General features: G+C 36.5%; 2 protein-coding genes across 2 annotated transcripts; one reads left to right on the top strand and one right to left on the bottom strand.

The window, feature by feature from the left end:
• Positions 1 to 26676: 26676 nt before the first annotated feature.
• On the top strand, positions 26677 to 28565 carry LOC111904243 (uncharacterized). The gene is made up of 2 exons (XM_023900025.3): positions 26677 to 27501; positions 27627 to 28565. The coding sequence occupies exons 1-2, from the start codon at positions 26894 to 26896 to the stop codon at positions 28333 to 28335; spliced, it is 1317 nt and encodes a 438-aa protein (XP_023755793.1). The 5' UTR covers positions 26677 to 26893; the 3' UTR covers positions 28336 to 28565.
• Positions 28566 to 50516: 21951 nt separating this feature from the next.
• On the bottom strand, positions 50517 to 52372 carry LOC111904244 (uncharacterized). Its single transcript, XM_023900026.3, has 2 exons — positions 52074 to 52372; positions 50517 to 51624 (listed from the first exon to the last, which is right to left on the bottom strand). Exon 2 carries the CDS (start codon positions 51575 to 51577, stop codon positions 50663 to 50665), a length of 915 nt encoding a protein of 304 aa, XP_023755794.1. The 5' UTR covers positions 51578 to 51624; positions 52074 to 52372; the 3' UTR covers positions 50517 to 50662.
• Positions 52373 to 72089: the final 19717 nt, after the last annotated feature.

The raw sequence follows: 72089 nt of genomic DNA, 5'->3' as shown, positions 1-72089 counted from the left end.
AAGGGATATATGATGTTACAGGGAGCTTGTAGCTCGGAGGATCAAGTGCAAGGGACTTTAGGAGTTGCTATCTTCCAGTGTCCGCGAGGTGAGTCTTCTCACTATACTTCACCCGGAAGGGTTTGGTTGTGTGACCGGAAGGTCAAGTATGTTATGTATTATGTTATATGCTATAAATGGAAAGTTAGCTGCTACGCGTGATATACATGCTTATATATGGGCCGGAAGGCAAAGTATTATGTGACAGAAAGGTCGGATATGATATGTGATATGTATGCTATATGTGGTAAGTTATTTGATATATGTGCTTTATGTGTTAGAGTATTTGTATCAGGTGTTATATATGTGTATGGGCCGGAAGGCAATTATGTTATGGGCCGGAAGGCAAATATCTTATGGGCCGGAAGGCGAGTATCTCTTGGGCCGGAAGGCATTGTACAGTTGACCGGAAGGTCAGGGCCTGGAAAGGCGTATGTGCGTAAGGTATATTGGGGAACTCACTAAGCTTCGTGCTTACGTTGTTTATGTTATGATGTTTCAGGTTCTTACAGTAACGCGGGATGGCAACGGTTCGATTGTACACACCGAAGAAAGAGTTGTGTTTTGGAGGATCCTGGTCTTCTATTATAATGAAAATGAAACTATGTTTTGTAATTCGAATGTGAATAAGATTTTGAATAAGTGTTTTTAATATTAAATTGATTATTTAAATGAAAATTTTGTTTTTGGAAACCACGGTGTTACAAATTGGTATCAGAGCCTTGGTTTGAGGGATTCGGACGCGCCTACGGGTAAATCTGGACTCAAACTGAGGAAGTAAGAAAAAGTTTTCCAAATAAATGGTTTTCTAAAAGTGATTAAGAGTTCAAAGAGAAAGCAAGAAAGAGCAGTGTGTACAATCAGCCAGAGCCAGACGGTGATTTCCCAAAATACCCTTACTGTTATATTATGAAATATCTATTATGCATTTTATGAGATATTATTGTATGCTAGAGACAGTCTAGGTATTTCACATCTTAGGACTAGAGTGGCCTGATTTGTGATGCCTTAGTCTAGGGTTTGCTGTTATATGTGCGTTATGCTTTTGTGTGTATGTGATGAGTGAGAGTATCTAGTTAGAACGCACAAGGGGTAAAGCTACGGGGTACAGAGGTACTTCCGAGGATGAGCCGAGAAGGTGGAGCTACCACAGATGGGGAGTCCTATGTATGCTTCAATGCTCGAATGCTGCTTGCTTTGTGCTTTGTGGAGTTATCGATGATGGGAGTCAGCTACCAAGTGAGTATGACGATACTCAGGAGGTAGAGGGCTGGCATCATTGGGAACTCTTCAGCAGCTGATAGCAAAGAAGTGGGAGGACGGCGGAAGGGACTAGGGAGTAAACCTAGCCAGATGAGTGCGCTGGTAGAGTAGAGGATTTCGCTGGAAAGCGAGCACGCGCGATGAGATTGGTGAAAGAGCAGGTTTATCAGCTACTTAGGAACTCTGGAATGGTCCGTGTGGAAAGTATGGGTAGATGTGGCAGGTAGTATGGGCCCGTACTACTGAAAGCAGAGGACCCATACTTGATACAGGGGGCATTCTGAAGGTCCTAAGGAACAGATTGAGGGGTGATGTTATGGTTCGGATACCATACATCGGAGCGGATACAGAGTGATGTTATGGTCAGGGCACCATACATCGGAACAGATTGAGATAGATGTTGTGGTTCGAGTGCTATACATTGGAGCAGGTTGAGGAATGGTGCTATGGTTCAGGTACCATACACCGAAGCATGTTGAGGAAGGATGTCATGGGATGAGTACCATGGTTCGTAGTGGATGATGCTTGTGGCTATCTTGTTATCCGGTTATCGATCGGACGAGCACGAGCGAGCGGGATGCGAGGATTCGCGAGATCCGGCGTGATGAGGTTGCTGCATTGTTGCGGGTTGAGTCGCCAGAATTGTTTGGGTCGATCAGGACCACTATGATTGAAGTAGTTTGATGAGCGATATGCGGCTTTCGCAGAGACGGCTGCCGCGGCGGTTACAGCGGCTGTAGCAACGGCAAAGAAAGGGGCTAGTCGGGGTTTTCAGTAACGGGACTTCTATTATGCGAAGCCTCCCACATTCGATGGAGTTCAGGACTCGATTGTTGCTATGAGATGGTTATCAGACATGGAGGGGTGTTTCTCCACGAGTTTATGCCCTGCTGATCAGAGGGTGGGGTGTGCTCTGAACCTATTGAGGCTCGGGGCGAAGGATTGGTGGGGATTGACCACGAGGTCATTTTCCGATGCGCAGAGGGCTGTGGTTTCATGGGATCAATTCAGAGGGATGTTCAGTACTCGCTATGTTCCGCGGGATGAAAGGGAGAAATTGGCTCGGAAGTTCCTTAAGCTGAAGCAGGATTTGGAGTCGGTGACTGAGAGCACCGGGATGTTTATTGAGAGGGCGATGTTTTGCCCTGAGTTCGCTTCGGAGCAGACTCAGATGTCCCGATATCCGAGTATGCTCAAGGGGGGGGGTATCAGACAGTTCGTGTCTGCGCAGAGGCGCAAGACCGTGTTGGTATCGCAGGAGGCCGCCATGTGGCGTGAGTTAGAGGTTGAGTTGCAGTTGCGTGAGATGAGGCAGGCCCCGATGCAGTCGCAGTCGGCGCCGAAACGGTCCATGACCGTAGACGTTAGAATGGGGGATCGGAGCGGTCACACTTGTGGGAAGTGTGAGAGAGATGGCACCGGAGCTTGTTGGCCCAGTGGTGCATGCCGCAAGTGCGGAAAGGAGGGGCATGGTGCACAGGATTGTTGGCAGTCAGTGCCAATTCGGGATTTCAGGATTTGTTATCAGTGTCGGCAGGTTGGACATTTGAGGGTCAACCGTCCACAGTTTCCTGCAGGACCGGTGCAGGCTCTAGCATCGGCCACCTTGAGGAGTTCAGGAGGAGGACAGGATGGAGCAGAGCCCAAGGGCTCAGGGTCGTGCTTATCGGCTTGCGGCAGAGGGAGACGGAGCAGTGCCGGAGGCAGCTGCGGGTATGATGCTCTCTTGATGTCTTGAGTAGCTTGCGTTGAATGTGGCGTATTGTTTGTGCTGGCGTCTGGTGTGGATTTCGATGCGGTATTCGTAGTTTCGCGGGTTTGGCATGGTTATGGATTGGTGCTTCAGGTTTTCGCTTGGCATTCGTTGTTCCCTGATGGTTTAGTATGATTATAGTTTGGTATCCATCCTTTGGCAGGTTGTGGGTTTGGTTATGGGTTATTGCTTGGGAATTCCGTTGGTCATCGTTCGTGGGGGTTGATAGTGGAGATGCGGCACTGGGTTGAATGTCGGGTAGCATCTACAGTCGTAGAGTGGATAATTGAAAGATCGGATTCTTTTGAGCGGATTGATCAGGGAGGAGATGTGTTTTGCTGAGGGTTGCTTACGCTTGTGTGAGGCAGTCAGTGGGTAAATGTCCTCTTTGTGCAGGATTGTTCTGAGAGGTCGTTAATGACGATCGGTGGCAGTTAGTCAGTGCTTTAGTGGGGGAGAATTAGAAAATTCTCCGGGAGATCGATGAGTATGTGAGGGTGCTTAGCTGCCGGGATTCAGCAGTGTTTGCCAGCGCAAAGTATAGGCCGACGAGAGCGAGTGTTGGGTATGCAGGGCGAGATACAGACCTAGGGCATTTGATTGTGGAGGCCTGAGAGGAGGTCGGGATCGAGCTTGAGTAAGTAAACGGAATTTTGCGATCAGAGTATTGGTACGTTTGAGGTACGTGATGGTTGTACTGCATTAATCCCACGGGATTATGTTGTGCATGTTTCTAGAGCTGGAACCGGAAGGTTCCCAGAGTTAGAACCTGAGGGTTCGCAGAGTTGGGTGTACGGACCCACAGAGATATAGCCTCGAGTGGCTAGTATGTGTTATGAGAGTCGGTCCAGTCATACTGGAGACTCTGTTGGTATTGCTGGATTAGTTTGAGATTTGCGGATCACGTATGTTGCAGTGTGATTGCATTGGAAGGTCTGGCCCTGGGTTGTTGATCTTGTTTAGCGGAGGCAGTGATTTTGATGAGTGGAGAGAGTGCATGGGATTGAGAGCCCCTGCAATGAGAATCAGAGTATGTGAATAGCAGTTACGCAAAAAGGGTGGTGTCGCTTGGGGCGAGCACCGTGGCACCGGTTGGAGTGGCATTATGTTCAAGAGAGTTCCGTGGAAAAGGAAAAGAGGAGGGTATGTAACTCCGAAGGGGGTGCAAGTTCACGAAAGTGAAAGCTGCAGAGTAGAGTTTTGGTTAGAGTATTTCGAGTATGGTTCTGAGCGTTGTGTACGCTGCAGTGGAGTAGGAACCCATTCGGTTGGAATGTCTGTTGAGGCTCAGAAGGGATGCAGGGAGAGAGAAAATTTTAAATTCTCAGTGTGAATCTAATCAGAGTGTAGGGTGGATGTAGTGGTTCATCTTGGGAGATGTTCGAGGATATCATCAGTGTATCGGGTCTTTCCACCTGCGGGTGTTGGGACTAGTTCCGTATGTGTATGTGATGGCAAGAGGTAACTTGTGAGAGTTGATCTGAGAGGGAGAACGGATCTCTCAGTCGGTCCGGAATGGGCAAAGTGGGCTTTGGATCGGGGATCCGGTGGTTCAGGGTTTCCTAACCCTTATGGGCTGAGTGATCGTTGAGATTTGGAGCAGAGTGCATCTTGGGTAATTTCCGATTACAAAGAGTGATGAGCAGTTCAGAGTTCGTATTTAGTTGACAAAGCAGACTCAGCAGGTTAAAGAGAGTTAGTGATCGTTAGAGTTATCAGGAAAGTTATGCAGGCAGACGCCGTTACGAGCATGTGATTCAGGTCAGCGACTTCGTATTTCCGACGGGGTGCTTCGATTTAGGAAGAGGGGTAAATGGGGGGCCCCGGTATGTTGAGTCTTCTCGTGAAGGTGCGAAGGTAGGAAGGGTGGCCTATCGTTTGGGGCTGTCAACGGAATTAGGACAAATCCATGATATATTCTTTTCATGTGTCGCAGTTGAAGAGGTGTATAGCGGATGGGTCAGCAGTGGTTCTGCTAGAGAACGATTAGGTGGATGCGCGCCTGTGTTGCGTTGGGAGGCCAGTGGCCGTCGGAGATCGGAAGATATCGGAAGTGTTTAGGGAAGCCGGAACGTGTGATGCGGGAGCAGCATCCAGAATTATTTTCAGAGTGAGACTTCGAGGGCGAAGTCTAGTTCTAGTGGGGGAGAGTTGTAACAGCCTGGAATTTCAAATATTGATATAATTATGATTTGGGGGTGTTTTAAGAAGGGACTCGGCGAGTTGGAGCCTTGACTCGCCGAGTAGGATCGCAGACCGGGTCGTGGGTTCGCGACTGGACTCGACGAGTCCGATATGGACTCGGCGAGTCTACGCTGTTAGCGAAAAACCCTAACCGTTCAGGTTGGGACGTATAAGAGGCACTCATTGGCCGTCATTGTTCAGTTTAGCCTTCTGGGAAGAACCCTAAATCGAGTGGGTGCATCTGGAGCAAAGTCTTAGGGCCATTGTTGATCTTGGAAGAATTGTTGTGCAAGGAAGAGAAAGGATTGGCTAAAGGAGCAGCAAGGGAGTCACATTCTGAGGAGTGGGGACACAGAGGATACATTATTCAGGTAAGAACTCGAATTATCCTCTGCTATGTTGATGTGTTATGGGATTAGGGTTTGTGAAACCCATTTGGAGATTAGATGGGTTGTTGTGTTGTTATCCAACGTTTATAACCCTGTATTAGTACCCTTAGAGGTCCAGAAGGTCCTATGTTTGTATATTCGGGAAAATATGTATCTCAGGAAGCAGTTTGATCGACTGCATGGCGTGGACTCGCCGAGTCGGATGATCAGACTCGGCGAGTAGCTTGAAGATTCACTGGGACTCGCCGAGTTGTTCTTCAGACTCGGCGAGTGGAGTCGGGGTGGCCCCGCGATTCTTCCAGGAGTGACTCGTCGAGTCAAAGAGAATACTCGACGAGTAGAAGGGAAATCTTAGAGGATTGGAGGACGACCAGACTCGCCGAGTCGCCAGGGAACTCGCCGAGTCCAGTCGAGCTGGCAATGGACTGTTGACCAGAGTTGACTGGTGTGATTCTTAGGGTCAGTTAACGTGGAAGATAGAAGTATTAATAAGGGATATATGATGTTACAGGGAGCTTGTAGCTCGGAGGATCAAGTGCAAGGGAATTTAGGAGTTGCTATCTTCCAGTGTCCGCGAGGTGAGTCTTCTCACTATACTTCACCCGGAAGGGTTTGGTTGTGTGACCGAAAGGTCAAGTATGTTATGTATTATGTTATATGCTATAAATGGAAAGTTAGCTGCTACGCGTGATATACATGCTTATATATGGGCCGGAAGGCAAAGTATTATGTGACAGAAAGGTCGGATATGATATGTGATATGTATGCTATATGTGGTAAGTTATTTGATATATGTGCTTTATGTGTTAGAGTATTTGTATCAGGTGTTATATATGTGTATGGGCCGGAAGGCAATTATGTTATGGGCCGGAAGGCAAATATCTTATGGGCCGGAAGGCGAGTATCTCTTGGGCCGGAAGGCATTGTACAGTTGACCGGAAGGTCAGGGCCTGGAAAGGCGTATGTGCGTAAGGTATATTGGGGAACTCACTAAGCTTCGTGCTTACGTTGTTTATGTTATGATGTTTCAGGTTCTTACAGTAACGCGGGATGGCAACGGTTCGATTGTACACACCGAAGAAAGAGTTGTGTTTTGGAGGATCCTGGTCTTCTATTATAATGAAAATGAAACTATGTTTTGTAATTCGAATGTGAATAAGATTTTGAATAAGTGTTTTTAATATTAAATTGATTATTTAAATGAAAATTTTGTTTTTGGAAACCACGGTGTTACATCAAGTCTTGACCTTTATGAGTATGGAATACTCTAGCCCACTTAGGTTATCCTTTCAGACGTTTTGAGAGGTCTAGAAGCATAAAAATATGATCTTGGCTCTTAGTTCTTCCTCGTGCATGAGTTTGGTTGTCCTAATGGGTTAAGAGGTTAGGGATTTTAGTATTTAGCACTTAATGGCCATGCAAGACCATAAAGTTAAAAAAATTATGGTCAAGGACAATATTTGGGACTTGGATTTGTAATTTGGACGTAAGGGCTTAAGTATTAAGCACTTACTAAGTTTGGAAGGAATCTAGTTGCGTACGTTGGGCATACCAAGTGGCACATTACGCGTAAGTGGTCACGACCTCGCACCTGGTCAACGTCTGAGTATGCTCCGCGTACTAGCTGAGTACACCTAGCGTACTTGGCTGAGTCAACCCAGTTGACTTTTTGACTTTTGGCTTTCACTAGAGTTTGACCACTTTTGACTAAAGGGTATTTTAGGTATTTTGATATTAAATTTAAGTTGGGCCATGATTTGAATAATAGGTATCGGGTGGAGTCAGTATTCAGAGCAGAGATTTATTTAGCTTTGGTTTGGACTGAGAGGTGAGTTTTCCTCACTATACTCGTGGGTCGAAGGCATTAGTTTCGGCTCACTAGATTATGTATCATGGTTATAGGATAGTGTTATGCTAGTATATGATTGATTAGTAGATCTGTATGATTATTCGTATTTGTTCGTTCTGGGCATATATTTTCCTGTGACATATGTCAACATATTGTGGTTGGGTTGAGGCGGTCCTGCTATATGCTGAAGGCCAAGACGCCCGGGGTAGTCCGGATAGGTTGTAGACCCTGTAAGGTGGTCCAAGCAGGTCAAAGGGTCGTAGAGCTGTCCAAATAGGTTGTAGGCCCTGAGAGGTGGTCCAGTTAGGCTGAAGGCTCATATTTGTATGATTTTGTTTGTTGTGTTGTGTGATGGTACTTTGGGGGAACTCACTAAGTTCTGGCTTATAGTTTTAGTTTATTGTTTCAGGTACTTCAGAGGATCGTGCGAAAGCGAAGGCCTGATCGTGCACATCTTCCTATTTATATGATAATGACTTTTAGGACACTCTGATATGACTTTAACTTTGAAACAATGGTTCTTTTTGTAAACAATTATGGATAATGGTTGTTTTTATAAAATTTAAATTTCTATGATTTTTAGGATGTTACAATTTGGTATCAGAGCCTTGGTTTCAGAGAATTGGATGAACATTCGTGTGAATCCAAACTCAAACTAGGGAACTGCAAAAGTTTTTAAAATGGTTTTCAAAAGTAACCAAGATGATCAGTTGGAGCAAGAAAGTATACCCAAGTTACCCACACTGTTATTTGATATTACTTTTATGGTAGAACAGCATGCTAGGGGTAGGCTAAGGAACTTTAGGAATTGCATAATAGAATTGCACGACATATGATGCCCGATAGCCTAGGAATACTTCTTGTATGAAATTGGTATCATTGTTATAGTTTCTTAGTGTATGCATCATAGTTGTACGTAACTAAGATTTTATAACTTGCGAATGTTTGGTTTAGCCTTATTTCATATTCCTTGTTTGGTTGTGGGCTTAGGGTGGAATCAAGTATTTGACTATCTATAGGATCCAGTGTTAAGTATGATTAACATACACGAGTTCTGAAGGGTTGGTGGAAGTTTCATGGTTGAGTAGATGTGTGAGCAGTCGGTTAGGTAAGGCGTGTTTAGCCACTCTCTAGGGAGTGAGGGTAGGATGTATGCGTATCCTAGTGGTTATTTCTAGTTTGGTCGGTTGTGATGACCTTTGATATAAATACGGGTAGGTGTGGAAGGTAGCATGGGCACGTACTACTAAAGGCATAGGACCGGTACGCGTACCAAGGAAGTCACAATCCCAAAGGGTTCGTTTAATTAGAATAGCTTTTATGGTATGCAATACGACATGCCTGATATATTCTGGTTTATTTTCAGTATGGTGCTCAAGAGGGGATCAGGTTTAAGAGCCAGAGTGGGTGGCCAGGATAGGCCAGGATTGATCGAGGATCAGATTTGTGAGATGATTGCTACTGAGGTGGTTACGGTTGTACGAGGATCGATTTCGGGGTCGTTTGGGTCTATCAAGGTTGTCATGATTGAGCTTTTAGATGATCAGTGTGCTACATTATTTGAGGCTGTTGTTGTTGCCGCTACCACGGTTGTTGTTGTTGCAGGGATTCGAGGGGAAAGATTTTTCTAGTACAGGGACTTCGACAATACGAAGCCATCGGAGTTCGATGGATTTCAGGACCCGATTATGGAAATGAGGTGGTTGTCTGATGTGGAGGGGTGTTTCTTCACATGCTCTTGCTTGTTGAACAAAAGGTCAAGTGTGTCATGAACCTTCTCCAGTCAGGGGAAAAGGATTGGTGGAGATTGGTGACTAGCTCGTACACTCTTGAGCAGAGAGTTGTGGTGACCTAGGAGTAGTTATTTGAACAAGGTATGTTACCCTGGTGGCGAGGGAAAGGATGGCTTAGGAGTATCTAGATTTGAGACAGGGGACTGAGATTGTGATTGAGATCACCAAGATGTTTATTAAGAGGCCTCTTTTCTATCTTGATTTTGCTGCTTTTGAGTAAGCTCAGATGACTCGGTACTTGAGCATGCTCAAGACGGATATCTTCCAGTTCGTGTCTACCTAGAATTGTCTTGTAGAGCTTTTGGAGGCCGCAAGGAGGCGAGAGATTGAGATGGAGCTCAAGGATAGGGAGCGGAGGCAGGCTTTAGTGCAGACGCAGCCTATGGTGAAGTGGTTCAAGGCTGCTGATTTGAGATCTCGAGGATAGAGGTGCCGCACTTGTGCCAAGTGCGACAAGTTTCATGATGGTTCTTGTCGATCTTCATTTGGATGCCACAAATGTGGCAAGGAGGGGCATTATGCCAAGGATTTTCGTCAGCGGGTCCCAACACTGAGCACCTGAATATATTATCACTATGAACAGGTTGGCCATATTAAGGCCGACTGTCCCTTTCTCACTGTAGGACCGACACAGGCTCCGACACCGCTACATTGAGGATCACATATCAGCGCTAGGGTATGGCAGAGCCTCTGAGGGCTCGAGGTCGTGCTTTTCAACTCACTGCAGAGGATGCTAGGGTGGCATCAGACATCATTACTAATATGTTTCCATTTATTATTTTGTTAGTTATTTTATGGTATGCTTATGTACATGCTTATGCTAGGTACCTTCTCAGTGAATTCCTTGATTTCTCTTGTGTTGTTCGACTCGGGTGAGAGTCAGTCCTTTGTATATCACTCTTTTAGTAGTGGTTTTGATATGACTCTTGGGGAGCTGGAGTGTCCGTTGCAGGTTTCTATCGCCAACAAACACGAGATTTCTGCATCGACTGTTTTTTGGGATTGTGTTTTGGAGATTTTTGGAGTGCCTTACCCGATTAATTTGATCCTTATCCCCATGGGAGATGTGTGCGTGATTTTAGGGATGAATTGGCTAAGTAGATTTGGGGCTATGATTGATTGTGAGGGTCAGTGGGTTGTAGTTCAAACACCAAGTGGGGGAGAACTGGTTATTTATGGAGAAGATACCAGAATAGGGTCAACATTTTGTTCTGCTTCCTGCTGCTAGGGCTCGACAATATATTCAACATGGTTTTATGGGTTATCTTGCTTATGTGGTTGATGTTTGAGTTAGGAAGCAGGAATCGGTTTTAGATGTGCCTATTTTCATAACATTTGTTGATGTGTTCCCGGAGGAGTTGCCCAGTGTGCTTCCGGAGAGACATGTTGAGTTCATGATTGATTTGGTTCTAGGTGTGGCTCCAATTGCTAAGGCGTCGTACCTATTGGCAACACCAGAGATGTAAGAGTTGTCCTTTCGTCTTCAGGAGCTATTAGGAAAGCAATTTGTTAGACCGAGTAGTTCACCGTGGGGAGCATCGATTTTGTTCATCAAGAAGAAAGATAGTTCACACCATATGTGCATTGATTATCGAGAGCTAAACAAGTTGACGGTGAAGAACCGTTACCCACTTTCATGGATTAATGACCTCTTTGATCACTTGCAGGGTGCATCTTGGTTCTCCAAGATTGATCTGAGGTCGAGGTAACATCAGATGAGGGTTAGGGAGGAGGACGTAAAGAAGATCGCGTTTCGAGCTCATTATGGTCATTTAGAGTTCGTGGTGATGCCATTTAGGCTCACCAATGCACCTGCGTCATTTATGTATTTGATGGATTGGGTGTGCAAGCCGATGCTCGATAGATCAGTTATTGTATTCATTGATCCTATCTTGGTGTATTCCAAGACTAGGAGCAACATGAAGAGCACATTCGAGAGCTTCTGGGAGTTTTGATGGGAGAACAGTTGTATGCCAAGTTCTCGAAGTGTGAGTTTTGGTTACGAGAGGTCCAATTTTGGGGACACATCGTTAACAAAAATGGGATTTTGGTCGATCCGGCCAAGATTGAGGTCGTAATGCAGTGGGAGGTTCCGAAGTCTCCCTCGGAGATTAAGAGTTTCTTGGGTTGGGCAGGGTATTATCGGAGATTTATTCAGGACTTCTCTAAGATTGCGGTACCCCTCACTTGTCTGACAAGGAAGGGCGTGGATTTTTGTTGGGGGCCGGATCAGCAGACTGCGTTCAAGACATTGATGCGGAAGTTGTGTGAGGCCCCAATGTTGACCCTCCCTAAGGGTGTTGAGGATTTTGTGTTATTTTATGATTCATACATCACTGGTTTCGGCACGGTGCTTATGCAGCATGGGAGATTTATTCCTTATGCCTCTCGACAGTTGAAGCTGCACGAGGTTCACATCTCGTTTCTAGCAGAAGTTCCATGAGGAACTAGGTACAAAGTTGCATCTCAACACTACTTATCATCCGCAGAGGGACGGTTAGAGTGAGCGAACTATTCAAACACTTGAGGACATGTTGAGATCTTTTGCCGTAGATTTTGGTGGGAATTGGGACTCATACCTTCCTTAGTTGAGTTTTCATACAACAACAACTACCACTCTAGTATCGATGTGCCGCCTTTCGAGCTCCTCTATGGGAGGAAGTTTTTCACCCCAATGTGTTGGGGAGAGGTTGGTCTTAAAGTCATCGGAAGGAGAGGTAGTCATTTAGACAACAAAGCTCATTCAGCAGATTAGGCAGAGACTTCAGGCAGCTCAAAGTCGACAGAAGAGTTATGCCGACAAGCGTCAACCTGAGTTGGAGTTCTAGATTGGGGACATGGTCATACTGAAGGTATCACTCTGTAAAGGTGCAATACGATTCGAGAAGAGGGGTAAGTTGGGTCCCTGGTATATTGGGCCATTTTGGGTGATCGCCAGGTTTGGCATGGTAACATACAGATTGGATTTGCCTGAGAAGTTTAGCCAGATCCATAACACCTTCCACGTTTCGTAGCTTCAGAAGTGTATGGCCGATGATACAATAGTTGTTACCTTAGAGGATATTCAGGTTGATGATCACCTGAATTATGTGGAGAGATCAGTGGCGATTTTGGAAGGCCTTGTGCAACAAGGTGGTATCTTTAGTCAAAGTTCAGTGGCAACATCAGAAGGGTTACGAATAGACATGGGAACCCGAGTCTGAGACACGGGAGCATTACCCGGAGTTGTTCACAACAACAGACTTTGATGACGAAGTCTAGTTCAAGTGGGGGAGAATTGTAACATTCCGATGATGAGGTATTTTCAATTTTCACCTTATGTATGAAGAATAATTGCATTTTAGCCCTTGTGTATGAAAAATGTTGCAAAATGGCCCATAGTGGCATTTTTGTAATTAGGGGGTCGGGCTCACGTACGCTGGGGGTACGTTCCTGAACCACAAGCCCTAATTTTTAGGGTTTGGGCCCTTTATAAGCATCATTATCTCCCCAAGGCTTATTCCCTCATCATCCTCCAACCCACTTTTGTCTCCCGAGCAAACCCTAATCCATTTGGAGCTTTCTTGAGCATTGTATGTGTGTTTTGGTAATCTTGAAGGAGAGAGGCAGAAGAGAAGATCATTTTGGAGGAGTAGGACTCTTTAGATCTAGAATTGCATCATCTTTTGGCATAATTTGGAGGTATAAAGTTCTAAACTTGGCTTGTATTTCTTTAGATCTTTTTAGTTCCTGATTCTTTATGAGTATGGCATACTCTAGCCCACTTAAGCTGTCCTTTCAGACGTTTTGAGAGGTCTAGAAGCATAAAAATATGATCTTGGTTCTTAGTTCTTCCCCATGCATGATTTTGGTTTTCCTAATGGGTTAAGAGGTTAGGATTTTTAGTATTTAGCACTTAATGGCCTTGCAAGACCATAAAGTTGGAAACTATATGGTCAAGGACAATATTTGGGGCTTGGATCTGTAATTTGGATGTAAGGGCTAAAGTATTAAGCACTTAATAAGTTAGGAAGGAATCCAGTTGCGTACGTTGGGCATACCAAGTGGTACGATGCGCATACGCGGTCAAGCCCTCGCACCTAGTCAACATCGGAGTACGCCCCACGTACTGGCTGAGTACGCCCAACATACTTGGCTGAGCCAACCCGGTGGAATTTTTGACTTTTGGCTTTGACTAGAGTTTGACCAATTTTAACCAAAGGGTATTTTGGGTATTTTGATATTAATTTTAAGTTAGGCTATGATTTGAATAATAGGTGTCGAGTAGAGCCGGTATTCGAAGAAGAGAATATTCAACTTTTGTTCGAACTAAGAGGTGAGTTTTCCTCGCCGTACTCGTGGGTTGAAGGCACCTATGTCGGCCGACTATATTATGTATCTTGGTTATAGGATAGTGTTATGCTAGTATATGATTGATTAGTAGATCTGTAAGATTATCCGTATTTGATGGTTCTGTGTGTTATGTTTGTCCATTACATATGTTGACATATTATGGTTGAGTTGAGGCGGTCCTACTTTGTGCTGAAGGCCATGACACTCGGGGAGGTCCGGATAGGCTGTAGGCCCTGTGAGGCGATCTATTCAGGCCGAAGGCCCATAGAGCAGTTCGGATATACTGTAGGCCCAGCGAGGCGGTCCAGTCAGGCTGAAGGCTCATATTTGTATACTATTGTTTGTTGTGTTGTGTGATGGTACTTTGGAGGAACTCACTAAGCTTTAACTTACAATTTTAGTTTATTGTTTCAGGTACTTCAGATGATCATGGGAAAGCGAAGACCTGATCGTGCACATCTTCCTATTTACATGATATTGGGTTTTAAGACACTCTGATATGACTTTACTTTATGAAACAATGGTTCTTTTTGTAAACAATTATGGGTAATGGTTGTTTTTTCTTTTTAAAAAATTCTATGATTTTTGGGATGTTACGCTGTTAAAGTTAACAAAAAATGGACCAAAACCACAACAAAACTTGTTGAAAATGACAAAATATGCAACTTTTCAAACGATTAGACCTTAGCCACATAAAATGAGAAATCATACGTACCATTTTTTCAATTTTGTCTATTTAAAAATTAATAAATCTTAGCTAACTTATAGAAATGGTATTTATGTTCGTCATAACTTCACAGTTTAAGTCTAAGTAATTCAAACTGAATTGTTCTCATGATTTCAGTTTTTTTTTGTATGATTAATGCCCTTAGCTAACACCATTAGAACGAGACATAAAATGACCAATTTATCCTATTTTGTGTTTTTTCTATTTTATTGTTTTCTTACTTTTAATATTTATCGTTATATCATATTAATGGCCTAATCGCTCCCCAACACACTCATCTTTTTCTCTCCTCTATTCTCACGTACAGTCGTAAACCACCACCATCATTATCGGTAGTTAGAGCGGCACACACATATGCTTTCTAATTCTTCACAATAAAAGACACAAATATTCAAACTAGATAAATGGTTATAATTAATCAATTATATAAATTTCTACTTTCGAAAATTTAAAAATAATTAATTAATTAATTCTTACAAATTATACATAGTTTCGTTGTTTGTTCTTGATTATTAAATATGAGGCGTAACACTTCTATATGTTTAAGCTTCTTATTTATAATAGCTTCACAACTATTCTTTATAGGGTTTTAGCTTCATCTTCAAACCATGGCTTCTTTAAACTCAACTTCATCGTTTGGATTAACCAAGAGGAAATCACTACAATCCAAAATCCCCACTAGATCCCTTCTTCACCTTTCGTGATCTTAGAGCTTCGTAGATAAACGAGATCCTTTTATGTTTCATTCTTTCAAACCCTAAAATCAAACACACCGCCACCATAATATGGGTTGGGCGGCCTTCTTTGTTTTCATATAGACACATAGTTATCTTTGAAATTAACGAACATCAACATCATGTGTGACTGTATAGATAAAGGAAAGATTAGAGATAAGGGAGATCATAGAGTGGTGATTGCATAAAGTTACCTAGAAATGGTGGTGTCTTGTTAAATATGAAGATCGTGGTTAGATGGGAGGGTTAGGCTGAATCTATGGTATTCTCGTAGAGGCGAAGGGTTATACTCAAACTCAAGGGATTGATTATGAAGAAACTTTTCTCACCGGTGGCTAAGATCAAAACTATTAGGATATTGTTTTACCATAGTTGCATTTTATTATTTTGAAGTATGGGAATGGATGTAAAATTGCTTTCATTAATAGAAAACTTACAAAGTATATGTACATGACACAACCAGAGGGTTTTGTATACACTAAATGCCCAAATAGAGTGTGTAAACTTCAGAGATCCATCTATGGGCTCAAAACATCATCTTGCACTTGGAATATTTGTTTTCATGAAAGGTTAAAGAGTTTAGATTTTCAAGAATCAAAGAGGAGTCATGTGTTTATGTTAAAGCTAGTGGAAGTGTTGTAGTCTTACTAGTGTTGTATTTTGATGACATACTAGTTATAGGAAACGATATCCCAAGGTTACAAAGTGTGAAAAATTGATTTGGGAAATATTTCGTTATGAAGGACTTAGGAGATGCAGCATATATACTTGGTATAATAATATATCAAGATAGATCAAAGCGTCTAATTAGACTTAGCCAAAGTACATGTAACATCCCCATAAATATAGAGTAAAACTTTTATTTTTAAAACATACTAAACATTCAGATATCATTTGTTCAACCAAGATAATCATAGTAAAAGTTGTAGTATCAAAACATAAAAATAGATAGTGCGGTAATGTCTAGTGAATGCAATTTAATTAAGTCTAGCTCTCCCCCTTGCTACTCGAAGTACCTGAAACATTTAAACTTAAAACCGTAAGCACACAGCTTAGTGAGTTTCCCCAAGATACCACATAGTAATACGGGCCTCGCCCAAACATATAAATGAGCCTCACCCAATGATAGAACGGGTCTTGCCCAACATGCATAACGACTCTTACTCGACGGGTCTCGCCCAACATACATACACACATGCAAGATTAACAAAGGCAATCTAGCATCCTACATAGTATAGTGAAAAAGAATCACTTGATTCTAGCAAGCAGAATCTTAACACCACTACTTACATGAGTTAGAAGAACTTCTCTCTCTACACCCCTACAACCCAAATAACTCTACTTAGATTACTTCCAGATTACATGTATATTATACTTTATTTTTCCTTTTACTTCTTAGTACTTCCTTGAACTATCATGTAGGGTACCCATACATATTTTTATTCATCCTTTATTCAATATTAGGGCATGTTTGATCCCAAACATATGCTTAGGTTCACACACACACACACACCAAACACACACAACCCTAAATCGGGGCTTACTTCTTGTTTCAAACATACACCCCCAACCAAACTTATAACACATGATATGAGTTGTGTTTTAAATATAATACATAGTTAAAAATCAGATTTTTGTGGACCAAAACAATCAAAAGTGGAGCTCTTTGGCTCTAGGGTTTTTAAGGTAAAATCAAGATAAAAAGGTGTTGTTTTCTTGGTCCAAACACCAACACAAGATCCAATGAATTAAGGATGCTAAGAGATATTCCTAAAAACCTTAAACCTGGTGTAAAACATATTCATAACCTAACATGAAGAACCAAACTCATACGATACACAAAATCTCGAAACATGAGTTCATAATGAGATTTTGAGGCAATCTGAGGCCATAATGTTTTTTTAGAAGTATTATCTTGCTACTAGACACCAAAGGGATCTAGAAGTGACCTTACACTTGGCTAAAGCTCATAAAAATACACATAAACGTTTTTTGAAGCAAAATCCCAAAATATGAGAGCATATGAGAATGTCAAAGTGTTTAGAAGTGTTTTCTCGATTTTAGTTGCTTACACTTGATCTAAAGTGTAAATAGACATAAAAGACATCATTTGAGACAATTAAAAAGAGTTTAGAACCCTCCAAATCGATAAAAAAGGTTTGACAAAACTGAAATCCCACAATTAAGTGGTTTCTCGATTGTACAAGGTTACAAGAGGCTCCTCCGGCCACCACGATACCAGGAATGGGTCAAGGTGTTGGATTAGGTATCTAAGCCCATAACTATATTGGTATAAACTTAAATTGATAGTAGCACAGTCCTTTTAGGTTGCCTCAAACCTAGCAATTGGACATAATGATTTTAGAGAGAGATTAATTTATATGTGAATAATAAATTAAATAATTGGTTTATTAATGTGTTATGAAAATAATATATTAATTAGAAATCATATTATTTAATTAATAATTAATCATAAATTAATTGGAATTAATTTTGGGATTAATTGGATTAATTAAAAGTACATAGACTGTTTTGTTAATTATTAATAGTTGAGAAAGGAAGCCTCTAGAACCCCTTAGAGGGGGTGGATGAAAATCTCTAGGGGTTCCTTAGGAGATTTTGTACATGGACCCTTGGACAAGGGGTTATGGGTTGTTTGGTCACCAAGAAAAGGATCTAAGAGATTTCCCTTCAACCCTAGCTTTAGCACCAAGTTTCCTCACCTATATAAGGAGCCTCCTACTCCTTATTTAGCCCCATGCCTTCTTCTCCATAGCCTTGGACAAAATTATCTCCTTTCTCTTAATTCATTCTCTTGTTAGCTTGAGTGTGATTTCATTAGAGACACAACAATTATGGTGCTAGCTTCCAAGAGATCTTCAAGAGGAATTCTAGTTGTTTACTATACTAACTAAAAGGTATGTAATCCTAAAACCCATTAATCAATTTTCGAAAATTGCTTAGGGTTTGCAGGTTTCTTTTGATGTTCTTAGTTATAGGTTCAATAGAGAAAACATAGATCAATATTAGGGTTGCATGCACACTTAAGAGTTTAAGTTTGTTTGTTTTTGCATAAAACCCATCAGTGGTATCACAACTTGGCTTGTTTTCAATTGAATATGCTATAATGGTTGAATTGATCAAATTAGGGTTTATGACAATTAAACCCTCTAGGCCAAGAATTTCGAAATTAGGATTTCATGGACCCTAAGTTTCGAAAAATTTGTAAGGGATGAAACCCTTACCTTGCCTCCCAAGTAATCGATTTTGGGAAACGGTTTCTTGCCTCAAATTTCGACAAGGAGCTAGGGTTTTAAGAACCCTAGCCTCCACCCTCCTTGTTTTCGAAAATAAGGGCTAGGGTTTGGAAACCCTAGCCTTCTTCCCCAAGATTTTGAAATTGGCAAGGGTTTTAAGAGTTTCCTTATTTGATAATCGTTAGTTTATTTTGATTAAAAGGAATAATTACAAATTTGGAATCCTTAATTGATTTGATTTATTTAATTGTTAATAATTAAATCATTTATTTTAAATTTAATTAATTGAATAGTAATTTCGAAATTTAAAATATAAACCCTAGTATTTTGAAAAGGTTTCTAAAATACACCTTATACTATATGTAATTAAAAGTTTAATTATCAATATATGTATAAGCCTAAGTCAGTCGAACTGCTAATACACCTCATCCATGAAGCTAGTCCATAAGGGGGTATAAGGAAATTGCTTATAAAATGGTAGTTGAATGGGTGTCCACTCTCACCCAGCGGTATTTGGTGTTGCCCTCCCTCCTTGAGGTTGAGGATTCAAGTCCCGTCGTGGACATAAGTGGATTTAAGGAGTAGTTTAGGAGTATGTTAGATTTGCCGTTTCAAAAAAAACTATTTTATTTAAACCCCAATCTTAGTTACTTTAGAAAAAATGTGAATTTATATGCTAACTCATGAAATTGCACATTATATTTGATAGTAGTTAGTGGAGCGCGTGTGGTTAACCGACACACTAATAGTGACTATAAAGAGTAATAATGGGCATCTAAAAATTATCTTCAATTAATGGAACGCTTGTGGTTATCCGACACATTAAAATGAGATGATAAATGACATCGAGAGTGCCAAACTAATTTGCATGGTTATTCACATCTTGTTTCTGATCCGCGATATCCCAATCACAAATGGAAGAGCATAATATGAGATTAAACATGCCATTGAATAGTTTCAATGAGTCTCAAAAGATCTAGGAATTTCACTTAACTTAAGTTCCTTCAAATTTCGTTCTTCGATGGTGAAATTGGTAAATCATCATTTACCTACCTTTATAAAATTTACAATTAGATTACGACATCCCTTTTTCTAGGTTGTGAATTTTTTAGTTGGATCCTAGCCTTAATATTTCATTTTGGGTTGTTATATTAAAGATTTTTCATATCTAACTAAAATTACCTCTCTTTTACTGATGGTCAGAGTGAGCGGACTATCCAGAATTTGGAAGATATGTTATGGACATGTGTTATGTATTTTGGAGGTAGTTGGGATATATATCTTCCTTTGGCGGAATTGTTGTGTAACAACAGTTATCACGCAAATAGTGATCGACCTCCTTTTGAGATGCTCTAGGATAGGAAGTGTAAGACCCCAATATGTTGGGGGGAGGTCGGTCAGCGGGTCATGCAGAGTACCGAGGTGGTACTCAAGACGATAGAATTAATTCAGTAGGTCTGCGACAAACTTCATACATCACATAGTCAGCAGAAGAGCTACGCAAACAGACACCGGCCAGACTTGGAATATGTAAATCATTAGTGCAAATAAATGTAAGGTCTGTTTATGCTTATGTTTCTGTATTGACGATGACATCCCAATGTTTTAATATAAACAAAATACATTTCTTTGGAAATCCTTTGATAATATCTTTATCATGTTTTCTAGGAACAAATTCCGCAATATTATTCTTTAAAACGGATACTCTGATTTTTAAATAAGAATAAATAATTTTTTTTAAAAATGACCGTGAATTTGGGGATGTCACACGTGATGATTAGACGGAAACTATGTAGTTGAAGCTTATTTTGTCACAACTAGCAAATTAGAGTTAGATCTTAATCCATGTACAAGATGATTCCTCCATGTAAACTTACAAAAATCTCATCTAGTGAAATTCGAAACTCCAATGCCATTTTAGTTCATACTTTCACATATTGTGATTCAAACCCAAAACTCGATCCAATAAGCCAAACCCAATCATTTTTGGGCCTTAATCCATAAGTTCTCAAGCTAAAACCCTTATTGGACCAAGACTCTCTTAGTGGGCCTTATTGGGCCATAAACAACCTTCTTGAACCTTATTGGTCCAAAAACCCACTTATTTAATCAAGTTGGGCCGGAACCTCCTATCTTTGGGCCTTAAAACCCGAAAGCCCTTTCTTTTGGGCCAAAAAATCACTATTGGGTTGGTTAGCCCATTTAAAAAAAAGGGGGAAAAAGAAAGGGATATTTCACATGCCACCTCATTTTTATCTAGCATACTTCTATGCTTTTGACCTCTATACACCCATACATATCCCATCACCTAACAAAAAGTCAAACAACCTCTTTCCCCCCTCCTCTCCCTTATTCTTGGCCTAGACACCACAAACACACAGAAAACACTCTCATCTCCTCACTTGTTCTCTAAAGAAGCTTCCCTATTGTTCCTCTAAGCATTTTCGAGATTTATCATCAACAAAGATTGAGTTTAAGCCTCTTGATCAACCACCATTTCGAGATCTCTCAAGGAACTCAAGCTAGGTTCAAAGTTTCATCTCCTTCTTCATCTACATCTCAAAACCCCCAAAGGTGAGTTCATACCCCCTTATTTTCGGTTTATAATGTTTTTGGGGGAGGATACAAGTGCTTTTGTGTTAGATCTATGTATATGTGCATGTTTATGTGTTTAACTTTTAGATCTTTACTTGAAAATGAAGTTTATCACTTAGATCTTCATAAATATCATGAGAAAAGTATATTTTGTCTCATATATTATATGTAAACTTGTAGATCTGGGATTTATACACTTCAAATAGCAAAAATGAGTGTTGTGTTCAAAGATTTATAAACTAAACTCAAAAATCAGCCCTTGACAGAAAAGTTTTGGTCCAATATCGAACTGTTTTGACCCCCTTAATGGTAATATTTTTCAAAAATATTTTACATGAACAAAGTTCAGGTTTATACCTTTAAAATGACTACTCTCACGTTTTCATACGATTTTTCTACAATTTTTGGCGAATTTTACAAAACTGCCAATCAAATTTGAAATAATTTCGGACCAGCCTGTGAAGGTGACAAATTTCACACTTTCTAGAGGCCATTAAAAATTATGAAAAAAATTGTGAACAAATTAGACAGAATTTTCAAACTTCCAGAATTTACGGATCCAAATTTCGACTTACGATGATTTTTCTACAAACTTTCCAATAACTAGGTCAGAAAAGCCGAAAACCAGAAAAATGTGTGTTTTCACAAAAATCAAGCCAAAAATGATATTTTTGACAAAATTGGGTTTAAAAATGATATTTTTACCACAAACTAGTCGTAAACACAAGTTTTGAACAAAATGGGGACTAAAGTGTTACTTTTACAAAAATTGGGCCTTAATTGTAAATTTTTGGCTTATTGGGCCAAGAACGTCATTTTTACAAAAAGTGGGCTTTTTATATCAAGTTTGTAAATAATCGAGCTAAAATAAACAAAACAATAACAAACGGGTTAAAAACGATATTCATATCCTTATTGGGTATGGAAATAAGTATATACATGTTTAGTGGGCCTTAGTGTCCTTTTACAGGTTTAGTGGGCCTTAGTGTCATTTTACATGTTTAGTGGGCATTGGTTGTCCTTTTACATGTATATTGGGCCCAAGATACATTCATATTCTTTTTGAGCCTGGAAATAATAGACACATATAATGGACCTTAGTGGTCCACTTACATGTTTATTGGGCATGAGAATGAGTTTTATATGTTTTTTTTTTTGTGTAAACTTTGATTAAGGATCTAGTAAGACTTTTCGTTTGGCACCATATGAGTGTACAAATGTAGCTTGTAGTTATAACCAGAGTCTCCCGAAGAGAGAGCATGAGTTTGTGTATAGATCTATACGGGGGTGACACCCCCACATCTGAGCTGTTTGCTACAGTTAGACTAGGACAGTCTAGGGTGACAAACCATACCTTGTTCCGTCGGCGTCCCAAAGACGCAAAGACATGCGAAATTGTCATTATTTAGTATGGTTATAACGACTCACTTAGAGGAATCAACGTTATAAGATTTACTGTAAACCATTCTAGTTTCTTTTTGGATAAAACGGGAAACCATTCTATTTTCTTTTTGGATAAAACGGGAAACCTTCTTTTTGATAAAACGGTAATCTATACGCACTGGTACTTAACCACGGGGGTTGAGATTTTAGCATTATCTATCGCAGACAACATCGGGTTGTCTGGAAATCATTCTCTTTCTATTTTCGCAAACATTAACACACATGCATTAATATAAGGTCAAACACAAATACTTCAAACCATTTCTTTTTAGAAAATATCGGATTTCTGAAAGCACTATGAAAACTATTCTAAACAAGTACAAAAACCATTTTTATACAAAACTGCTTATGAACTCACCAACTTTTTAGTTGACGCTTTTCAAAACGACTTGTATTCTCAGGGATCAAGTAACAGGTAGTAAGTTCGACTAGGAGATCAAGTGGTGCAACTTCAAGAAATTTTACTTTCTTACTTATGTGTAACTGATGAACAAGTTCTATATGTAAACTATGTAAGTGTGTATTTCTAATGTATGATATTTGGTTGCTATGCTTCATTTATATTCAATTGTTATGATACTGTACACGAAGTCATCCGCCCCCGGACGTTTCCGCCGTCCAGGTTCGGGGGTGTGACATATTTGTTTCTTCTACCCAAACGAGAGAAACGATATTTATAGGACCCTCGATGATTTGGTGCTGACATATAAGTGCTTGGACGAGCCCTGACTAAATTGATGTATAGTCTAATGTGTTCATCATAGATCTCTATCAGTAAACATAATCTTATACACTTAGATTGACATTTTTCCATGTATCATGTTCATATAAATATCTTGTAGAACAAATGAATATTTAATATCTTATCTCAGAGTTGTCTCTTGTTTTTAATCAGAGTTCGGCAGTTGCATTGGATGGCACACTCTCTGTTGATTATGATATTAAACCTCATATATTTAATGACTTTTCAAAGTGAGAGACTATTGAAAATAATATCAAATGTCATAACTATTTGTAATATTTCTAATAATAACCGGGTCTCTTTGGGTTACCATCAAGACCCAATTGAGAAATTAAATGACAAAAAAATTAGGAGAAATTAGTTTATTAATTTCTTATCTTATGATAAATTAACTAGAAGGTAATTTGGAATTAATTAATTTTAGTTACAAGATGTTAATTAATTAAAAGGTTTAATTACTCGGAATAGTCTAAGAGCGATTTCAACAAAAAAGATTAGCTTTGACACCAACTTATTGTATAACTATAAAAAGGGAGTTAGAGATCAAACCCTAGTTGCCCATTCCTTACTCCCAATTATGTGCCCCACTCTCCTTTTACCCCCTCGTTAGCTATGCAACACACTCTCATTAGGGTTTGTGTTTGGCGATGTCCTCCCTTTTCCAAGGTGTTGTCTTATTGCTTAGTTGGTGATCTTAGGTGTGATTCCATTAAAGAGATTATGGTTTGAATCATTGACATTCAATCAAAGTGGCAAGAACAAGATTGCAAGCAAGGAACTCTTTGGATAACAAAGAGGTATGCAATTCTCATCTTTCTTGTAGTTGCAATAATTGTACGAACATAAGATCCTTATAAGTTTTAGTTTGAACATATGATTAGAATTATAATATGCTTCCACTGACCACTGCAATAGATTATTTGTTAGTGTGTTCAAAACCTTACAAATTGTTGAATTTGTGCTTCTGATGTGGCATTATTTCCTATTTGTTAACGTTAATTGATATTATAGTTGCTCAAAAAGGCGCCATGCATAGTTTAAGAACTTTATGGGATTCAACCTCTTTTGTTCCGAGCTTATAGGTAACAATCGAATTCTTAAAAAACTAATATCTTAACCAATTAAAAAAAATGTAAAGTGAAAAATAAATATGTCAACTCATCAACTCAACTGTAGCAGCCCGGTGACCATAACCATAAGGTGTGATTTGAAAAAACAATAAACTTGGATGGTATTACATATACGAAGATAATAGTTCAATAAAATTTTTTATATTTAATATTTTTTGAACGATTATAATACTTTGTTATATTTACAAATCATTTTTTCAAAAATAAAACAACTAGAACTAAAAGTGCCTAATTTTTAAACTTAATAAAAAAAAAGACTTTTTGCAGCCCAAGGGAAGGATTTCTATAGTTTTCTATAATTTCCTTTGGGTGTCTTCGGCAAAAATTAGCTGGTAGTAGCGGGTAGCTTGTAGATTATAGCGTTTTGTTAAACGCTACATGAAGTAGTATATAAATTTGGAACATTTTGTTTAAACTAAAGATTAAAAGCTTGTAGTGCCGAACGAGACTTTCTGTTCAAAATGTAGTGTTTTATCAAACGCTAAAAGTTAAAATGTCTCAAACGCTCCATATATTTTAATTTATTACAAGACCCGACCCGACTTTTTTTTGACCTATAAACCCATCGTACGCTTTTGTAAAAAGGGACTAAAATGGGGACAAATTAAGGTGGGGTTGGGGGTTTAGCTTAGGATTGGGTGGAAGACGGAAAATTGGTTGGATTTTAGATCCCTTTCTGACCCTATCAACAGCTGTCCACCATTGTTTGCTTACCCAACTCCCCCTACCACCCAATCACACCCTTTTTTCTTTCTATTAAATTCCACCCTTTTAATTATTAAAATAAATTCCACTAAAAACTCTACACCAACTGCAGCAGTACAAAACTTGGAATTTTGAATATTGGATTCCTTTCTCATAAACTTTGTTAAATTACAATTTGAGACATAAACTATACTCCAGTTTAACTTTAATGCATCATGCTCTTTTTTTTTATTCATATGGTTCTTTTCTTTCCCATACGTGTTTTAATTTTGTGGTTAGGTCATGAATAAAATTTGTTATAATGTTATATGTGGTCCTTCCTATCATTAGAAAACAAGTATCCTTTCAAATTAGTTAAACAATTGCAATTTGATTATTTCACATATTTCTTCTTTATTTTAAATTTATAAATAAGCATATGGTATTGAGACTTTTAATTATATCTAAAATAATATATATACAACAATCTTCAAAAAGCAAGCATCAACTGAAATGTGATAACTTATATATGAGATAGAATACATACAAATTATCCTACTATAATTTTGCATATACATACAATTGTTTTATTTTTACTGTTTATCCCAAAATACTTATAAAAAAATCTTACCATAACCCAGTCATTTCAATTGCATCTTTGACTCGGATTGTATCGATAAAAAACAAGAACAACTTCTTGTAGTCCGTTATACGTTGGGTAATTAAGGCAAAAGAAAATAACCTCAAACTTCTTTTATATATATATATATATATATATATATATATATATATATATATATATATATATATATATATATTGTCTTTTTTATAAAGGACGAGAACAAAAATAGACCTAGTTACAACTTGTTTGTGTGGAAAGGTTCTGTTTTGAAGATCTTGTTTACGACCTTAATAATACATAAACTCATACATCAATAGCCATATAATGATAATGCAAAGTATTATATACCATTTGCGAATTGTATATTGTTTTAATTTTGTTTAGCCATATTCATTGGGGTCAATGAATTTACATCCTCTAGAGTAGTTGTCTACTTGTGTGTTTAAGCTTAAAACTTCGTATATCTTGCAAGTACCATTGTTATATGTGAGATAACATATTCATGCAACTAATAAACATGAAGTTGGTTGGTATTTTTGAAATAACATATTTGATATTAGCATATATATCACTGACTTTTATGACATCAATTTTCGACCTACATAAGAACTTTTATCAATCATTGTATTTTGCACTAACTTAGAAACAAACATAACATAAAAATACAAACACACACAATACAATTTAGTGGACATCTTACTAAAAATGACACCAAAACATATGCAATGATTATATAGCTATTATTCCAAAGTGATTACATTACAAAATGCAAAACACACCTTGTTTAGTAAGAAATTAATTATATATATATAAATACTCATAACTTCAGTTGGCTGATTTCCAACCAATTAAAAATTCCACATACAAATATTCCATCAGAGTTATCTTATACAAGAAAAATTAGTTGACTAATTTTCCCATTAATTGAATCATATTACAAGGGAGATGTATCCATGAAATATGCAAGGGTGATTAAACTTTTGAGGGGTGTGAATTAAAATAATGAATAGTTGATGGACATATAGTGTAAATAAGGTATATTATTTTAGATCCATTATTTTATTTTACTTTTATGCAGATGTAAATAGATTCCATCAAATCGCTGGCATCTTGTTTGCATACGTGCACCCAGCTCATTCTTGCACGCATGTCCATGCATATATTTAATTCCATTATTCTTCTTCGTAATTTCCAGCTGTTCCCTATATCTGATAATATAGTATTGAATGTATATATACAAGCAATTTGCTTTCTCAATTTCTTAGTTTTTGCTTTCAAATTCTTGAAGAAACCCACTGATTGTGGGAAAAAGTAAAAAGGGTATTGTGTTTTTGATTGATAATAACGGAAGGACTCAATGGATCCGTGTCCTTTCGTGCGATTAGTAGTCGGAAGTTTAAGTTTGAAATTTTCCGGCGGTGGCGCCGGTAACCCTCCACCGTCGAGCTGTTACTGCAAGATTAAGCTCAAGAACTTCACCACCCAGATTGCTGATGTTGCTTATTGTGCTGATAGCGATGTGAATCAAGTTAACGATCAAGTTCAGGCCTGTTTCAATTTCAAGAAATCGGAGTTTGATAAGGTGGTTGAGAAATCTAATGGATTGAAGATCGAGGTTTATTCAGGTAGAAAAGGGAACCCGATTTGTGGAGTTGGGTCGGGTAAGCTTATCGGGGTTGTATCGGTTGGGTTGGATTCAAAGGTGGTTGACGGCGGTAGTAGTAATAACTGGGGTGGTGTGGTGGTTCAGAACGGATGGGTGGCCGTCGGTGATCGGAGCTCCAAGAAATCTGCTCAGTTGCATTTGAATGTGAGAGTGGAGCCTGACCCACGATTTGTTTTCGAGTTTGATGGCGAACCTGAGTGTAGCCCACAAGTGTTTCAAGTCAATGGGAATGTTCGTCAAGCTGTTTTTACATGCAAATTCAGTTTCAGAAACTCCGGCGATCGGAATTTGAGATCTGGGTAAGTTATTATATCGGTTTTCTTCTTGTTTTCAAGGCGTTCGACGTATTGTCTGAATGAACGAAATAGTTTATTTCTTGTAATTTGATTCATTATCTTACGATTTGTTTTTGATGTTTTAACAGATCATCAATCTCGGAAGTAAACGCCACCGGAAACTGGTTAAGATCGGTGAGAAGTGATAATGAAAAACCTGTAAAAGAGCGAAAAGGATGGTCGATTACAATCCATGATCTTTCGGGTTCACCGGTAGCCATGGCGTCAATGGTGACACCATTTGTGCCGTCACACGGAACAGACGACGTCCGCCGATCCAACCCTGGTGCTTGGCTGATCCTCCGGCCAGGTCACAACACATGGAAGCCATGGGCAAGGTTAGAAGCATGGAGGGAGTCCACCGGCGCCGACAACCTCGGCTACCGTTTCGAGCTCCTACCAGACGCCGCCGTCGGCGGACTTGACCCAATCACCCTTTCAAACTCCACCATCAGTTCCAAACACGGCGGGAAATTCACCATCGATATCAGTAACGGAGCCTCTCCGATGACCACACCAAACGGCAGCTTCGACTCCGGATCCGGGTCGGGTTCCGGGTCGGACTTTTGGTCCGCGACATGGGCGCACTTAATGTACCAGGGTTTTGTGATGTCATCAAAGGTGGCCGGTGGAGGGCGGTGTAGTAAACCGGAGGTGGAGATTGGGTTTCAGCATGTGACATGCACGGAGGACGCGGCGGCGTTCGTTGCATTGGCGGCGGCGGTGGATCTAAGCGTGGACGCTTGCCAGCCGTTTTCAAGGAAGCTCCGGAAGGAGTTGAGACACGACGGAGAATAGTCGCCGGAGTTATTTATTAATTTGCTCATTTTTCAAGTGGGCGTGAGGATCTTTTTTTTTTTTTTAATTTATTTTATTCTAGAAACAGAGAGTGTACAGTGAGATTGCTTCACGAGGTTTTAATTTTTTTTGCTTAATGAGTTTTTTTTGGGTGATTAATGCATGTACAGTTGTTTACAATAATATTCGTGATTTGGGATTTGATATGATATCGAATCGGTTCGTATAAAGTTTGCACATGGTTTGTAGATCTTAATAGGATACATAAATCATGTTTTAAAACATATTTTTTGTACTTGAAACATATAATTCAATTGTATATTGTAATAATTGCTGATGATCATTGATTGTAATTACAACTTGATGTTTTTGGTAGCAAATTGTAAATGAAATATACGTTGTACAATAGTTGTATGAGTTGTAAGTACTCTTCGGTAAAAACAAGGCGGTTTTTTTACTGTAATTTAATGATAGTTAAAACTATATAAATAATTTAGGTGCTGATTTGGAAGAATCAATTTGATTAATCCACTTAATTAAGAGTCTAATGACAATTATACCCTTATTGTGATATTCAATGGATTTTAATTTGTTTTGGCCGCTGCTTGGTTCTTCATAACTCATAAGTCTATTATACCAAAATAATATATTGACCCTTTATATCCCCTATCTTTTTTATTCTATACTTTTTTTTTTTCTTTTTTTTTTTTTTTTTTTGTTTATAAGCATTTATACCCAAATTAATATATTGACATTTTAGATCTTCCATTGTTTTTTCCATTCTGTGATCATCTTTTATTGTTTACGTTGCCATTTTTCCTTTTCCGTTTTTTACAACGAACCCAGAAAAAATTTTGGAAAATTTCAAGATGCCCCATAAATTTTTTTCAATGGTTTAAATTTTTTTTGAAAAATTTTGTTTTACGTTGCGGTGATACCTCGGAAAAAAATTGGGTATCCTAAAGCTTCATTTTATGTTTTGTGCTACCCATTTACTTAGATCTTGACCGCGCCATTATACATCACATATGACTACGTACTTTAAATATTTGTTAGTTTGAATTTTTTATTGCACAACATTTTATTGTGATTTAAAATTACATCACATATTAGTACGATACTTTGAATATTTGACATGTATTGGTTTGAATTTTTTATTACACAATATTTTACTATGATTTAAAATTACTTTAGTTCAAACTAAAGTAATTTTAAATCACAGTAAAATGTTGTGCAATAAAAAAATCAAACCAACACATGTAAAATATTCAAAGTACATACTAATATGTGATATAGAGTGTAGAGTTAGGATCAAAATTGACGAAGTTAGAATCAGAATAAATGGATAGCACAAAACATAAAACGAAGTTTTAAGGTGCAAAAAGCATAAAAAAAATTTAAAGGGGCATGTCAAAATTTTCCAAGCTCGTCGTAAAAAAAAATTGACGGTGTAAACAATAAAAAATTATCACATAATAATAATAATAAAACATGGAGGATCTAAAGTGTCGATATATTAATTTGGGTATAATCGGTTATGAAGAAAGAAGCAACAGAGAAAAAAAAAACTTAAACAATAAAAAATGACTATAGAATAAAAGAAAGAGGGGGATATAAAGTGTCATTAGAGAAAAAAAGCTTAAACGATAAAAGATGACTATGGAATAAAAAAAGAAGGGATATAAAGTGTCATTAAACGATCAAAGCAATACCATTAGTAGTAGATTCAAAGCACTACCATAAATCAAAATACCTCTTGTAGCTTCAAATAGAAAAACAACAAACACAAAATCAAAACAAAGAAATAAGGAACGAAAAGAAATCTACAACGCTGACATGAAAGGAAATGAGAAGGGTGTGGTGTAATAATAAACAAACAAATATAAATGAACATAAACTAACAGAAAAAAAACACACACATTCAAATCAAGAATCATACCTAAATAAAAGAACATAAACTTTCAAATCAATAACACTCATAAATGAACATAGTCGTCAAATAACGTTGTAACTAAAGATTTATATATATATATATATATATATATATATATATATATATATATATATATATATATATATATATATATATATATATATATATATATATAATAACACTCATAAATGAACATAGTCGTCAAATAACGTTGTAACTAAAGATTTATATATATATATATATATATATATATATATATATATATATATATATATATATATATATATATATATACTATAAAAGGTATATATAAATTTAGGTTTCAGAATTTACTATAATACGTCATTTTATATCTTATATACTTTGCAATTGTCCAAAGCTCTTAACATTCAACTCCTAACATGATTTACTTCTAACATTTTTATAAATTTCACCATTATCTTCCTCTTACATAATTTTCATTTTCAACTATTATATATATATATATATATATATATATATATATATATATATATATATATATATATATATATATATATATATATATATATGAAAAGACCTTAGATCAATCAATTTATCAAACAATGACAGTAAATAAGAACAATAGGGTTTCACAAAGAAAAACTTTCACTAAGAAAGATAATCTCACAAAGAGATTATCGTATGCACAAAGCGACTATTAGGGTTTGTGAAAGACGTACCTCAACACAAACCGATACAAAAGAATATATACATCTATTCTAGACAATCCCTACAAATGAGGGATATATAGCTAACTAAACTATGATATATAAGGAAACAAGATAAATACAAGATCTGTTACAACATACTGAATAAAGCTATATATATGCTGAGCTAATATGATGCTGATGTTGATGCTGAGTTATACGCTGATGCTGAAAGACTTCAAACATCATCATATTTCAAGGTTTGACCTTACAATCTCCCCCAATATGATGATGTTCAAAACCAACTAAATTAAAACACCTCTGGACAAGAATTCCTCATATTCAGCTTCAGCTTCTATCTTCACAGGCCAGTAAGGACTATCCAACAGCTCCTGTCTTCTATTCAGCAGCTCCATAGCAATAAGGATGTGAAACTCTCTGGATAGATCTTGATGACTCATGCACATTTGCCTTAAGCCAACGAGATGAGTTGTTGGAGCCCTTGGAATCTTAGCAGTTCGCTGAAAACACATTTTTCTATTTTTGTCGAGATAAAACATCCCGTGTTCAGGAACTGAGATAAATTGATGTTGAATCGGCTCGACTCTGATAGGAAGAGAGTTGTTTATTCCTTCAGCACCAAAGTTTAGAAACAACAACTCTTCACCATCAACTTGAAATTTGGTTCTTCGGATTCTAGGGACAGATGAACTTTGGCCTTGATGTTGTGGATGATCTTTAGGAACAAGGTCCAAACGCTGAACTTTCTTCATCAGGAGATGAAGAGCACATGTCAGTTCGGAGGAGAGAACTGAAGTTTGCTTGGAAGCTAATTCGAGTAATTCTGTCCATTCAGAATATCCATATTTGATCAGCTCATCCCTCTTGACAACTTCAGTGTATGGATGTTGAGGACCTTGACGAGTGATCAGCAGTGTAAGAATTTTCTCATTACACGAAGGAGTTGAACTAGTTGATCAAAGAAGAAAGCTCCATAATCAAGCCATTTGTTGAGAAGAAGAGAACAGACGACTTGTTGCTCATAAGTGCTCAGTTGATCACCACTTCGAGACTTATGACCCACACATTTGCACAGAGCACCTGTGAAAAGTTTCCATCCTGGGGTCATACACTGACGCAGAATAAGAGTTGATCGAGTCCCAGCCTTTGAGTGATCATATCCCAGTTGATCAAAGAGACGTCGATAGCGTTCAATAGGAGGGAGTTCAGAGAAGAGATCAAAAAGTGGTAACCGGAGCGCGGCACTGAGGAGGTCAGCAGTAATAAAGACTGAGTGTCTTCCACAACCAATAGTCCCGGAGATGACATTGTTTTCATCATTGATGGTTGCAGTGTAGTAGAACTCACAGACTTGTTCAGGAAAGAACTCTGATGGAACGTCACTGATAGCGTATCGGAGTCGGCATGAGGCTAAGAAGTTAACAAAATCATCAAGTCCAAGACCTCGATGAACATTTGGAATGTCAGGGTTGAAGACAACGTTGGTGGCTTTGATGTATATTGGAAGAGGAGGAGAGTTTGGGGCAGGGATTACCCTTCGTGAAGTAGATGAGAAAGTGAATAGTGATGCCGCCATTAAAGAATTTTAAGGATTTTAGGGTTTTGAAAATAAGCGAAGGAAATTTGAATTGTGGAAGGAAGGTTTGAAATAGGGGTGGAAAGAGGTTTAAATATGGAACTAAACGGGCCTTTTAAAAGGCAATGATTATCCTCTTCAAAAATAACTGCGTATTGTAACAACCTATCAAATCAGAAAAATAGCCGTTGGGTAAAAGAGCCGTTGACTGAAGATGAAACGACAATCAGTGTCTGCGGAAGCGCTGATATCAGTGTCATAAAAGTTACATGCTGAGGATGTTTCTCCGTCAATTCAATGTACAACTTGCTTGATTAAGGCTAGCAAGGAGGTTGGTGCGTGTGATAGATACTAGTTATATTATCTAACCATCGGCACAGAGTGTTGTGTCTTTATCAGTGAGTGGTTTATCTTACTGAATCATTAGACGCTGAATGAGAAGAAGGTAAAGAGAGGATTGTTGTGTGTGATAGACCTTGGTGTTTTGGTCTAACCATCGGCAAAGATTGTTAAATTCTCATCAGCGTGTGTTTTGTCACACTGAATCACAGAATCAGTGTAAGATTGGTAAGAAGAGATAGTTGCGTGTGATAGACCTTGGTGTTTTGATCTAACCATCGGCAAAGATTGTTAGATTCTCATCAGTGTGTGTTTTGTCACACTGAATCACGGAATCAGTGTAAGATTGGTAAGAAGAGATAGTTGCGTGTGATAGATCTTGGCGTTTTGATCTAACCATCGGCAAAGAGTTTCAAGTTGTTATCAGTGTATGGTTTAATACAGTGAATCATTCAACTTTAGTTTAGAAGATTTGAAGAAGAGAGAGAGAGAGATAGGAGATCAAACCAAGTACTCAGTATGCAAATATCACCAGCATGTCATCATCAACAAAATGTACATCAGCTTATAAGACAATACCAAACATTAGCAAAATTAATTACAAAGTAATCATTCCAAGTTCTCCAATAATGTAAGCAGTTGTTTGAGAATCCAGTGCCTTGGTGAAGATATCAGCTAGTTGTTCTGAAGTCTTGACATGTTCAAGAACAATCTTGCCCTTCTCAACATTATCTCTGATGAAGTGATGTCTGATTTCGATATGCTTCGTCTTTGAGTGCTGAATAGGGTTTTGTGTGATTTGAATGGCACTGGTGTTATGACAGTATATGGGAGTCTTTGAGAATTTGATCCCATAGTCTAGAAGCTGATTTTGAATCCATAAGAGCTGAGCACAACATCTTCCAGCTGCAACATACTCAGCTTCTGCAGTCGAGATGGCTACTGATGTTTGCTTTTTTCTAGACCAGCTGATGAGACGATTTCCAAGGAAATGACATCCACCTGACGTACTCTTTTTGTCTAAGTTGCATCCTGCATAGTCTGAATCAGTGTATCCAAAAAGTTCAAATGCTGAGTCGCGAGGATACCACAGTGCTAAGTTCTGAGTCCCGTTCAAGTATCGAAAAATACGTTTGACGGCCATGAGATGATACTCCTTGGGGTTAGCTTGGAATCGAGCACAGAGAATGGTTCCAAACATGATATCAGGACGACTTGCCGTAAGATACAGAAGAGATCCAATCATTCCTCGATAAAGAGAGTGATTGACATCAGTGCCAGTTGGATCAGCGTGCATCTTATCAGTCTTGGACACTGGAGTAGAGGTTGGTTTGCAGTCACTGAGAGAATACTTAACAAGCAGGTCAGAAATATATTTACTTTGGCAAATAGAAATACCTGATCTTTGTTGCTGAACTTCAAGACCTAAGAAAAAGGTCATCTTCCCCATCATGCTCATTTCGAACCTTTGAGACATGATCTCTGCAAATTCCTTGCTCAGTTTCTCACTTGGAGCCAAAAATGATGTCATCGACATAAATTTGAACAAGAATCATGTCTGAACCTTTGTTTTTGATGAAGAGAGTGTTGTCGATTGCTCCTCGTCTGTATCCATTTTCAAGAAGATACGATGTCAGCGTCTCATACCAAGCCTTGGGAGCTTGCTTCAGTCCATAAACAACTTTGTCTAGTCGGTACACATAATTTGAGTGATCCTTGTCAACAAAGCCTGGGGGCTGATTGAGGAATACTTCTTCTTCTAACACACCATGAAGAAATGATGTTTTCACATCCATCTGATAAATAATGAAATTCATGTAGGATGCGTATGCGAGAAACAATCTGATTACTTCAATGCGAGCAACTGGAGCAAAGGTTTCCCCGTAGTCGATGGATTCAATTTGAGTGAACCCTTGAGCGGCAAGCCTTGCTTTGTTGCGGGTAATGATTCCATCTTTATCAACCTTGTGGCGATAGACCCAGCGTGTTCCGGTGATGGTCTTTCCTGATGGTCTGAGAACAAGAGTCCAAACCTTGTGCCTTTCAAACTCATTCAGTTCTTCTTGCATGGCTTTAATCCAGTCAGCATCTTGAAGAGTTGAGTGTATCTTGTCAGGTAAGATCATTGAAACAAAATTAACATACATGCAAAAATTATTAGATACAAGAGATCTGGTTCGGACACCATCATGAATATCCCCAATAATTTGATCAACAGGGTGATATCGATGTTCAAAAACTGATGCTGATTCTAATGGATTTGACACTGACGAGTTATTACTGAGAGGAACATCAGTTGCAGGAGAATCTTCAGCTTCAAGGGTTTCATTAGCACCTGACAAATTATTTGATGATCTAGCTGCAGTATCTTGATTCAAGGAACTTTGAACTGGAATAATAGAATCAAAAATAGTAGCTTCATCTTCAGCATGAGAAACTTCATCATATGGACAAGAGAGAAGCTCTTGAAAAATAGAGGAAGAATGAGTGACTTTTTCATCAGTGTATGATTCCTCATCAAACTTCACATGAATGGATTCTTCAATGCATTGCCTGTTCACATGAAAAACACGAAAAGCCTTTGAAATAGATGAGTACCCAACAAAAATACCTTTGTCAGCCTTAGGTTCAAATTTTGATCTTGGGTCATGCTGATTAAGAATATAACAAATACATCCGAACACATGAAAGAAGGATACGTCTGGCTTTCGACCTTTCAGCATTTCATATGGTGTCTTCTTGTGAATCCTGTGAATTAGAGATCGATTTTGAGTATAGCATGCTGTATTAACAGCTTCAGCCGAAAACGACATAGGATGACCAGCATGAATCATTAAGGTCCTCCTGCCTCAATTAGTGTTCTATTTCTTCGTTCAGCTACTCCATTTTGTTGAGGAGTGCGAGGAGCTGAGAAGTTTTGCCCAATGCCTTTATGATCACAAAATTCTTCAAGAGTTGAATTCCGGAACTCAGTGCCATGATCACTTCTTAGCTGCTTAACTTTGAGACCGTCAGTGTCTCATTTCTACGAATCAGTGAGATAATTTCCTGTGCAACATGACTTTTCTTCTTCAGAAAAACAACCCATGTAAATCGAGTGAACTCATCCACAACCACTAGAGTATACTTATTTCCTCCTTGAGAACGAACAGGAATAGGTCCAAACAAGTCTATGTGTAGTAAATGAAGAGGAACAGATATGCTGGAACATGATTTGGGTTTGAATGATGACTTGATTTGTTTTCCTTGTTCACACGCTGAGCACATCTTGTCTTTTACAACGCTGAATTTTGGGAGACCTCTAACAAGATCTTGATTGGATATTTTGGATAGATTCTTAAAGTTCAAATGAGAGAACCTTTTGTGCCAAATCCAGCTGAGATTGGCTTGAGACTTTGTAAAGAAGCATTGCATTAGCGCCTTTGTCACTTGAAAACATATCAAGAACATATATATCATCTTTTCTACTTGCTGAAAGTACAATGTTCTTGTCAGTGTTGACAACTCTTCCTTCCTTCTTTATATAGTGAACTTCATAATCAGCATCACACAATTGGCTGATGGAGATAAGATTGTGTTTGAGACCCTTTACATATGAAACGTTTTGAAAAACCACATTATTGCACTTGATATTTCCATATCCTTTAGTGAACCCATTTCCATTGTCTCCGTATGTTACTGCAGGACCAGATTTCTTGACATAATCTTCCAGGAGAGACTTGGATCCTGTCATGTGTCTTGAGCAACCACTATCTAAGTACCAAAGATGCTCCTGACCCTGCAGTGCTGAAAAACTAGTTAGAACACACTGACCCATTCGAAGATGGGTCATTCACAAAGTTATTTGATAATAAGTTATGACACTCTTTGGGAAGACAGTTTAAAGAATTTGACTTAAGAATCCATTTTTCATTTCTAACTTTAATATTATCAGCTCTTAAGGATGTTTCATCAAATGAACAATCACTGATCTTATGAGAAGTGTCACCACATCTGTAACAAATTCGAGTACCAAAGTTCTTCTTGGTGAGCATATTTCTAGACTTAACACATTTAGACTTATAAGATTCACCAAGTGAACTTTGAGTCCTTTTGTTTATAATTGAATCACTACTGAGGTCAGTGTCAGATAAATTATGATCAGTGATAGATGAGGAGCTGACATCAGTATCTGATTTGGACTTATTCACAAAAGCACTGCAATCAGGAAAATGCTTAAGTTGTTCATGAACAGCATGAAATACTCCATTTGAGATAAGGAAGACAATAATATTCTCAGTGAGAGGAGTTGGTCTCACAAGATGTGCAAGGTAAGAGGTTGGATCAATTCCGGTAATTTCAACATCACACTCAGTGACACCATTAGAGTTAGTAACATAATATTCATCAACAAGACTTTGATTAATAAAAGAGTTACTGACAAACTTGTTTTTGAAATTATTTTTTATCTCATTCATGGAATAAAATTCAGATTCCTTTTCTTGTGATTTAAAAACCTTCTCAGCTTCTGCAAAATTACCCCCAAGAATTTTCTCACATGAATGTGGAATTTGAGCAGAAATAATATAATTAGCATTTTTGTGAGATTTTGCCCAGATTTGAAGCACAGTTTGTTGTTTAATCAAAAGATCTTTAACATTATCAATTTCAGCAGATAAAGATGAGTTTGACAAACTAGTGATTCTAAGATTTTCTTGAGTGGTATCAATGGTGTTATTTTTTATGGATATTTCAGTTTTAAGAAGATCAAGTTGATTTTTCAAATCTCTTATTGTTTGATTCTTCTTAGAATTAAGAACACCCAAATACTCAAACATTTTGATTTTTCATTCATTGAATAGGAAACAAAGTTTTTAACCTGATACATTGAAGGAGAATCAGTGTTGTGCTTCCTGGAATTTTCAACTGCATCAGACATATCAGCATCAAATGTACTTGTGCCTTTTTCAGAATCATCAGTGTCTTCTATCTTGACCATCAGACACTTGACTTCATCATCTGATGACTCCTCATCAGTCTTCCATTTTTCTTCTTCAGCAACAAGAATTTTATGTTCCAAGTTCTCTGCTTTCAGTTTCTCAATCAGCTTGTTGTACTTCTGCTTCCAATATTCATCCGAGCCTTGGGTTCTTTGTTTGCATTCTTTTGCAAAATGATTAGTGCTCCCACAGTTAAAGCACTGAGCTTTCCCTTTCTTATCAGTACCATGCTTTTTATCAGCTTCTGATCTTTTTGAAAAATTTCCACCCATCTTCTTCTGAAACTTTGAGAAGTTTCGGCCTGATTTCTCAAAAGTCTTTACAATCAAAGCCGCACTAGCTACAACCTTTTCAAGATCATCAGTGTCACTTTTAGAGGAATCAGTGTCTGAATGGTTTTCAATGTCTGACTCTGACACTAGCTTTTTGTTTGAGAACAAGGCTACAGATGATTCTCGCTGAGAATCCTTCATCAGCTCCTTTCTCTGAAGCTTGGATTCCTCATAGTATCGAAGGTTTCCATAGAGACTTTGTAAGTCCATAGTGTTGATCTTCTCACTGTTTTTCAGCACATCAACATGGTTCTCCCAACCTGCACCCAGAGAATCCAAAAACTTTTGCACTAGAACAGTTCTATGCTTCAGCTGATCTAGTCTCCACAAATCATTAACAAGAGTATTGAACCTGTTAAAGGTTTGAGTCAAGGTTTCACCTTTCTTTGCAAAAAAGTGTTCATACCTTCTGTTTAGGTCATTTATTTGAGTAGCCTTGACTTCTTCAGTGCCTTCAAAAGATACAGTCAGTGTATCCATCATCTCTTTTGCTGAGATGCAATTCTGAACCAGCCCAAAGATATTGTATGGCAAAGCGTAGCTGATTGCAGCCCGAGCACGAACATCCAGACCATTTTTTCTTTTGTCATCTGCCGTCCAGTTTTCTCTAGGTGTTTTCTTCATAGCACCATCAGGAACGTTATTTTTCAGAGGTTGATACATCAGAACGTATGGATCCTTTTCGACGATGTCCAACATGTCTTCATCTACCGACTCTAAAGCATATAGAGCCTTTATTTTCCACATAGCAAAATTTGTTTCATCAAAAGGAGGAATTTTAGCGGAAGGATGATTTGATGAGTTTGACGAAGAAGAAGATGAAGCCATTTGTTTGATAAAAGAAACCTGCTCTGATACCAATTGAAAAGACCTTAGATCAATCAATTTATCAAACAATGACAGTAAATAAGAACAATAGGGTTTCACAAAGAAAAACTTTCACTAAGAAAGATAATCTCACAAAGAGATTATCGTATGCACAAAGCGGCTATTAGGGTTTGTGAAAGACATACCTCAACACAAACCGATACAAAAGAATATATACATCTATTCTAGACAATCCCTACAAATGAGGGATATACAGCTAACTAAACTATGATATCTAAGGAAACAAGATAAATATAAGATCTGTTACAACGTACTGAATAAAGCTATATATATGCTGAGCTAATATGATGCTGATGCTGATGCTGAGTTATACGCTGATGCTGAAAGACTTCAAACATCATCATATTTCAAGGTTTGACCTTACAATATATATATATATATATATATATATATATATATATATATATATATATATATATAGAGAGAGAGAGAGAGGGAGAGAGAGAGAGAGAGAGAGAGAAAAAATCACATATTGATTTATTAATTTTTTTTACCTTTGATTCAGTCAAAGCCTCTCAATGTTTCTTTGAACCATTCAGCTCCAAGGAAAATATGAACCATTCTCTATCCTCAGTTGCTCACACCTACACACAAAATAGGTAAGCATTTCATGTTCTTCTAATACAAGTGGATTTAAAGCATATCATAAAAAAATAAAACATCTATAGGATCTCGGATTCAAAGCAATACCATTAGCAGTAGACTCAATGCACTACCATAAATCAAAATACCACTTGTAGCTTCAAATAGAAAAATAGCAAACAGAAAATCAAAACAAAGAAATAAGGAATGAAATGAAATCTACAACGTTGACATGAAAGGAAATGAGAAGGGTGTGGTGTAATAATAAACAAACAAATATAAATGAACATAAACTAACAGAAAAAAAAAGCACACACTCAAATCAAGAATCATACCTAAATAAAAGAACATAACTTTCAAATCAAGAACAATCATAAATGAATATAGTCATCATATAACGTTGTAACTAAAGATATATATATATATATATATATATATATATATATATATATATATATATATATATATATATATATATATATATATATATATATATATATTGGTTCAGGTATTCTAACTAATTATTGTGTTGTTGTATGTATAAATGTGGGCCAATCAAAGTTAAATAAAAATTTAAATAATTAAATAAATAAATAAGGATATTTTAGTAATTTGATACATAGCTTTAACAAATAGTCCTTGTAATCATGCTAACATTCACTTTTAACCTAATTTCTTTTCGTCTTCATCCCTCCTTTCTTTTGTCGATTGAGATTTCCATGTAAGAAAAAGTGATGGGTGCGAGAGTTGGTTTGATCGAAGTGATACCATCCCCTGGAAGATGTTCGGTGGCAGTCCAAGCCGAAAATGGTGGTGCGATGGGCGAAAAGGGAAGGAGATTCAAGAATCCGCGTCTTTTATTGCCCTAAAAAACGAATCTTCGGCCCTCCATTCTTTCTCCTTCCCACTCGTTTCTCCTCCATCTCCAAATTTTGGTCTTCGCCACCCTCTAAATTGCACTGTCTCCGTCGCTGGCTTCCCCGCTACCCCCGACAACTTCTCCATTCACGCCTTCACATCCGCCAACTTCTGCAGGTAAGGGTTTCGCTTTCCCAACAAAAATTGTGGTTCCTTTCTGTGAATTACGATTGTTTACATGTAGTCCAGAACAAGTTATGTAGATTCAAGGGTTTTCAGATCGAGGATTTGGTGGGGCTGTTCTTTGCTGCTCTTCTCCTGGTTTAATCGAAAATAAACACGAAGGGATTGGGAAATAGTTGGATTGAAGGGTAAGGATGAAGCAGCAACAGGTAATCATTTTGATTCATTTATTTTTTTTATTTGATGTTTGATAGTGATCGATAAGGTTTATTTTTGGTGTGTTAGGTTTCGATGTTCAATAGGGGAAGAGGGAAGGATGGGGTGTTGCTTTCGTTCGTTAACAGGTTCTTTTCCCTTTTTGTTTTTGTTTGAATGTTTGATAGAAATCAAAGGAAAGAATATGTGTTTGGTTTGATCGTTTGATATAAAACGTAGAAGAAGAAGAAGAAGCACATAAGTGATTCAATTTTTTTTTCTTTTTGTGTGTGGTTTTAATATTTCCTTTGTGTGTGATTGGGTATAAGTTTTTTGTGTATAACTTTGGTTTTGGTTTAATTTTTGAAACTAAGGATTTGATTTTTTTTATTTTTAATTCACAGATGACATCCTTTAGTGGTTTAATTTTATTTTGGACTAATATACATATCAGAATGAGCAGTTTTTTGGCTGTATCTTATGAATTAATTAATATTTCAATTTTTTTTTTTCTGATTTAACACTTCATTGATGTGGACAGTGCAGAATCTTGACAATGTTGAATTCTGAAAAGGTATCAAGTATGTTTATGTAGATGATTCAATGGATGATATTGGTGAGATTCCAATTCTATTGGATTGGAATCACGAATTCCAGTTCTGTTGGAATAGAATCACGAATTCCAATTTTGTTGGAATCACAGAAGTTGATGCTTGAAGAACGGATCACAAAATTGAAACGGACCACATTATTCTTTTAGAATGTATTAGTCGTTGTTTTTTGATGTTTTCTTTCCCGTTTTGAAATTTTTTTTAGTTTTATTCTTTAACAATAAATGTAATTTTTAACAATTATTACCCAAATTATATAAGAAATAATGTGTTTTTTGTTTTTATTTTTCAAATGATTGTTCAAGAATTTGTTATTCTATAAGAAGTTTTTAAATTCATAATCAAGAAATAGGTTCAAGAATATTTTTATTATTTATGGTTCAAGAATATTTTTATTTTTGAATATACTTATAAACATATTCTGTCAGAATGTCTGAATTAAGAGAATTATAATTCGTAAAATCGGATTTTTAAAATCAATAGAATCTATGATCGCTTAAAAAATGCAATTTTTCTTTATTAAATCTATATTAATTAACTAAATTAACTTTGTAATTAATTAATATGATATTTTTCAATTATATTTAATTCAATAATATATATTAATCACTTTTTTAAAATAAGTAAATTTGATTGATCCACATTTATGCATACAATAACACAAAAATTACTTTGAATAGAATAACCTAAGCATATATATATATATATATATATATATATATATATATATATATATATATATACTAGAATTCACTATAGTAAGTCATTTTATATCTTATATACTTTGTAATTGTCCAAAGTTCTTAACATTCAACTCTTAACTTGATTTACTTCTAACATTTTTATAAATTTCACCATTATCTTCCTCTTACATAATTTTCATTTTCAACTATAATATATATATATATATATATATATATATATATATATATATATATATATATATATATATATATATATATATATATATATATATATATATATATATTAGAGGTGGTAAAAATTGACATGACACGAAACCCGACACGAAGTCAAGACTAAATAAACGGGTTTGGGTAAGATATTTCAACTCGTTTAAATAAACGGGTTGACACGACACGACACGAAAACTAAACGGGTAGGTTAGGGTTGATAATTTCAACTCGAAAATAACTTGTTTATTTATATGCAAGTTTTTTGAATTCTTTAAATAAGCTAGAAAGATACAAAACCAAAATAATAAGTAAAAGAAAACATTTAGGTTGAGTTATTTTTGGGTGATTAATGCATGTACAGTTATTTACAATAATATTCATGATTTTGGATTTGATATGATATCGAATCGGCTCGTATAAAGTTTGCACATGGTTTGTAGATCTTAATACGATATATAAACTTGGTGTGAGACCCATGTACTATACAGATTTATTAAGAAATGAAAGTTTAATATCAATGTATAAATATTAAATATATTTTTTTTGAAAAAACACTTTTACATAAATGCGAATGATATAATGATTAAGTAAGTAATTCAATCTATACTAATAAAAAACTATTGACATATTTTAAATAATGATGTTGAAAATTAAGATATAAACATTAAATATTTTTTAAATTAACTTTCGAAATAAATACAAACGAAATGATGAATAAATATTATTATTGAATCTATACTAATAAAAAAATTATTGACATATTGTAAATAGTTGTTATGAATCAAAAATTTTAAATATGACATTTTTTCATTTATTAGGGTAGAGATAAAGATGTATTATACACACATATTTATTTATAAAGTTTGAATAAATAATAATTTTGTTAGAATTCAAATTAAAAGTCCAAAAAATTAAATGTATGTTTTGAGTTCATCATCAAATACACGACATTAATTGTGTCATTAGAACATCCATTTGAATTCAAATATATTTGTAAATTAATAAACATTTTAATAGAATAATTACTTTACATATAGAATAGTAGACTCATTAATTAATTGAATTGGTTATTGGTTAATAAAAAAAATAAAGATACCATATAATGAAATGTGAAATTTAAATAATTAAAAAATCTCATAATTAGACAAGTGACAAAAGCTTTGATAAAATGACAAATGGTATAATAAACCTTCATTAATAAGAAAGGATGATGTTTTAAAGCATATTTTTTTACTTGAAATATATAATTCAATTGCTAATGATCTTTAAATATAATTACTAATTATAACTTGATGTTTTTGGTAGCAAATTGTAAAGGAAATTGTACAGTAATGGTGTATGCGTTGTAAGTATTCTTAGGTAAAAACAAGACAGTTTATAAATTTGTTTATTGTAATTTAATCTTTCGTAAAACTACATAAATAGTTTATTGTATCTTATAAAGTAATTATAAACTGCTTTATAGATAAATTAGTTTTAGATAATTTATTAACAAGTTAATTTATTAAAAACTAGATTTTTCAGTTAGTTTTCCAAATATGTCTTTAATTTAACGTTGAACTTTCAGATATTTGATTTTAGGGATACTAAAAATATGAACTAAATATAAAGGAAATAACATAAAAGAATGTTTATTTTGGTGTTTTGAGAAACAATCGATTTATTTGGTATAGGTCATTTGGATCCAACAAAGTTGATATCCATCATCACCTACCCAAATTTAATAGTCCCCATATACATACATTTTTTTCATCGGAATATGATACCCACAAGATCTTGGTACATATAGAATTTCGGACCCTCGGCTTATTCATGAAAATGGTTTCGGATGATGAAGGGGTTGTGGTGTTGTGTGTATGTTCTCTCTACTTATATCTTTTGTTTATATTTTACCGATATAAATAATGTAAAATCGTAATCTTGATTAGGAAAAACATGTCCGGTATACAATAGTCATGTGCAAAACATGCATTACTGGTCCGGAATGCGTTTAACTAAGGTAAAAATACATAGATGTTGAATAATCGTCAATACTTAGTCTTATTTTGCATTGGTAACGAGGAAATGTGGCATGTATGTGATGGAAAAGTGTGTTTGGATTAGGAAATAACAGTTTAGACCACGATGAATTTTTCCAGAACACGATGAACATGTTCTAAACACACTAAACGTATATAGAATATACATAATTGGTCTGGTCTGCAACACGATTCCACAATGAACATGTCCCATATAACATATGAAATCACTTCATATAACTTATCAAATTTTAAGTATATATTATATTTTCGAAAATAACATTAATTAATTATAATAAATAAATAAATAAACCATAAAATATTATATGACCAAAATGTTTTTCATATTTGATATTTTGTAAATTTTAAAATGTCAGACAAATACTATTTGGTGGTATAAATTTCTCTAGAAATCACTCAATTTTATTTTTTGTATTTAATTAAATATATTAACTGATTAAAACTAATATATATATATATATATATATATATATAGAGAGAGAGAGAGAGAGAGAGAGAGAGAGAGAGAGAGAGAAAGAGAGAGAGAGAGAGAGAGAGTAAAAAAAAGTCAGATTGATTTATTAAATTTTCACCTTTGATTCAGTGAGAGCCTCTCAATGATTCTTTGAACCATTGATACAAGTGGATTTAAAGCATTATAATATAAAGATAACACTTGTAGCTTCAAGTTCAAGGGCGGTGGAAATAGGATCACGGATTCAAAGCAATACCATATTACCATTAGTTGTTGCAGATTCAAAGCACTACCATAAATCAAATGACCACTTGTAGCTTCAAATAGAAAAACAGCAAGCACAAAATACAAAACAAGAAATAACGAACAAAAAAAAATCTACAACGTTGACATGAAAAAAGTCAAGGAAACGAGAATGGTCAAGTGTAAACAAACCAACCGGCCACAAATAAGAATTTGTTCATGTTCATTTGTTTAAATTAACAGACCAAAAAACGAACATAAACAAACGAATATAATTGAACATAAACAAACACATATGAATATAAACAAACATACGGAAACATAAATATTCAAATTAAGAACAATACCTAAATAAATGAACATAAACTTTCAAATCAAAAACAAACATAAATGAACATATATGAAAAAGTCATTAAATAATGTTGCAAGAAAAGAGTTAGGAATATAAGAATAATCACACACACACACACACACACACACATATATATATATATATATATATATATATATATATATATATATATATATATATATATATATATATATATATATATATATATATATATATCACCGTTTAGTATGGTTAGGAAAACCAGAATAATCACAAACATACGAAGATTTCACGCTAGGGATTAGGCGTGTGGGCGTATTAGGTGAGGCGATCCTCCATCGCCAAATTTTGATAGGTGTTATTTTATTACGATACCTACGGGTCGTACGTGAGATAACCCGTTTGGGGGCCGTATGATTGATGGATTTAGCACTGTTTAGTAGGGTTGAAGAACATAGTTAGACGTGCATAAGCGTAGGCAACACAAGAAATTTTGGTTGCTCGAGTTAAAGCTCCCAAAAAGAGGAGATGAGTATGTTTAAGTTGGGGTTATCGAAAAAACATAAAAATTGATCATTGAACTAGAGTCGTTGAGTAGTATATTGAGAATGATTTTTAGACTCTCGGATGATTAAAGTACTACATGATAAACCATCATTATTTTGGTACACAAGAATAATTGCCCTTAGATATAAGATGGTCCAACAATATTCATCATATGAAACTATTTTTTTAATAAAAAAAAACTGATTTTATTTTAGTTGATTGTTATGTTTTTATGATTATTACAATATGATTATAAAAGTAATGCGATAATATAAACTTTAATTATATGATTAGAGATAAAAAAAATATGGAAAAATTATTACTCTTCTATATTTTGTTTCTATCCACTTTCATACTCGTAAAAAATTATGACATGTAGAATCTTTCGATTCTCTATATTAATTCATTTTTTGATTTTAACATTTGTTTTGATATAATGTGTATGAAGATTAGTAGGAATAAAATGTATGATGATATTTGATTTCTAAAAAATATTAAATATTGGATGTTGGTATAATTAACATGTCATATAAGCAAAGCGATGAAGATTTTGTTAATATCGATTTTCTTATTATAGCTATCGACTTTTATAGATTTGTCTCCATCCATCAAATCAAGTATAAAAAGCTACTATTTCCAATCATGATGATGGTCATTTCGAAAAAGGTATTTGTAAATAAACTCATAGTGATGAGACATGTATGAGTGTATGGGTGTGTGTATGTGCCTTATGAACACACATAGTCTAGGCCTTCGCATGGGTCGGTTTGGACCCAAAATCGTACCCAAAATGATGATATCGGTTTTCAAATATTTAAAACCAAATCCTAAACCCAAACCGATGGGTTCGATTTCTTGTATTTGGGTTTAAACCCAAACCTATTTGAAACTGTAGCTTGCTGAGCATTGATAAGTTGGTGTTGATTATATAAGAGATTAATAGAAGTTATGTTTCATGTTTGTCAGACCGGGACAAGTTTGGGAATTAAAAGAAACAATTTCGGAGGGATATAGAACAAGCAACAAACAAAATAAAACCCTCCATGTTAAATCCAAGATTTAAACCTCGGGCATCTGCTTTAAGTGTTCAACGCCTTAACCATCTAGACAACTTAGTACTTGTGTTTAGTTTTCACAACTTGATAATAAAATATATATATAATATGTATAATATTATATAATTTAATAGGTTTAGTCTGTCTTTGTTTTTTCGATTTTTGAAATTTCCAAGACCGAGTCTAAACTGAAATTTTCAGTTTTTGAAAAATTCATACCTAAACTGTCGATTTCCGTTGCGTGGTTTTGATTTTTTTGGTTTATGTATTGTCGATTTTTAGGTTTCCAGGTTGAAATTTGCTCAACCTTACATATATATCATATAATTAGAGGTTCAAATAAGATACCCTTTTCAAAAACTCTATCATGTAAATTTTGTAAAAGGTGGCATGATAATGAAGATGATTTAATACAAAAGTTTCTATTTACAAAAAAATCTTAATATTAAATTTTATCAAGGGCAATATACATACAACTTTAATATCTTGATTTTTTTATTTTTTGTGTTTTAAGAATTATATTTTATGTTGATCCATAATTGAAAAAACTCATAATGACTTTAACAATTAATATGTATTAAAAAATTATCAGTTTTCATTAAGTTACATGAAGTGATATATACTTCCTAGAATAACATATACCTTCCAAAAATTACTTTTCATTATCCTCAGGAATTTATATAATCTTATACAGAATATAGATGGTATGTATATAGGGCGTGTTTGGCACGGAGCTTTTGGAAGCGTTTGGGAGCTTCTAGCTTTTAGCTTTTGATAAAACGCTCTAGTCTAAAAAAAAGCTTCATTTGGCAGTACGAGCATTTAACTTTTAGTTTTAACAAAACGCTCCGATTCTAAAAGCTACTTTATGTAGCGTTTAACAAAACGCTCATGAGCTTTTGAAATCAATTTCCATAACTACCCTTAAAAATATATTTATATATTTATTTATTTTTAATCAATTGTGCTTTTATGTAATTCTATATATTTTAAAAGCCTCCAGGTAATTTTGCCAAACATTCATATAACAAATAAAAGCTACAGCTTCCCGCTACCAGCTACCTGCTACACTCTACCATCTACCCGTTACCAGCTAACCGCTACCCGCTTCTAGCTAAAAACTACTTTTACCAAACACACCCATAATCTTACTCATTATCTACATGGACTTTATATAATCTTATATAGATGGCATGTATATAATCTTATAAACCTCAAAATGAAAACTCATTGTAGAAAGCACAATTCTATTTCAAATAGTATATATGTTGACTTGTAGGTAAATGAAAAACTATATTAATTAGAACACATACTAAATTAAAATAAAAGATAGTAAAAAATTTAAAGATAAATAATTTCATTCATCCAAATAACATATAATATTAAATTAAATACAAAAGGATTTGAACTTTTTTAGAGAAACGATGGGCCACAAAACTTGTTCAAATAGTGGCCCAATTGAAAAGTTAAAAAACAGCCCACTTCTCCAACTCTATCGTCGTGACTCGTGAGTGTTGACGGAGCACCCCAAGAGTGACAGAAAGAGGCGGAGAGTGAAAGCGTTGGGACGGTGGCCGGTTTGTTTTATATGACATTTTAATGAAAACCACCAGTCAGTTTTCTTTCTATAGTCTCTTATTTTCATCCAATTGCAAACAAATTTTATGCATAGATTCCATCGTTGAATGTTGATGTTATTATGTTTCAAAGAATCGACAAATGAATCAATCTAAATTATTGGAATTGGTTGATGGATAAAACAAAAAATTATGATCGTTAAGTTCGATCTAACATAGTATTTGCTGATCGAAATTGATGTAGATGTTTATAATTTGGATTTATTGTTTAATCTTAAGATATCACAGCACTAATGCCAAGTTCATATACTTTGAGGTTTAAGATTATGATTCACACACTTATTTTCTGACTATTTTTTTTTTGAGTAAATTACACGATTGGCCCTTATGGTTTAGGGTAATTTATGCGTTTGATCGTTAACTTATTTTTTTAACTCGGAATATACCTACTATTTGTTTTTGTTAAGCAATTGATTATTGTCTTACCTAAAAGGACTATTTTCCTCTTAATTTTTTAAATTTATTTAAATAAACACCTCCAATCCCACCCCTCATATTACGTTACCTACCTCACCATTTGTTAGGGATGTCAACGGGGGCAAATGGGACGGGGAGTGCATTCCCCGCCCCCGCCCCCGAAATTTCCCGGTTCCCCCGTCCCCGCCCCCGCCCCCGAAATGTTCAGCCTTCCTACCCCCGCCCCCGCCCCCCGAATCCCCTTTATTATCCCCGCCCCCGCCCCCGATTGATTTTGAGCTGCCTATTTTTTTTGCTAAAAAAAGTTGTTATCTAGGTTAAAAGAAACTATTTTTTAGGTAACAAATAATTATTTATAGCCGAATCTTACATGTTAAAAATAAAAAAGTTATGGCATCTTAAAAACATTATACTAACAACTTAAAAACATATTTTTTGATGAATTTTGGAAGATCAAAATCATGTTATTGTCTATTATGTTTACATAATTAATATATGTAAATATATGTTTAATTTATTAACGGGGTCCCCGTGGGGGTTTCAGGACGGGATTGCCTACCCCCGCCCCCGCCCCCAAAATTAAAATGGGGGTTAACCTTGCCCCCGCCCCCGTCCCCGCTCCCGATTTTTTTTAAAAAATTCCCCCAAACGGGACGGGGTCCCACGGGACTTTTTGACATCCCTACCATTTGTCTTTATTTAAATAATAAATTTTTTAGGTAAGATAGAGACCAAGTGTGTAACAAAAACAAAGTAGAGACCAAATGATTAACAAAAACAAATAGTAACGACCTTCCGAGTTAAAAAAATAAGTTAGGGACCAAACCCGCAAATTATCCCAAACCATAGGGACCATTCATGTAATTTACTCTATTTTTTTAGGTTGTAACATGACATTCTAAAAAGCTCAATTGTTTGGGATTCCTTTTAAAGAGAAAAATCCTTTTTGTAAAAGATCTTTTTTTTTTTTTAAAAAAATGTTTAAAAAATGTTTGAGATTTCGTTTGCAGCCTTAAAAGTTCAAAAAAATACAAAAAGTCATGGCTGTTTGACTTTTGCAAATGCTAGTTTTTATGTTTTTGGGAAAAGTTGATTTTAAAAGTCATTTTTCCATTTGCCAAACAACTTTGACCTTTTTAACTTTTTGAAAAAGTTAAAAATCAAAAAATTGATTTAAAAAGAAAAACAAACACCTAACCATTTAAAAACTTTTTTAGTTTTTTACAACGATTTCAGAAGATTTTTATGACTTTTTTAAAATCTTTTTAAAATTGTTTTACAACAAAGGATTATTAACAGAATTTTTTTCCAAGTGTCATCCATCAATGGAATAAGTCTCTAATGTTTAAATAAACAAAAAAATTGACATTTCAAACCGAATTTATACAAAGATCAAAGGCAATTAATAAATTAATATGGACTACAACTTCAAGTTCTGAAGCAAAACATGATACGTAGAAACAAAACAACAATTACAACTTCAAAAATCAACACAAAATAAATCTTTTTTTATTTTTATTTTTTTTTTATCTTCTTTCTGCAGCAGTATCTTCACTGTTTCCACCTTCTGTTTCAATCTCAGGCAACGTGTCTAAATCCATCCGAACCTCTTTCTCTTCTAAATGTGTCTCATTTTCCACTTCATCTGGATCCAAAATTACATCATTACCCTCCAAATTCTCACCTTCACCTTCACCTTCACCTTCATCGCTTTCAACTTCATTACTACTATTCAATTCATCAGACTTCACATAACTTGAATCAGGAGCAAATCCCTCCACTGTGACATTTACAGCTTCTGTAGAATCTGAATCCATGATTTTGGTGCTTGAAGGAGGTCCATTTTCATGGGTTCCATTATTATTGAAAGTTTCACCATTTGAGATTTCTTCATTTGTTGTATTTTCAGTAGAAAGATGAGTAACTACTGCACTAGAAGCATCATCTGCTTTGTAGTGTTCTTCACGTCCTTCATGTGTATGTGTTGAAGCTCCATCTTCTTCTTCTTCTGGTTCATGATCTTCTACAGAATCACCAGTTTCAGTTTCAGTTTCAGTTTCAGTTTGACTTTGACTTTCTTCATCAATGACTTCTTCTATTTCTTCCGCTTCTGACTTTTCTTGTTCATTTTCATCGATTTCATCTTCTTTTCCCTCATCGGTCTTTTCTTCATCTTGTTCAGTTTGCGTTTCAGCTTCCTCTTCGATCTTTTCAAATTTAGGTTGGAGATCTTTTCTTCCAAGTTTAGCGATTTCATCATTACTTTGTTTACTGGTGCTTAACGAGATTTTTGTGTTGTCAAACTCTTTCTTCTTTTCATGGGATCGTTTCACTTGGAAGATCAACCAGAAGCAAACAGCGAGCAACAAACAAATTTGCAGGACATTTTTGGATTTGATTCCTTTTGACCTCGGGTTTCGAACAGGCGAGGGTCTATACATATTGAAATTTGATGATTGTAGTGGGATTAAGTGAAGAACAGACTGACCTGAAACAACAAATGAAACCCTAAAAATCTGGGATGAAGAGAGTAAAACAGTATAGAGATTGCTACTTACTTCAAGTATTTAATTAGTAATTAAACTATCATTTGATCCAAAATTGAATCGAAGTGGAAAAATTTAACGTTTAATATTTCCCAAATTTGGGGAAAGGAAGGAAATAGCGATGAATACACGAAAAACTAGGAAGTCGTAATAAGGAAGAAAGGAAAAACCCTAAATCCGTCAATAATTAGCAACTAATTAACAAAATTCAAGTAAAACCGCTGACAAAATAAGAAAGTTTTCTGCAAACAAATCAACTTCGAGAATCAAAATCTGCCCTCGAACAGTTTACGAACAAAAAACACAGATCAAATTAATCGATTGAACACGAGCAAATGAAGCTCAACTCTAACACTACCAAAAACAACAATCGAAGAAGATGGATAAATACCTGGAGATTGAAGCTTCGAATCAATATGAAAAAACTTGTTCGTAGATTTCTTAAAGTCAAAAGTTCGTTCTACATTTGAGTGTGGTACGGGAAGCTTAAACAGTAAGAGGACCTTTGCTTGTGTTAGCTGTGTAATTTCAAACACAGAGAATCTGATTCTCTCTCACATACGCCATTAATTGTGTTTGTGTGTGTGTTGTGGGGGTGGATCTACAAAGCAAAAAGAAATGGAAGTTCAATAATGGTGGGAGTGAAGAAAAGGCTTTTGAGAGTTGTTGCATTTAACCATATAAATAGTTGCCTCAGTCACGAGTTTGTTCTTTATTTGTGACTTTCTTGCGTTTTGGCAAAATCTTATTTAATAAAAGTGGTTTTTGATTTTAATAATTAAAAATCTTTTTAGAAAAGTAGTTTAGAAACTTAAAAAGTCCTCGTTGTTGTCATTATCTTTGCTATAATTGCTAATGTATAACCAAGTAAACAATAATATGGTTTTGATTTCATGTATTTTAGCAAATAAATAGTTTTGACACTATTTTAAGGGAAAATGAGGTACAAATAAGTAATGGTTGTAATGCCTTTTTTATTTCTTTAATCCCAAAAAGCTTGATCCTTTATGTTTTAATGATTATATTGGCCAGTTAATCTAAATTGGTTGTATGTATAAAATACCTTCTAAACTTCTTGCTTTATGGCTTAAGAAGGTTTTGTGAAAGGTCATTAGCCTGGAGCAATCGTCTTATAGGAGCATTCTTATTGTACAATTGTTATTAATGAGCTATATTATTGGGCGAAGAAGATTAAAGAGTAAATTCTTATTATTTTCGAAGTGGATTTTGATAAGGCGTTTGATCCTTTAAATTGGAGCCACTTGGATTCAATTCTTGAACATATTAACTTTGAGGGAAAAATGGAGAAACTTGATAAAGGGATGTCTCTCTTACGATAAAGCTTCTATATTAGTTAATGGTGTGCCGAAAAAAGAGATTTGCATTAAGAGAGTCGTGAGGGAATGGGATCCTCTTTCGCCTTTCTTATTTATTATGGCTATGGAGGGTATTAGTATTTCATTAAACAAACTTGTAGAACATTTTTGGATTTGCTTCCTTTTGAAATTTGATGGTAATCTTTATATAGTGGGATTATGTGAAGAAAAAACTGGCCTGAAATCACAAATAAAACCCTAAAAATCATGTAACATCCTAAAAATCAAGATAAAATTTTCATTTTTAAAATCCAACCAAAAGCCATAATTGTTTACAAAACATTGTTTCCAAAAATAATAGTCACATATCAGAGTATCCCAAAATCAAAAGTCATAAAATCAGAAGGATGTGCACAATCACGCCTTTGCTTTTCGTCGATCATCTGAAATACCTGAAACATTAAATTTAAACCGTAAGCCAAAGCTTAGTGAGATCCCCCAAAATACCACACAACAGAACATATGTACAAAACATATACTGGGTCCACAACCTCCTGGTTCGATTACCCCTGACCTACAACCTTTCGGTTGGATTGCCTCATACATATTAGGTCCCCAACCTCCTGGTTGGATTACCCCTGGCCCACAACCACTCGGTTGCATTGCTCTGGTTTGTTGACTGACAACACAAGGTAGTAGAGTCTCAACCCCACCAAACTATGTCGACATATATAACATATAAAACACATAACAACAACCAGATAATCATGTGAATCTTAATAGATCACCATAACATAACAAGTAAACCAAACTAGAATACACAATCTACTAGGTCGGCGTTGGTGCCTTCGACCCACAAGTATAATGAAGAAAACTCACCTCTCAGTCTGAAAAGATAGTTGAACATGTATACTAATTCTATAGATCACTTGAACCACCAACAACGACCTTATCTCAACTATGGTTCAAAATACCCAAAATACCCCTAGGTCAAACTTGGTCAAAATCAAAGGTCAAAAAGTCAACCGAATTGACTGAGGCTGAGTACGCCCAACGTACTCAGCATGTACGCTTGGCGCACATACAATCCGGATATGGGGCTTAAGGGAGTATGTGCATCATACTCAGAAGTATGCGCATCGTACTTCGCTGCTAACCTTTCCTTCTAATAAGAGCTTAATCTAATAAGTCCTTCCGTCCAAAACCTAGATCTAGTCTAAAATAGTGTTCTAAACCATAAAGTTTCCAACTTTATGATCTTTCATGGCTATTAAGTGCTCAAACCTTAAGACCCTAACTTCTTAACTTAATAAGACATCATAACTTTTGCATGGAAGGACTAGAAGGGCCAAGATCACATTTTTATCACTCTAAACACTCCAAAATGTCCAAAAGGACAACTCATTTGCTATAGAGTAGTTCATACTCAAATGGACCAAGATTATGTGGCTAAAACGCACAAGACTCCACATCTAGTAAGATCTAATGAAATAACCAAAAAGTTCATAGCTTTATACATGTAAATGAAGCTTGAGGGAAAGATGCTTCTGGATACAAAGATGTCTTGAGCTTCTATGGTGAATCAACTTCCTTCCTCCTCCTTCAAGAACACCAACAACACACTCTAAGGCTCTAAATGCTCACAAAGGTGGATTAGGGTTTACAAGATACAAAATGGGGTTGGATTCTGATGAGGGAAGGAGTCTTGGGGAGTTAATGATGCTTAAATAGGGTGCAAACCCTAAAAATTAGGGTTTGGCCTACCAACTCGTACACCCAACGTACTAGGAAAAGGTGCGTTTCTCACTTAAGGCTCACTGGGACAAAATTTTCAAACAATTATATATTAAGGGTCAAAATTATAAATTACTTGAATCGAGATGTTACAATTCTCCCCTACTTGAATCAGACTTTGTCCTCGAAGTTCGCTGTCTCGAATAACTCAGGGAAGTGCTCTTGAATCTCCGCCTCGAGTTCCCTAGTCCATTCTAAACCCTTCCGATGCTGCCATTGGACCTTGACCAAAGATACCACCTTATTGCATAAGGCCTTTGTCTTCCTATCCAATATTGCGACTGGTCTCTCAACATAATTTAGGCGATCATCAACCTAAATATCTTCTAAAGGAACAACCGCTGAATCATCAGCCACACACATCCGAAGCTGAGAAACATGGAAGGTGTTGTGAATTTGACTGAACTCATCAAGAAAATCGAACCGACAAGCTACCCTGCCAACCCTGACAATTACTCAAAACGGCCCAATATATCGGGGCCCCAACTTGCCCATCTTCCTGAAGCATATTACACCCTTCTAGAGTGATACCTTCAGTAAAACTATGTCGTCAACCTGAAATTCCAACTTGGATCGATGCCTCTCGGCATAACTCTTCTGTTGACTCTCTGTTGTCTGTAGTCTCTGTCTGATCTGTTGAATAAGCTATGTCTGAAGAACCACCTTAGTTTTCCCCATGACCCTGTGACCAACCTCTCCCCAACAGACTGGGGTACGAGATTTCCTCCCACAGAGAATCTTAAACGGCGACACACTGATACTGGAGTGATCATTGTTGTTGTATGAAAACTCAGCTAGGGGAAGGTAGGAGTCCTAACTCCCATCGAAATCGATCATACAGGCTCATAACATCCTTAAGCGTCTGAATGGTCCTCCCGTTATGGCCTTCAGTCTGTGGATGATAAGCAGTGCTAAAGTGCTACCTCGTGCCTAGTTCCTCGTGGAACCTCTGCTAAAACTGTGAAGTGAACCGAACATCCCGATATGAGACAATAGAAACCGGAACACCATGTCGGGCGGTGATCTCGCGTGTAGATACATCTACCAATTTCTCGGCCTAGGAACTCTCTCGAATAGCTAAGAAGTGGGCACTCTTAGTTAGCCGGTCCACTATCACCCAAATCACATCAAACCCCTTAGTCGTCCGAGGTAACTTGTTGATGAAATTCATGGTGATCTGATCCCATTTCCATATGGGAATCTCCGAAGGCTAAAGCTTGCCATACAACCTCTGGTGCTCAGCCTTGACCATCCGATATGTTAAGTACCTCTCAACATACAAGGCTATCTCCTTCATCATACACGACCACCAATAACTAAGTCGCAAATATCAATACATCTTGGTGGCTCCAAGGTGTATCGAAAATCTGGACTTGTGTGCCTTCACCAGCACAGTCTGCCTCATCCTACTAAAATCTGGTACCCAAACCCGACCGCATTGAGTCATTAATCCACGGTTGTTGGTAGAAAACATGTCAATATCACCCCTGATTAGTTCCTGCTTCTAATTCTCTTTCTTGACTCCCTCATCCCGAGCCTCTCTAATCAAATACAATAATGGCGAATCAATCGAAATCCTCATACATAGGCTCCCAATAGTAGAACTAGCTGAATTGCGGCTCAAAGCATCAGTGACCACATTCGCTTTACCCAGGTCGTACAGAATCTTGCAGTCATAATCCTTGACTATGTCAAGCCACCTATGTTGTCTCATGTCCAGATTCGACTGATCCATTAGATATATGAAACTCTTGTGATCCATGTAGATGGTACACCAGACCCCATACAGATAATGCCGCCAAATCTTTAGAGAAAACATCACTTCTCCCAACTCCAAATCATGTGTCAGATACCGAAACTCATGCGACTTCAACTACCTAGAATCATACAAAATAACCCTCCCTCACTGCACAAGAACTAGCCCCAGACCAGTGATGGAAGCATCACAATAAACAAAAAAAAATCCTCAACACCCACATGAAGTTTCAACACTAAGGCCTCACATAACTTCTGCCTCGGTGTCTCAAATGCGACATGCTACTTAAGCCCCAATGGAAATCCACGCCCTTCCTCGTCCATACGAGTGAAGGGGTACAACAACCTTGGAGAAGTTCTAAATGAATCTACGATAATACCCTGCTAATCCCAGATAACTTCTGATCTCCGAAGGAGACTTCAGAACCTCCCACTGTATAACAGCCCCAATCTTGGTCGGGGCGACCAAAATCCCGTTCTGGTTAATGAGGTGTCCTAAGTGATGGGTTTTGAGCATAACAAATAAAAATCCTGTGTGCATGCAACCCTAATTCTTGATATATGTTTTCTCTAATTGAACATACAATTTTGAACATCAAATAAGAACCCTAAGGATACCTAGGTATTTTCGAAAATACTAAAGAAAAGGTTTAGTGTTACATACCTTTTAGTTGTTTTAGCAAAAAACTAAAATTATCCTTTGAAGATCTCTTGGAAGCAAGCACCACCAATTTTGTGACTTTAATGGTTCACACCCAAGCTAGCAAGAGGAAAACTATAGAGAGAGAGAGGGAGGGAGGGAGCCAAGATTTCATCCAAGGCTCTTAGAGGTAAGGCATGGACGAAATATGAGGCTAGGGAGGCCTTTATATAGTTGAGGTAGCTTGGTGCCAAAGCTAGGGCTTAAGGAGGAAGCCCTAATCCCTTTTCTTGGTGACCAAGCAACCCATTCCCTTCCTTATGAAAGGGTTTGGACAAAATTCATTGGGCTTGCGCAAGTGATTTTCTTCTACCTCATCCAATGAGGTCCATGGGCTCCTTTCCTCAACTTTCAATAAATAACTAAACATACTCTGGACTTTTAATTAATCCAATTAACTCCAAAATTAAATCCAATTAATTTCTGATTAATTATTAATCAAACATTAACCAAACAATATGATTTCCAATTAATATATTATTCTCATAATATATTAATAATTCATTTATTATGATTTCTAATTAATTTATCAACCATATAATAAATTAATAAATCATTTTCTCTCTATAAAAGATATCATATTCATTTGTTAGGTTTGAGGGCAACCCAAAAGGACTGTGCTACCATCAATTTAAGTTTATACCAATTATAGTTATGGGCTTAGACACCTAATCCAACAGTCTCCCACTTGGATAAGTCTAATAACTATAACTTCCAAACTGATCAACAAATTGTAGCTTCCAAAAGCCGTTGTCGAACTCTTACCCTGTCAGTTACGTGTCCTTAGATATGTGATCAAATATTCCTCTGTTCTACAATATATATATATATATATATATATATATATATATATATATATATATATAGTATAGACATGAGACATGGATTATAATAATCTCTCTGACCAAGATTTGTTTCCCGATTTCTGATTTATGACGACCGAAACAGACTACCAATTGAACACATCAATTCAGTCCAGGCTTGGCCAAGCGCTTTAGATGTCGACACTAAATCATCGAGGGTCCCACATACATCGCTTTTCCCGTTAGGGCAAAAGGAACGGATAAACTTCGACTTATATTCTTGCACTATTCACTCATCAAATCACGCACAACAATATGTTTTATAACATCAAGTTATTGATGTGTTTATGTATTATGAATACACAACTGACTCGTAAACAACAACTCATATATCTCTGTTTCAAGAATATAAGATATCATCGTCTCAAAATTACTCGTGATAAAATCCATGAGGCAATTCTCTGAGCGTGGGTTAATCCAATACTCAAAATCCCCATTTCCAAGTACTCATGAACATTACAGCAAAGATATTGCTATGTCTAAACTATTAGACAATCTACAATTCGATTCATGATAGTCTTAATTCACTACTTACTTCTAAGAGTATGATCGACTGTGAATATTTGAATAATCCAATTATTTGGGAAGTAAACATGCAAAGTGAAACACAATAATAAACTAATTAACTATGGTCTCAAAACTATTGAATATAATTAAAACCCTTATTATTTAATCACCATATTAATTATACTTTATTCATTGTATAATGTATCGAGTAATCAACTAAACACTTGAATTAAACATCAGTCATGTCATGTTATAAACATGCATATTATGTCTCTCTATGGTCCTTACTTTGTGAATGGATAGATTGGACACTGATCCAATGATACTCATTTCATAATTTCAAATTCTTGTTACTACTAACGTGTTAGTGTTGAAACTTACATGCAATATCCTTTTGTGATATCGAGGCTTCAAAGTCACAGAGACTTTGCCAATGATATTACAAAATGTTCCATTGAAACTTTGTTACTAAAACAATTTTATGGTAACGAAGTCTCAAATTCAAGATACATTCCTTGAACACCTTCATTGCATTAAAGTTTCTAACTGACATGTAGATTTCAATAACCAACTCCCACTATCGAAACATTTTCATATTCCATATGATCATCAATTCTGATCAAGAATCATCTTAATCTAAAATATGTCAATATGGCCCGTCCAACTACTACTATACTTCCAACTGCCCATAAGCAACCAATCTTTTGTTAAACCTTAGACTGTTCTTGACAATTGTTTAACAACTTCAGTCACACCAAGTTCTAGTCCTTTTCCCTCTCAATGCCTTAGGCGTTTGGAAAATCAGAACAAGTGAATATTATAGCATATGTAATCAATCCTATATCTGAAGCATATGAGATTTGATACATAATGTCTTACATAAAGGCATGATATTTGATCAGTCTCTTGCTATAATATTTCCATACATCGAATTTCCTATGTTGAATAATTTCAACACGATATTCATATATGTCCAAGATTAAGTTTTTATTAAACTTTTATCTAAACTTTAAGATTTGAAATGAAGTATAAGTGCCTTCTCCTTTAAATCTTTCTATAGCGAAACAATTGCCAAACTTTGCAATTTGAAAATATGGAATCTTTATATCCTACAATTAGTATTGCCAACTTGCAACACTAAGCATAACAACTATACTCCTACTAGCATAACAACTATGCTCCCACTAGCTTTGACATGTATCTAGAAATCAACTGCACTTATAGAAATCCTTATTATTGAATTTCTTAGTAAAGTTCAAATTTCTAATATGTGGTGCTTCGATAAGTCTTCAAGCAGACTTCTCAAGCTTATACACCTTCATTAGATAGCATATGTGTGTTTTAGCTATAAGTCCTGAACATTCAAACAGTTCCTTGCCATTTCTCACAATTTGCACTATGAAAAGGGATGTCGTAATCATATTGCGAATTTGAGAATGCAATTACCACAATCACTAACCATAATGATATTTATCAAATCTTTAAAATCTACTATCTAAAGTGTTTCCTCATAATCATTTTCATTAATTAGAGCGAAACCTTTTTCCACCTAGATTTTATGGTGTATGTGTTACCATCGTTGTGAATCTATCATTTACAACCTACAATCATAAGACAAGGTTTATGAAAAATTTAAATTTATTGTTCATGGACTGAACTTGCTTGTTCTTAATTTCCTGCTCTCTAGTAGCACAAGGGCCTACCAGTGCTTCCATGTTGTTAAGCAACTCACTTCCATTGATCAATGTATGATCACTGACCAACGTGCTCTGCCTTTTGCAGTCAAATGAGAATCATAGAACTCATAAGCATTGCCAACTCAGCTGGAAGGTGAACAAAAACAAGAATGTGTTGACTTAACATGATAGTTTATCAACCTCAGATCGTGAGCTAGTGATAACTAAAAGGTTCATTCTTAACAGACTCCTGAACCTATTCAAGATCATTAAGACTCCCACTGACTTCTTGACATACACGTTTTCCTTTTAAGGAACATTCCTCGACGAGCAAAAAAAATATTCAAAAGTTAGTGTGGATTCTCAACAAGAAAAATACTTTATAGAATTGGTCTTAGCTTATCCTTTGTTTTAACCAAAACATCATAACTTCCAATTCTAATGTGCTAAAGTAAGAAAATATCATTACTCCACATTTTATGAGATGTCATAAACCTGCTTAGTATGAAATAAGTTTGCAAAATACGACTTGAAGTAGCTATGTATGACTCTAAAACTTGATTGGAAAAGAAGTATGACACATCTTTGGATTGAACTATTTCAACAACATCTGATTCCCCTTCTTAGTCAAATAATTGCACTAAGATGTTCTTCGAGGATCAATTGTGATATAGTTCCATAACCATTAAGACGATCATAAAACATGATACTAAAGTAATCTCCTATCCTTTCACATTGGAGAAACTTTTATCTTTTTGCGTAATAGATTCTTCTTATTCATTCTTCCACTCTTTGAAACTTTTCATAGTATCAGAATTATGCTTAATCTTATAAACACAACCATATTTACTGAAAGCATCAGTAAATCATGACGAATAAAGTTATCATCCTTTGCGGTGGATCCGAATAGTCCACATCAATATGTACTAGATCCTTCAATCCTTTACTTGACTCACATAAACATGTGATCAGCGAATTAGTCATAATCTTCCAACGATAAAGATTCTCATACATCACACTATTCAAATTACGTGACTCCAAGTTTCTATCCGATTGAAACTTGGGTGATGAGATTTCCTTTTCACTTGGTCAATTATGACATTACCACAAATGATATAACTAAGAATTAAATCCATATTTAACATTGCTAATAATAGAAATAGAGCCACCAGTTTCATAAATGCCATTGTAAGGAAATATAAAGTAAATAAATCAAAAATTCACTTTTATTGATAATAAGCGGAAAAATTTGTCCTTACAATGCAAATATATGAAAACTATGTTTGTAGATATTTCCTAAGCAATCTATTAATCCATCATAACTCCTAACAACAACTTCCAAAATCTGATCATCGAACCATGCGACCGAAATCCGTCTCTCACGATCAGATTCAACTTACTTTTCTTAAGCTTCCTTTTCTCTCTCTTAGATCCTACAAAACATCAAAATGTGACTATCACATCATGTATTAAGAATCTATGAATATGAACTTAATAATGGAGTTAGATAGTGGATCTACCTAAAGTGGAGTCAAACAAATTGACTTTACTATCTTTAAGATCTTTCAGGTAGTCTGGGCAGCATCGCAAATTGACTTTAATATCTTTAAGATACAACTTCCAATGCCTCTTCAATAGGCAATAGAAACATATGGACCTTTCACGAATAGCACATGAGACTATCACAGACTAGCCTTTCTCTTTACCATATGGTCAAATGGTTTGACCTTGGCCGATCCCTTTCCATTGTGAAGAGAAACTTTTTCTGGACTACCAATTTTTCCATTGTCAATGTCCACGGAAATTTTGGAGACATATCCTTCAAACATTTTTGCTTGACTTGTGCTCTTATGCATTTCTGCTTCATCAGTAATCAACATATATGTTAGATCAATTAGGGTCGGTCCCTTATATAGTAGTCTTTAATTAACTGACTATATGAATCAAGAAGTGAAAGTAGAACCAAGTCAATGGCTAGCTCCCTTGGGAAACGACACCCAACCATTAGAGGCACGACTTTTGTGGTGTTTGCTTCCCTCTAAGAGCCTTGGAAGAAATATTGGCTCCCTCTCTCTCTCTATAGTTTTCCTCTTGCTAGCTTGGGTGTAAACCATTAGAGGCACGACTTTTGTGGTGTTTGCTTCCAAGAGATCTTCAAATGAAAATTTTAGTTGTTTGCTATAACAACTAAAAGGTATGTAACACTAAACCTTTTCTTTAGTATTTTCGAAAATACCTAGGTATCCTTAGGGTTCTTATTTGATGTTTAAAGTCACATATTCAATTAGAGAAAACACAGATCAAGAATTAGGGTTGCATGGACATATGGGATTTTTGTTTGTTATGCTCAAAACTCATCAGTGGTATCAGAGCCTTGGCTTGTAATCTATTGACTTGATTGCAATTGTTTGAATTTGATTAATTAGGGTTTATGGTAATTAAACCCTTTTGGGACTTAGGATTTACGATTCTAGGGTTCTTGAACCCTAGATTTCGAAATTTTTGGAAAGGATTTTAACCCTTTCCCTTGTCCTACAAGTTTCGAATTTTAGGGTTTCCTTAACCCTCTATGATTTTTGAAATATGGAAAGGTTTTGAAATCCTTGCCTTCCTCCCTAATATATGTCATTTTCGAAAATTGCTAGATATGATAAGGATTTTCTTATTTTTGGTAATTATATCATTATTTTATTAACTAGATAATTATAAGATTTGGTGTATCCCTCCCATGATTTTCAAAATTTAGTGGGGGGAGGATTAGATTAAATTATCTTGATTAATTTAATTGGATAATCCTCAATTGGTTCAATAAATTAATTAAATGTTTAATTAATAGATAATTATTAAATCATTTGTTTTTAATATTAAATTTAAATTAAATTATTTAATTTTGAAATTTAAGAACTAAAAACCCAAGTATTTTGAAAAGTTTAAAATACAACCTTATGGGTTTTATTATTAATTTAATTAAGTGATTAATTAAAAGATAATTAATAAATCAATAAATTGGTTTAAATTTAAGTAAATTAGAAGTTTAATTTATTAAAGGATTAAACCCTTGCAATTTTAAAATGTTTTAAATTATACCTTATACTATGTGTATGATTAAAGTTTAATATATATTATATGTATAAAACTAAGTCAGTCAAACCGCAAGTACGTCTCATTCACGAAGTCGATCTATAAGGGGTATAAGGAAACTGCCTACAAAATGGTAGTTGAATGGGTGTCACACTCACCCACCGTTTCCTTGATTGGTGGAGGGTCGTTAGTTGAATGGGTGTCATACTCACCCACCGATTCTTTAGTAATGACCATAATGAGTCCAAAATGCTGTCTTCTCAATGTCCTCCTCTCTAACCATCATCTGATGATACCTTGACTTCAAGTCGATATTGGAGGACCAAGATGCACCCTACAGCTGATCGAAGAGATCATCAATCCGTTGAAGTGGGTAATGGTTCTTGACCGTTAATACACATGCGATGAGACCTATCCTATTTTTCACAAACAAGATCGATGTTCCTCATGGCGAACTGCTTGGTCTGATAAACTACTTGCCCAACAGCTCCTGAAGTTGAGAGGACAACTCATGCATCTCTGGTGGTGCCAATCGGTACGACGCCTTAGCAATCGGGGCCGCACCAGGGACCGAATCAATATTAAACTCAACTTACGTCTCAGGAGGCAGACTGTGCAATTCCTCCAAAAACACATTAGGGAACTCTCCGATCACGGGCACATCCGAAACTGTAACCTCCTTTCCAACTCGAGTGTCCCACACACCCATGCTGCAGATGCTGCCCAACCCTTGCAACAAAACAAAAAGCTGATCCAATCCTAGTACCCTCTCCAAAAATAATCAGTTCTCCCCCACTTAGGGTTCGAACTACTACCTGCTGACCTTCATTGTCAATCATCGCACTAAACCTGCTCAACCAATCCATCCCTACTATCACGTACACATCCCCCATGGAGATAGGGATCAGATCAATCAGATAAGGCATCCCAAAAATCTCTAAGACACAGCCATGATAAATGCTCGATGTAGAAATTTCATGTTCATTGGCGATAAAAACCTGCAACGGACACTGAAACTCTCCAAGAGTCATATCAAGTTGCCACCTAAAGACTTAGATACAAAAGACCGACTCGCACCCAAGTAAAAAAGCACAATAGTGGGAAAGGAGTTCACTAAGAAGGTACCAATAACGACGTTCGAGGCCACCTCGGCCTCCTATGCTCTGAGCTGGAACGTACGACCTCGAGCTCTCAGGGGCTCCGCTCTGCCCTGGCGTCCATCCGTGATCCGAAGGGTAGAAGTAGTTGATGCCTGTATGGGTCTGGTAGCAGGCAAAGGACATTGGGCCTTAACATGACCCACCAGCGCAGAATGGCAACAAATCCTAGTAATAAGTGGTGGAGCCTGCTGACGACATTCCTTCACATAATGCCCCTCCGTGCTATATTTGCAGCACCCAGAAGAAGATCGGGAAACACCCTCCTGAACCTTGCCATACTTTCCACAAGTATAACCCCTCTATCTTTGAGATCGTGAATCAATGGACTTGAACCACTTCGTTGTACGCTGACACTAAACTGGAGGCTGACGCTGGTCCCTTGTCTAGGTCTCGATCTCAATCTCCCGCCTCCTCACGACATCCTGAAGCTCAAGGAGGGTATTGTATCGCTGGGTAGACACAAACTGACAAATACCCGTCTTGAAAATGCTCAAGTACCGAGTCATCTGCGCCTGCACTGAAGTAGCAAACTCAAGTCAGAAAAGATCCCTTTCCGTGAACATCTTGGTGATATCCGTCACCGTCTCAGTCGTCTGTCTCAGATCCAGGTACTCTTGAGCCAATATCTCCCTCTCCACCATGGGAACATACATCATACGAAACATCTTTGAGAATTGCCCCCAAGATACAACAACCCTCCGGTCATATTTATAAGTACCGGTCACCAATATCCAACAATCCTTCGCCCCTAGCCAGAGAAGGTTCAGGGCGCACTTGACCTTCTAGTCGTTCGGGCAAGAACATATGAAAAAAAACCCTCCACTTCAGAAAACCATCTCATCGAAATAATAGGGTCCTTGGCATCCTCAAACGTCGGGGGCTTTGTGTTGTCGAAGTCTCGATACCGGAATGATCTTTCCCCTCGAATCCTTGAAGTAGCAACAACCGCGGTAGATGCAACAACAACAATTTCAGTGAGAGCAGCATAAAGATCATCGAATAGCTCAATCATAGTGGTCTTGATAGACCCAAACATCTGTGTCATAGAGTCCCTGACTGTAGTAGCCACCTCAGCAACGATAATCTCTCTGATATGGTTGTCAGTCAACCCCAACCTATCCTGGCCACCCGCTCTAGATCTAGAATCAGATCCTCTCGTGAACACCATACTGAAAATGAACCAAAACACATCAAAATTTCCACAATTCATACCATTACAACCATCACAGATAGACTAAACCCTCAGTGATTGTGACTTCCTTGCTACGCGTACAGGTCCTGTGCTTCCAGTAGTACGGGTCCATACTACCTGCCATACTTACCTGTATTTGTCTTAATGGATCATCAAAAATGCCCGAAAAGAAATTTGCAACTAGAATATGCATACATCCTATCCTCACTCTCTCAAGAGTGGCTAATCATTCCTCAGCTGGCCTTCTACACCCACATACTCACTCACGAAACTTCCACCAACCCTGCAGCCACTTGTGCATGCTAATCATACATAACACTAAATCCTATAGATAGTCGAATACTTGATTCTACCCTAAGCGACAACCAGACAATGAACATGAAATAAGGCTAAATCAAACATTCTCAGGCTATAGAATCGTAGTTATGCACAACTATGATGCACACACTAAGAAATTACAATAATGATGTCAATTTCATTTATCATACAAGAAGTCCTCCTAGTCTATCACGCATCATACATTAGACAATTCTATCATGCAATTCCTGAGGATCCCTAGCCTACCACTAGCATGCAGTTCTATCGTAATCATCAATAAAAAATAATAGTGTGGGTAACTTGGGGTACACTTTCTTGCTCCGACTGATCGTACACATCTCGTTCTTCCTTGGTTACTTTTGAAAGCTTTTACAGATCCTTAGTTTGAGTCTGGATTCACACAAATGCTCATCCAATTCTCTCCTACCAATGCTCTGATACCAACTTGTAACATCCCAAAAATCAAGATAAAATTTTCATTTTTAAAATCCAACCAAAATCCATAATTGTTTACAAAACATTGTTTCCAAAGATAATAGCCACATATCAAAGTATCTATAACACTTGGATGTTGGTATGTCCTTATTTTCCCTTTATGTTTAATTTGTTGTAATAATGGTCTTTGGAGTAGTACGAAGGGGGTACCACATGGTGCGCTTAGCGTACTAGCTGAGAAGCTAGTATGCGATGCGTACCACATGGTACACTTAACGTACTCGGGTGATGCTGGTCATGGATGTGAGGCTTTGTATGTTGCGCGTACGAGGGTTACGTTTAGCGTACTCGGAGATTAAGAAATCCTAATTTTAGGGTGTTGTACCCTATATAAAGACCCTAAGTCCCTAAGGTTGGCCTCTTTACCAGCCCCCATATCTTCTAAACCCTAAAATCGACCTTAACCCTCCATTTTTGTGTCTTTGACATTTTGAGAAGAAATTGGCTCTTATTTTGCTCATCTTGAAGGATTTGAAGAAAGGTGAAGGTGATTTGCTTGGTGGGAAGTTTAGAGATCCAAAATCATCACTCATTTTTTAAGCTTCTAGAGGTATCAAGTCCTAACGTTGTCTTCTCCATGCTTAGATCTCTTCGTATCTTAGTTTTTATTCTTTTGGTCACTTTTTGGGTTGGTTTTAATAGTTAGGACATTTGAAGGGTTTATTCTTTTAGATTTCAGCTTATTAGGAGTTTCTTAAGCCTAAAGGTGCAAACTTTATGGGGGGTTTTTGAGCTCATGCCTGCAATAAGTCATCTACCAAGTCCTTTTGAGATTTAAGAGCTTCATTTAGCCATTCATGAATGTAAAGTTAGCAACTTTACATGATAATCTAGCTTAAGGAATTCAGATCTACGTTTTGGAGCAATGCCTTAATGGATTAAGGGTTAAAAATGAACGATGGCTAAATGGGGAAGTACACTGGGCGTACAAGCTAGCACGCGCCTCGTACAAGCCCTAAAGCGTGTACGCTTAGCGTACATCTGAGTATGCCCCACGTACTCAGTCAGTGGGCTTTGGACATTTTAGGCTTCAGTGTGGGCCATTCTTTTAGGCTTAGATGCTTAGGGCTTTGTTGGGCCATCTGAATGCAAGTGTATTAGACTAGGTATATTTCTGGGCTTTAGGGTAAGGCCCATGTAAGGGTTTGGACCTAATTTGGAAAATGGTGCCATGAATGGGCCTTGGTTGATTATTTTGGTAAATGGGCCTTTGGATTGTAGGTTTGGGTCTTAGTGTTGGACCAAACTAGGTAAGGGGTAAAATGGTATTTTTACCCTATTTATGGACTGTTGGTTATGGATTTGTAACCCAAATATTTATGGCATGTTATTTAGTATTGATAGCTCAGGGATTTTTCAAACCAGCAACCAGAGATCTTTTAGTGTGATTCAGCAGTTCGAGGTGTGTCTCTCACCATACCAATGGGTCGAAGAGACCAATGTCGGCCCATTACTTGACATATGGAAAATGATAGTTAACTATGTGTTTACTTGTTTGAAGACCTCGGTGGTAGCCCATGGCACTTGTATGAAGGACCATGGGGGTAGCCCATGGCATTCCAAGGGAAAGACCATGGGGGAGCTCATGGCGGTCATATGTATGTTGCGTGGTATTTTGTGATTGTATGTTATGTGATATTTTTGGGAACTCACTAAGCTTTTGCTTATAGTTTGGATTTTGATTTCAGGTACTTCCAGTATTAAGGGGAATGACCCAGCTTGATGGTGCAACATTTACTCTCCACTATTTTCCGCATTTACTGATATTGTTACTCTGATTACGGAACATGTTTATGGTGTAATGAATTTTGGAAACAATTATGGATGTAATTTCCTTTTTGATAATGAAAAAAATTATTTGTATTTTGGGCTGATACATTATCCCAAAATCAAAAGTCATAAAATCATAAGGATGTGCACGATCACACCTTTGCTTTTCCCCGATCATCTGAAGTACCTGAAACATAAAACTTAAACCGTAAGCTAACTCTTAGTGAGTTTCCCTGAATACCAAACAACATAACAAAGGTAAAAAAAACACATATCAAGTCTACAACCTCCCGGTTGGATTACCCCTTGCCACAACCTTTCGGTCGGATTTCCATATACATACTGGGTCCACAACCTCCTCGTTAGATTACCCCCGTCCCACAGCCTCTTGGTTGGATATTCCAGGTTTATTGACTGACAACACAAAGTAGTACAGTCTTAACTCCACCAAACTATGTCGACATATATAACAGATAAAACAGATAACAACAACCAGATAATCATGTGAATCTTAACAAATCAACATAAACATAGCAATAAACCAAAGCAGAATACACAATCTACTAGGTCGACATTGGTTTCGACCCACAAGTATAGTAAAGAAAACTCACCTCTCAGTCTGAAAAGATAGCTGAACACAACACAACTCCGTATACCAATTCTACAAGTCACCTAAACCACCAACAATGACCTTGTCTCAACTATGGTTAAAATACCCAAAATATCCCTAGGTCAAACTTGGTCAAAATATGGTCAAAGTCAAAGGTCAAAACGTCAACCGAGTTGAGTCATGATGATTGTACCCAACGTACTCAGCATGTAAGCTTGGCGTACACAAAATCCAGATACGGGGGCTTAAGGGAGTATACGCAACGTACTCAAAAGTACGCCTAACGTACTCCGCTTCCTACCTTTCCTTGTAATAAGAGCTTAATCTAATAACTCCTTTCGTCCAAAACCCAGATCTAGTCCCAAATAGTGTTCTAAACCACAAACTTTCCAACTTTATGATCTTTCATGGCCAATAAATTCCCAAACCTTGAAACCCTAACTTCTTAACCCAATAAGACATCATAACCTTTGCATGGAAAGGCTAGAAGGGCCAAGATCACATATAGTAAGATCTAACGAAATAACCAAAAAGTTTAAAGCTTTATACCCTTAAATGAAGCTTGAGGGCAAAATGCTTCTGGATCCAAAGAAGTATTGAGCTTTTATGGTGAATCCACTTCCTTCTTCCTCCTATGAAAACACCAACAACACGCTCTAAGGCTTAAAATGATCACAAAGGTGGATTAGGTTTTGGAAGATATGAAATGGGGTTGGAAGTTTATGAGGGAAGGAGTCTCGAGGAGTTAATGATGCTTAAATATGGTCCAACCCCTAAAAATTAGAGTTTGGTCTTCGCCCACGTATGCCCAACGTACAAAGAGTACGCCTAGAGTACTAGGGAAAGGCGTGTTCTCACTTAAGGGTCCTTCGGACTAATTTTACAAACAATTCCATATTAAGGGTCAAAATTTTAAATTACCTGAATTGAGATGTTACAATTCTCTCCCACTTTAATCAGACTTCATCCTTGAACTACGCTGCCACAAATAACTTATGGTAGTGCTCTCACATCTTCGCCTTGGGTTCCTAATTCCATTCAGAACCCTTCTAATGCTGTCATTTGTAATGCCCGTGTTTCGAGGCTAAGCATTGATGCGATGATGTAATAGTCTAGGTCAACCGTTGTAACCCATTTTAAAGTAATAAAGATGAATTACTTGAATATTATGTGAATTATGTGCTTTTGTGTGCTTATTACTTGTTTATAATAATATAATAAATAAAGGATAAAAATAAACGTCAAAAATAAAATGTTAGATAAGCCCGATATCAATAAAGAAAGTTGTAGTGGTCGTGACAAGGATTCCGGAGATATAAAGAACGCCGAAATTCGAGTTTTAACGAAGAAGTTATGGCCTGTCGAAGTTTCGCGACAGAACCGGAACGACACCGCGTGACGTAAATAGTGAATTTACGATAGATGAATTTTTAGCCTTAGTGATCTAAACTAAAATTGTAGTGTTCATTAAACCGAGAGCATGCATAAAAGGAACACCCAAATCTGACTTCATATGAGGAAGTTATGATTTTTCTAAGTTTCGGCCTAACAGTATGCACACGGGAGTTCGAATAATAGATCGAACGATTTCTAGTCGACACAACCTAAACGAGAATCATATTTCTTGTTAATGGTAGTTCAACGGTAAAAAGACAGACGAAAACGGACGTCAGATGAAGAAGTTTTGAATTTTTAACGGAATTTCCTGTTCCAGCCTGTTAAAAATATAACTTTAAAAATAGAGTCAAAATTAGCCGATGGAGTCTATCACACCCCTAAACCAGAACGGCGGAAACGTTCGAGGGTGGGTGACTTCTTGGGCAGTATCATAACAATGAATATAATAGCGAAGGAAGCAAACACAACAATCATAAATATAATTTAAAATTACGAGTTACATGTTTCCAAATAAATTACATCATGATGACAAAATGAGTTTTAAACTTAATGCCTTAGCGTCCTATCCTCAAAAGCAGTTGATTACATGTTCACCGATTTCCTGAGAATACAAGTAGTTTTGAAAAGTGTCAACAATTAAGTTGGTGAGTTCATAAGAGTTTTATTTGAGAAAGAAGTTGTTTTCCTTGTAAAAGCGATAGAGTATGGTTCCAGAAAATCCAATATTTTCTTTAAAAAAAATGTGATTTGAAAGCTCCTGTAAAATAATGTACCCTAGAAAGACCTATAGTTTCCTTCTATAATCTCCAAGTGTATATAAGTTATATAAAATTAAAGTTAAATAAACCGTCGAATGCAATGGGCAAGCCCTAGGCCCACAACCAAACAAGGAACATGAAATAAGGCGAGCCTACCAATTCTAAGCTGATCACGACTAAATTTTATATAACTCTAGCATATACACTTAGTAATTATAGCTGAAAACTAACAATTCTAGATGGAATGTAGTCTTAAAACCAAAGACCGACAATGTACTAGTGTTTTCCATACTAATAATAGTGTAAGTAAATTTAAATGAATAAAATCCCCGTAAATCCTATGTTTTGTTAATACTCTATGTGAGTTATTATAACCATGCTATGACCTAGATGCTAGTGCCGATGTTTTTCAAGCGTCGGAAATGTTATGACATTTGTCACCCGTAGACCTCGAGGTCCTACTACAGCTAACAACACGGTGTGAGGTGTCAATCCTAATATAGATCTATACACAACTATCGTGCTCTCCCTACAAGAGACTCTGGTTACAATACAAGATTTAAATGCGTTACTTGGAAAGTACTGTGAAGCGATGTCTCACAAATTAGGCATTAACAGATTTACGTGTAGTGAAATGAAAACCCTTTCTTGTATTGAACTGAAACATAAACTACACCTATTATAGTTTATCAAAATGTTTGTTGTGATGAAAACCCTTTTTTTGTAAATAAAACCTTTAGTACTGAGTTTGAAGCATAAATGAATCATAAACTATACCTATTATAGTTTATCAAATAGTGATAGTGGTAGTTGAACATAAACCTATTATAGCATATCAAAACGTTTAAATGCTATGGGTATAACTTTGTTTATTATAGTTAATTACTATATTTGTAAAGGTAAAAACCCTTTTGTTTTCTGATATATATACCTTTTACTAAGGTGAAATAACATGTAATATAACAACATATATTTACATAAAAGTACACACCTTGCTCAGCAAGTTACAAGGTG

The sequence above is a fragment of the Lactuca sativa genome, chromosome 7 (assembly GCF_002870075.4).
Source record: "Lactuca sativa cultivar Salinas chromosome 7, Lsat_Salinas_v11, whole genome shotgun sequence".
Lineage (NCBI taxonomy): Eukaryota > Viridiplantae > Streptophyta > Magnoliopsida > Asterales > Asteraceae > Lactuca > Lactuca sativa.
The sequence above is the reverse complement of the archived record's forward strand: the minus strand, read 5'-3'. Positions and strand labels throughout refer to the sequence as shown.

What these genes read in the sequence shown, in the direction of transcription:
- LOC111904243 (XM_023900025.3), top strand. Translation starts at nt 26,894, where the DNA reads ATGGATCCGTGTCCTTTCGTGCGATTAGTAGTCGGAAGTTTAAGTTTG. An exon ending in GATCGGAATTTGAGATCTGG is followed by an intron (nt 27,502 to 27,626) that starts GTAAGTTATTAT and finishes ATGTTTTAACAG; the next exon opens with ATCATCAATCTCGGAAGTAA.
- LOC111904244 (XM_023900026.3), bottom strand. Translation starts at nt 51,577, where the DNA reads ATGTATAGACCCTCGCCTGTTCGAAACCCGAGGTCAAAAGGAATCAAA.